This window comes from Salvia splendens, chromosome 4 (genome assembly GCF_004379255.2).
Source record: "Salvia splendens isolate huo1 chromosome 4, SspV2, whole genome shotgun sequence".
NCBI classification, from domain to species: domain Eukaryota; kingdom Viridiplantae; phylum Streptophyta; class Magnoliopsida; order Lamiales; family Lamiaceae; genus Salvia; species Salvia splendens.
The window spans coordinates 15,250,036-15,311,030 of NC_056035.1; the positions used below are offsets into that span (position 1 = coordinate 15,250,036).

At 39.8% G+C, this 60,995-nt stretch overlaps 7 protein-coding genes and 1 long non-coding RNA gene across 10 annotated transcripts; 6 read left to right on the top strand and 2 right to left on the bottom strand.

The window, feature by feature from the left end:
* The first annotated feature begins 17,301 nt into the window (after positions 1-17,301).
* Positions 17,302-20,041, top strand: LOC121798141 (bifunctional L-3-cyanoalanine synthase/cysteine synthase 1, mitochondrial-like). 2 transcript variants are annotated; one of them, XM_042196998.1, is made up of 8 exons: positions 17,302-17,811; positions 18,464-18,573; positions 18,662-18,719; positions 18,814-19,215; positions 19,355-19,434; positions 19,501-19,560; positions 19,632-19,712; positions 19,792-19,917. In XM_042196998.1, the coding sequence occupies exons 1-7, from the start codon at positions 17,794-17,796 to the stop codon at positions 19,675-19,677; spliced, it is 774 nt and encodes a 257-aa protein (XP_042052932.1). In that variant the 5' UTR covers positions 17,302-17,793; the 3' UTR covers positions 19,678-19,712; positions 19,792-19,917. The 2 variants fall into 2 exon arrangements, with proteins under 2 accessions (XP_042052932.1, XP_042052933.1); XM_042196999.1 differs by having other exon boundaries at positions 17,635-17,811; positions 19,303-19,434; positions 19,792-20,041.
* A 1,443-nt stretch (positions 20,042-21,484) lies between these two features.
* On the top strand, positions 21,485-22,204 carry LOC121800713 (glutathione S-transferase T3-like). The gene has a single exon (XM_042200224.1). It carries the CDS (start codon positions 21,485-21,487, stop codon positions 22,202-22,204), a length of 720 nt encoding a protein of 239 aa, XP_042056158.1.
* Positions 22,205-22,825: 621 nt separating this feature from the next.
* Positions 22,826-34,413, top strand: LOC121798789 (ATP-dependent helicase BRM-like). The gene is made up of 14 exons (XM_042197976.1): positions 22,826-23,478; positions 24,182-25,486; positions 25,629-26,960; positions 27,559-27,671; positions 27,953-28,040; positions 28,155-28,241; positions 28,979-29,071; positions 29,146-29,229; positions 29,318-29,521; positions 30,089-30,325; positions 30,390-31,943; positions 32,031-32,558; positions 32,869-33,111; positions 33,680-34,413. The coding sequence occupies exons 1-14, from the start codon at positions 23,356-23,358 to the stop codon at positions 34,286-34,288; spliced, it is 6,600 nt and encodes a 2,199-aa protein (XP_042053910.1). The 5' UTR covers positions 22,826-23,355; the 3' UTR covers positions 34,289-34,413.
* A 92-nt stretch (positions 34,414-34,505) lies between these two features.
* Positions 34,506-37,732, bottom strand: LOC121798790 (ubiquitin-conjugating enzyme E2 4-like). 2 transcript variants are annotated; one of them, XM_042197977.1, is made up of 6 exons: positions 37,378-37,726; positions 37,162-37,241; positions 36,594-36,708; positions 36,453-36,505; positions 36,222-36,350; positions 34,506-34,775 (listed from the first exon to the last, which is right to left on the bottom strand). In XM_042197977.1, exons 1-6 carry the CDS (start codon positions 37,419-37,421, stop codon positions 34,645-34,647), a joined length of 552 nt encoding a protein of 183 aa, XP_042053911.1. In that variant the 5' UTR covers positions 37,422-37,726; the 3' UTR covers positions 34,506-34,644. The 2 variants fall into 2 exon arrangements, with proteins under 2 accessions (XP_042053911.1, XP_042053912.1); XM_042197978.1 differs by lacking the exon at positions 34,506-34,775 and adding an exon at positions 34,837-34,909 and having other exon boundaries at positions 37,378-37,732.
* A 903-nt stretch (positions 37,733-38,635) lies between these two features.
* Positions 38,636-43,627, top strand: LOC121800438. Its single transcript, XR_006050503.1, has 2 exons — positions 38,636-39,439; positions 43,089-43,627. It is a non-coding gene; the product is annotated as an uncharacterized LOC121800438 (long non-coding RNA).
* A 7,164-nt stretch (positions 43,628-50,791) lies between these two features.
* LOC121800714 (protein AGENET DOMAIN (AGD)-CONTAINING P1-like) lies at positions 50,792-51,241 on the top strand. Its single transcript, XM_042200225.1, has one exon. It carries the CDS (start codon positions 50,792-50,794, stop codon positions 51,239-51,241), a length of 450 nt encoding a protein of 149 aa, XP_042056159.1.
* Positions 51,242-51,919: 678 nt separating this feature from the next.
* On the bottom strand, positions 51,920-54,253 carry LOC121799684 (protein DETOXIFICATION 34-like). The gene is made up of 7 exons (XM_042199121.1): positions 53,645-54,253; positions 52,941-53,566; positions 52,823-52,879; positions 52,498-52,736; positions 52,316-52,434; positions 52,138-52,224; positions 51,920-52,060 (listed from the first exon to the last, which is right to left on the bottom strand). Exons 1-7 carry the CDS (start codon positions 53,909-53,911, stop codon positions 52,013-52,015), a joined length of 1,443 nt encoding a protein of 480 aa, XP_042055055.1. The 5' UTR covers positions 53,912-54,253; the 3' UTR covers positions 51,920-52,012.
* Positions 54,254-58,337: 4,084 nt separating this feature from the next.
* Positions 58,338-59,541, top strand: LOC121800715. Its single transcript, XM_042200226.1, has 4 exons — positions 58,338-58,790; positions 58,904-58,919; positions 59,009-59,092; positions 59,189-59,541. Exons 1-4 carry the CDS (start codon positions 58,338-58,340, stop codon positions 59,539-59,541), a joined length of 906 nt encoding a protein of 301 aa, XP_042056160.1.
* Positions 59,542-60,995: the final 1,454 nt, after the last annotated feature.

Sequence of the window (60,995 nt, forward strand, 5' to 3'; positions counted from 1 at the left end):
GATGCAATTTGGTAGCTTTATGATATGATTGGTTTGTTGTACGATACGATTAGTAGTTTCTGTTGTAATTGTAAATGATGTTGGGATGTTTTGTAAATGCTGAAATTAAATAGTTGAGCACGTAATGAGTATATGGATGTGATATGTGATATTGATGTGATGTGTGGATATCATGTGGAATACTTGATGATTGTGTGAATACTGATGACTGTTGACATGTTCTGTGATTGATATTGCCTACTACTGGATTGTGGGCACTTGTTGGTTATAGGGAAAATGAGAAATAAATGATGGGATCTGAATCTGTGTGCCCTTGAATGGGTTATATGTGCGCTCGAGATCGAGCTATGTGATGTAAATGGAAGTATGAATTCTGTATAGATTATATGTGTGCTCGGAATTGGGCAATAGGAAATATGATGTGATGCGATAAAGATATAAGCTAAGTAATTGTACATGATATAAGATATGTGATACAAAATGTGACAGATTAGAATGTGAACTCCGTAAGAACTATGTGTGCGCTCGAAGACGAGCTAAGCGAATATGGAAAGTTAAGTGAGGATTTAGAAATGAAATGGAAAATGAAAATGGGTGCTCTAAGTGAGCTATAATATATATGAAATGATATGTCTAAAAATGTGAGTTGTAAATGAAATAAATATATGAGCTTGAAATTGAGCGATATGAGGAAAAAGGGTACTATGCTTGAAAGTATGGAATCCAATGAATCATATGTGTGTTGAAAGAATGTAAAATGTATTGATGGCCAATATATGATGAAATTTGAAAATGAAATGTGGTATATGGTGCGACGGGAGTATTCGATCAGCCCATGCGGGTGTACTTTGCTTAACCCATATACCTGTGTGTTACCACTAAGCACTTGAGACAAATGAGTGCAAATATTTGAGGTGCAAATATTTGAGGTGATCGGTATGTATTTCTATATATGATTATGTGCACATGGGATAAAAATGCGATATAATATGTGGACATATGTAACGTATATGATAATCGTGATATGTGATATGTGACATGTGATTTGATGTGTCTCGATATATGTGTGACTTGGGAATTGAAATGTGATGATATATGGTCTGATATGCCTGGATATATGGTCCATGTATTTAGATCTTGTTATATGAGTTTTCATTGAGTTCTGATACTAGTACTAAGAGTTCGAGATTTAATATTCTGATGATGAATATTGAGATGTGAATGTGTGGAGCTATATAATGTTTTGGATGAAGTGATATATGTGACTGCGTGCTCTAAATGGACTATACGGTGCTAGAAAGTGAGCTATAGGCATATAATGTGATACAATGGAAAATTTGTGCGCTGCATGAGATAGATGAATGTATTCGAAACTAAGTCATATGAGGAGAAATATGATATGATTGAAAGAAAGAGATTCATATGAATTATATATTTGAAAATGAAATTAGAATGTAAAAATGCTTATGCTCGATATATGATGGGATTTGAAAATAAATATGGTTTTTGATGAATATTGACTTGATATTTGAACTTTGTTGTGACTTGTTGGTTTGATAAAAAAAAGGTAATAAGCGAAAATAAGTATAATGGAAGTGATATGTAGTGCAAGGCGACCTAAAATAAAAGTATGTGATACAATTCAGAGAAATGTATGTAACTATAATGTGAATAAATGGTTGTGATAAGATAGAAAGCATGATGTGCTAAATGACTGATAAAAGATAGTAATAATATTATTATGTGATTGTGAAATGTGGCTGTGTTAAGATTGTGATATATTCTTTGAATTAACTCACAATAATTTGTGTGGTATGCTATTATCAAGTTGTGCACTTTTACTATTATATTCTATAAATTTTATAAAGTGGCATAGGATTGTGATTTCGGTAAGTTCCAGGAAGTCAAAGTAAGATTGGATAAAGTAACATGTGATTATAAGAGATTAAATGATGTTATATGAAAATACGAAGGTTGTGCGAAATTAAAAGATAATATGAGATTAGATGATATGATACGATAAATGTTTATATCGATTTAAATCAAGGGAAATTTCGAGGACGAAATTCCTTAAAGGGGGGAAGAATTGTAACATCCTTGACCAAAAATATATATTATTTTATAATTGAATATATTATTTTGGCATTTTATACACATGAATTATTATTTGGTTTTATAAGTGATGTTATTAAATAAAAATGTGATAGTATAATGGAATTAAACTAACCATACGTAATATAGAGTTAATGAATGAAGTTAATAAATAAATAAATATATATATATATACATATTACGTCTATGTGCATGTGTTTGGATTTTTGTCCAATATTTTAATAACTAATGTATTTATACATATGCATAGTTTGTTTTCAATAATAAGTGTCATAGATTGTAGTTTTTACGTGGATGAAATAGGACAGGTGTAAGAAAAGAAAGTGAGATGGCAATTTTTATTTCATGTGCAACTGACGTGTTTAGTTTTGAGGTAGTAAGAATCACTTTGTATTCTTTGAAAATAGAAAGAGAGGAAAAGGGAAAAAAAGGAAGAAAATATGAAAAGAGAGGATAGAAAAAAAAGGAAAAAGCCTCGTGAGTGAGAAAAAAGTGTTAAAAAGAAAATTGAGAAGAAGGCTCAACGAGAAAGCACAAAGAAAATAACATGGATCAAGGATTGTAGAATAAGAAGAGGAATCTGGAGTTCGATTGGGATACCTATTATAAATAGGCGAAGGAACCTATAGTGCGTTTTGGAGACAAAGGAGTGAATCTAGAAGGTAGAGAAGTATCAAGATGAAATATGCTTATGTTCATAAGCCTAAGAGGTAGGATATCCTTACTATGAACTTTACTTCTCTGGTTTGAACTATGTGAACTAAATGTATAATAATGTGTTTTTCTATGTGATAATTGTATATATGTCATTAGAAAACACAATTGGAATTATTATGATATTTATAAACCTGATATGAAAGTTCTACAAAGAAATGGTATAAATATAATTATATGATGATGATAGAAATAATATGGTGTGAAATGTGACAATATGTGTTGAAGTGTGTATGAATCACGCTTTTAATTTTACATATATTATGTGGTTGATTGCTATATGTTGATTGTGGTGAATATTTGGGTTATATGGTGTGAACTAAATATGGTTATGCGTTATTTGATATTGATGGTGGAATACGATATGGATATGTGATTGGTGCAACAGATATATTTAATATGTTATATTCGAATTATTTGGTAGGATAAGATATGGATATGTGATTGATGAAATTGATATGTTTTGCATATGATATTGGAATTATATGAATCATTCGACTAAAGAGGATCTGTGACGGTCTTGCCTTGTATCTGAAATCACAGTGGACATATTGGGACCTACGGGTCAATCATATTGGGACCTTTGGGTCAAATCATATTGGGACCTTCGGGTCAAATCATAGTGGGACCTTCGGGTCAAATCATATTGGGACCTACGGGTCAATTATATTGGGACCTTCGGGTCAAATCATATTGGGACCTACGGGTCAATTATATTAGGACCTTCGGGTCAATCATATTGGAAATCCCGGGCAGATACCAGGACTGATCCGTCACAGAATAATAAAAAGGAATAGAGAGGCATATGTATATGGATATGAATTTGTTTATGATATGTGTTGTATATTATTTCTGATTATATGTATTTCGGTATATGAGTACCTTGGTGATCGTTATATGTGTTTGAAATGGGTTAACGTTTGCGATTTGTCTGCGTTGGTGTGTGGATAAGAATGTGACATAAAGTTATAAATGACTGAATGACTTTGGATATGGAAATAGGACGTATGACAGATTATGGGAAGTAATATGCTTATAAGATAAGAATAAGTGTGAATAAATAATAATTAGATAATTGAATAAATTAAGGAATTATATGGAAACATGTCTCTTGTAAGTAAGTATATGAAGAATTATAGTGCAATGTGATAGTATTGATATGAGATATTATCTGGAAAACACGGTGAACGTATAGATGTTGTGATAAAGTGATATGTGGTAATACAAGAAAAGAATGATGATATATGATGTCTTAAGAAATGACAACATATGGAAGGCGATACGGAAATTAATATGTGTTGACGAGTAAAAGATTAATATAGTAAATTATGAAAGTGGGAAGTGCTAAGAATGAATGGTTATAAGTAAAAGATAAATAATGTAAAAGTCTCAATATAGTTTAGATTAGAGAATTGATTTTCATAGTTTGGATATATCTATTGAGCTGTGGAAAGCTCACTCATATCTTCTTTTACCCCCTGCAGGTTAGAGTTGATAGTATGTCAGTGTGGTTGCGCAGCTTTGCAATTTTTGGCGGGTCACTGGTAGTCAACATGGTTAAAAGTCGTGGCATGTTGTTTAATAGTTCAATCTTTGATCTTCCGCTCGATAAATGTTAAGTTTTTAAATGTAATAGATTTTAATTGTGCTTTTTTAAAGAAAATAGGAAAATTTCAGTACGGGTTGTCGATACTGAAACGTGACATCCAGTATTCGGTGGGTTTACCTACCGGGTAAGGGGTGTTACATAATCAATATCGAACTAATTTTAAAGACTGAATTGCTGAAACCGTCATGATTAACTTATTTTAGGTCATTGTAAGACATTGTTAGTTTGTTTTAGGTCGTGCTTGGTTTGTTTTAGGTCATACTTGGTTTGTTTTATGTCCTTTTATGAAATTCGGATATGAAAAATGTGGATGTCATTTTTAGATCATTATAGGTCATGCTTACTATCATGACATAAAATAGACTAAGAATGACATTTATATTGTCTAAAAATGACATCTAGGTGTGGTTCTGTAGTTCAACAAAATAAGATTGAGTTTTCCTATAACACAACTACGTAGGTATGTATAACTTTATGTTTTTCATTCTCGATTTTTTCCTGACTCCTAGGGAGCTAATTAGCCTGATTTACATGTCCAGAGCCTTTGTACTAGCGGTAAGGAGCTTAGACATTATTGTATGAGGTGTCGAGTTCGAGTCCTCTTGACATCAGTTGTAATTTCCTCATTCAAATAGGAGTTATTTAAAAAAAAGTCTGATTACCTACGTAGGTATGTATAACTTTATGTTTTCCATTCTCGATTTTTTCCTGACTCCTAGGGAGCTAATTAGCCTGATTTACTTGTCCAGAGCCTTTGTCCTAGCGGTAAGGAGCTTAGACATTATTGTATGAGGTGCCGAGTTCGAGTCCTCTTGACATCAGTTGTAATTTCCTCATTCAAATAGGAGTTATTTAAAAAAAAAGTCTGATCATCTTCAGTGACGTAATTGGTAGTATTAAATATTGAAGAAGAAAACTCATAATTTTGGATTTTCATCAAAACAGTGACCAGTCATAATCATAATTGGACCAACACCTATAGCTAATTAACGACCTTTAAAAAACAGGCTCAAATATTGCAATTTTATGTGTTCAACAATACATTTGGGACATGATAGAGAGGTCTTAGATTTGGTCCCACTTGTCATTGAAAATAAAATTTCACTTATGTTTTTTAGTGTATGCGCTTCGATACGTAATGAATAAAGACCTGAAATCAAATGTATTCTTTGATTTGGGAAATTTGGGAAATTTGGGAAATTTCTGCCTATTTGGTTGGCTGGGTGGTACTTTTCGATTGTACGCAATTTGAATTTAAGCTTAATTATGTGGGTAGTATGTGACTTATATTTATTTTGACAATGCCTTTTTTGTTTCCTTTAATCACCTATTGTGTTGATTTGAGATTCTTGCAGGCATCTTTCGCTAATAAAATTAAATTTGACATAAACTAGATTCTATCAATTTAGTACTAGTATATGTTTGTTATATTTTAAGTAATTTGTATAGTAGAAGTAGTATTATTTAATTATTTTGTGATGAAAATTTTGATGAAAAATAGTTCGTCATTATTATTTCCGTTATAGTATATGTTGTTAGATCATTCACAATCCATACTTCCAGACTCATACATTTCCTCGACTACATTATTCACTTAAATTTCTGCACTAGCTTTTATAACCTCATAACTCTTCCCGTACTCTATTTTATTTGTTAATTAACATTTATTTTATAAAATTAAATCACACTATAAATAATACTAAAATTATGCTATTAAAAATAAAAAATTGTAAAATGAAATATGTAGTATTTATAGAGTTTCAAAATTAAAAATACTATATTTCTAGAAATTACATTGATTATGCACTAAAAATTACTCCATAATTTTAAATTTTATTGATAAAATTAAATTTCAATTAACATTAAATTAAAATATATACTATTTGACAATCTAATTTTAGAATTATAAAAAATGTTGCGGTCCGACCCATCCGAGTGGAGTAGCCACCCCTAACCGCATCCCAAATTTATAGAGATGCTAATGCCCTTATCCACAATACGACATATACATAAGATTCCTAAATGCTGCAGGGGCAGCGCTGTTGAATCCGGAGGGACAGAATTACAAGCATAAGATTCCTAAACTCAATAATTAAAAATCCAGAAATCGACTTAGACATCTCCAAAGGAAGATAAATAAATGAGAATATTTTTTTATTTATGTTTCCCTATTAGAGATAGCTCTTGCTAAGTCTACTCATGAAAGCCAATAACATAAATACAGTACCTTTTTCTTGTTAGAGATACCTCTTGCTAAGTTCACTCATGAAAGCCAATAACATAAATCCAGAAATCGAGTTACGAGGTCTACTTATGTTAGATGGAAACAAACCAATATATGAATTGATATTAATTGCAGATAAAAAAAAGCCACCTACAATCCACTTGTCATATCTGAGTCCAGGTCAGTCCGCAGTATGGTCTTCTTTTATATTTTTCCCAATTAGTAGGAGTAGTATATAAATATTGGTGAGCCAAAATCAGATACTCATACAAAAGAAAAAAAGAAGAGAGCAGAGCAGAGCAGACAACAATGGCGGGTGTGAGAAGCTTGCTGAAGAGAAGATCCCAATTTTCATGGTGCAAATACTACAGCAGCGCCACCAGATTCCCCTTCATTTGTTCAGAGATCTGCCTAAAGATCTCCCTGGTGTTAAATGGCTAAGAAGAAGAAGGATTTTGGTAAAAGGCTTGATTATTTTCTTCAACAATATGACACCCTTATATAGGGCATTACAAAGCTTGTGCTACAAGTATTCTTGGGCACCAAGCTAATATATTCTTGGGCACCAAGCTCATGTATTTCTTAGCCTCCAAACTAATGTATTTCTTAGCCTCCAAGCTAATACAAAGCTTATCCTACAAGCTTATACCTTTCTTTTTCTAACACTCCCTCTCAAATTGAGTAGTGGGATCCCCGATACTCAATTTGTCAAGAACTTCTTCAAGACTCCTTGAGCTAACTGCCTTGGTCAGTATATATGCTAGTTGATCTTCAGAACGTACAAAAGGGAATTCGACCACTCTTTCTTCAATTTTTCCTTGATGAAGTGTCTATCCACCTCAACATGCTTTGTTCGGTCATGTTGGACTGGATTCTCTGAAATGCTTATGGCGGCTTTGTTGTCGCAGTATAACTGACTCTTACTTGGAATATAATCAATCTCTGTCATCAATTTCCTCAACCACATGATCTCGGTCAGACCACTCTTAATTCCTCTGAATTCTGCCTCTGCACTAGACAGGGCTACCACCTTCTGCTTCTTACTCTTCCACGTTACCAAGTTTCCTCCAACGAATGTAAAGTAGCCTGAAGTCGACCTTCTATCCACTGGATTACCTGCCCAATCTGCATCAGTATACCCATGGATGTCTAAGTCTCCATTTTTCTTAAACACTATTCCGTGTCCGACGGTTCCCTTCAAATATCGAACTATTCTTAGTGCAGCTTCTAAGTGTTCGGCCTGGGGTTGATGCATAAATTGACTTACAACCCCTACAGCATAAGCGATGTCAGGTCTAGTGTGAGATAAATAGATGAGTTTCCCAACTAGTCGCTGATATTGCCCTCAATCTGCGGCCTCAGCTCCATCTTGTATCTTCAAGCCATGGTTTTGTACAATTGGGGTCTCGGCTGGCTTACACTCTAGTAGGCCGGTCTCTGCTAAGATGTCCAAGATGTACTTCTTCTGTCTCAAGAATATCCCCCGTGGTGAGCGAAGGACTTCAATTCCCAAGAAGTACTTGAGATCACCTAAATCCTTCATCTCAAATTCTTTGAAAAGCTTCTCCTTCAAATTCTCAATTTCCTTTGCATCATCGCCTGTAATAATCATGTCATCAACGTACACAATTAAACAGGTAGTCTTTCCCTCGTGCCTTTTCAGGAACAGTGTATGATCTGAATTGCTTTGCCTGTATCCATAGCTCTTCATTGCGTCTGCAAATCTACCAAACCAAACTCTCGGTGACTGCTTTAGCCCATACAGAGTCTTCCTCAATCGGCATCCTTCACCTGCCTTGAACTCATCAGAGAAGCCTGGTGGCGCCTCCATATATATTTCATTTTTCAACTCCCCATGAAGAAAGGCGTTAGTGACGTCGAACTGGTACAGTGGCCAATCTCGATTGGCGGCAATGGAAAGTAGTACTCGGGCTGTATCCATCTTAGCTACAGGAGAGAACGTTTCTGAGTAGTCTATTCCATAAGTCTGAGTGTACCCTTTAGCCACCAGTCGAGCTTTATACCGCTCGATACTTCCATCCGGTCTCCGCTTAATGGTGAACACCCATCTGCACCCAACTAGTTTCTTTCCTTCGGGGAGTATACACTTGTCCCAGGTGTGGTTACGCATTAAAGCATCTATCTCCTTTTTCATAGCTTCTCTCCAATGCTTGTTCCTCATCGCTTCATCGGCTGACTGTGAGATTTCCTCCTCGTCGTAGAGTGCTTCCTCGAACGCCTGAGCCATCTCAGTCAGGTGCCCTTTTGCCAAGTTAGCAATAGAGTATCTTGCCTTTCTGTTGATTCTTTCTGGACTGTACCTCTTTGGTGGTACTCCCCTGTTTGCCCTTGGAGGTAGTATATATCTCCCAGTGTCAGGATCAACTCCCTCAACTTCATCCATTTCAACTTCTTTAGGTTGATCACTATTCTCCCCCTGAGTCTCATCCACAACACTAGTTCCAGTAATCTCATTGACAGGGGCAAGAGTACTTACATTCGATATCAGGAGCGGAGAGTCACTACTAGGACTTGTGTCACCTGCCGCTTCAGTCTGCACCACGTCAGAGACTTGTCCAGCGGAGTTGCGTACTGCTTCCTCTGGTAGGTCCACTTCTGGTACACTTGGCATTGACACCCAGCTTAGTGGGTCACTATTAGGTGTCCTAATATCACCCTCCCCCTGACCGCTAAGGTGGGTATAGAAGTACTCTGATTCAAGAAAGTCACAATTCATGGTCGTGTACATACGATTAGATTTAGGATCAAAGCATCTATAACCCTTTTGGTTCACCCCGTAACCCACAAATACACATTTAATAGCGCATGGGGATAATTTTGTTCGTTCATGTTTTGGTATATGGACAAAGACGGAGCAGCCAAAGATCCAAGGTTTTAGGGAAAGATGTTGAGGAATGGTCGTGTATAGGGCTAGGGTATCGACTGGCGTTTGAAACTTTAGGATATGGGTAGGTAGCCGATTTAGAAGGTAAGCGGAAGTGGCGAGGGCTTCAGGCCAGAAGGTCTTTGGGACTTGTGATTCAATGAGTATGGCACGGGTCATTTCTAGTAGGATTCTGTTTTTCCTTTCGGCTACCCCATTTTGTTCTGGAGTGTGGGCACATGTGGTTTGGTGTATCATTCCCTTTTCTAGGATGAACTGTTTCATTTTGGAATTGACAAACTCCCCCCCATTATCAGATCGAAGGGTTTTGATGGGTTTTTGGTATTGTGTTTGGACAAGATTATAGAAGTGGACAAAGTTTTCGAAAACTTCAGATTTATGCTTCATAAATTATACCCAAGTCATACGGGTACAATCGTCAACAAAGATAAGAAAGTATCTAAAGCCTTGTCCCCCAACTACTGGTGCGGGCCTCCAAACATCAGAATGTATTAAATCAAAAATAGATTTAGTACGAGAATTACTCAACGGATAGGGGTTTCTATGGCTTTTAGCTAAAACACAAGTTTCACAATGCATGCTCGATTTTGAAGTGATATTAGGAAATAACATTTTTAAATAACCCGGAGAAGGATGTCCTAGGCGTCGGTGCCAAGCCAAGATTCCCTATCAGTAGACCCGTGAGTTAGCATGGCAGCTCCTTTTTGGGCTATCTCATCCACGTAGTACAGCCCGTTACTTTCAGTGCCACGTCCAATAATCTCTCTGGTCCTGATATCCTGCAGTAGACAGAAATTCGGTTGCATTAGCAGTGTGCAATTTAATTCCCGAGTCACATGACTGATTGACAGTAGTTTATGGGAAAGTGAGGGAACATGCAAACAATTAGATAATTCTAAAGTTAGAGAAATCTTCACAGTCCCTGCCCCCTTTACAACCGTAAAATCCCCACTAGCAGTCTGAATATGAGATAGGTGAGGCTTGTGAGTTTTAGAAATATCTGACTCATCATAAGTCATCGTGTCAGTGGCCCCGCAATCAAAAATCCACCTATTGATTTTTCCAATACCTGCAGACATAGCACATGCTGTCCCAAAATTTTCTAGGACTTGAAACCTATTTTTACATTCAATGGGGGCTGATTTATAGCTTTCGAGCATGTTGGGGTTTATTTTAGAATTTCGGAATTTTATTGGGGCCAAATCAAACATATTTTCATCATGAGGTATATTTTGTAAAGGTAAGGAAGGCCGAGGGTTAGGTTGCAAACCTAACCCTAATACCGCGTTACCTCCCGCCGTCTCCCTCATTTCCTCTTCGTCGGATTTGGTTCCTCCAGCGGCGAACTGCGTGATTCCGGCTGTTCTCGGTGGTGCGCCGATCAACTGCTCTTTGCCCCGGGTATGAGTAGTCGTGTCACGGCTGCCCTCGGTGGCGGCGAGGGTTGTGATTCCTCCATCCGTTCCAACAGCCGCGGCGGCGTGGCCTTTGCTCCACGGTGGCCGAGTAGCCGCTGATTTGTGCTTCAACTCCCACCATTCCGGATACCCTACCAATTCAAAACATTACTCTCTTGTGTGCTTGCGTTTTCCACAATTGGTACAAACCAATTTGGATCTATCATCATCCGTTCTTCGCTCCTCGGATGTCCGTTGGTTCCATCCCCCATTTCCGCTACTGCCACCACGGCGTGGGGCGGTGGAGTGATTTGGCCTCCTCGCCGTGAATAGCCCTGCTCCGATTCCGTCTCCTGGGGGTTTTCCGTCTGTAGGACGGAGAATTTCCGATCGGGCATCTTCCCGCTTCGCTATGTTGTACGCTTGCTCGGCTGAGGGAAGTGGTTCCATTTTTAACACCTCTCTCTTTACGATTTCATACTTGTCATCCAATGTCGTAAGAAACTGATACAGTCTGTTTTGTTCAGTTTCTTCATTGTGGATCTGTATATCATTTGGGCATTTCATCCGGTTGGGCCTCTTTTGGTCAATTGCTGTCCAGATCTCATTGAGATCGTTCCACATTTCCTCCAGTGTGGTGTTCCCCTGTTTTAGAGTGCTTTCCCTACGGTGTAGATCGCATATCTGTAACGAATCTCCATCGCTTTTGTATGTTACGGCCAGGCTGTCCCATATGTGCTTCGCCGTCGGTTGTTGAGCCACTCGGCTGACCAATTTGGTCTCGATATTTTGAACTAGCCACGTAAATACACAATGGTCGGCTTCCTGCCATTGTGTAAACGTTGGATCTGTTCTTGCTGGTGGGGATGAGACTCCAGTGATGTGAGATACCATCCCCCTTCCGCTAATCGCATTGTGCATCAGGATGGACCATACCGGATAGTTCTCTCCGTTGAGTTTAAACCCTACTGTCTGTTAGAAAAAGAAAGGTATAAGCTTGTAGGATAAGCTTTGTATTAGCTTGGAGGCTAAGAAATACATTAGCTTGGAGGCTAAGAAATACATGAGCTTGGTGCCCAAGAATATATTAGCTTGGTGCCCAAGAATACTTGTAGCACAAGCTTTGTAATGCCCTATATAAGGGTGTCATATTGTTGAAGAAAATAATCAAGCCTTTTACCAAAATCCTTCTTCTTCTTAGCCATTTAACATGGTATCAGAGCCAGCAACGATTCTTGGAGCTCAGAATCAATCTCATCATCGCTCTTAAACCTCTCCCAACCTCTTGGCCAAGAACCTGTAAAAGGCAGAAATGTCAGAAACTGAAAAGGTGATCACCGGCGACCCGAACTCATCCGAAGCGGATGAGTTTGCACGTCTCTTTTCAAATTTCATGCGAAAAAGCCTCATGCAAAACCAACCACCAGAAAATCCCGACAAACCAGAAAAACCAATATACAAGACCGATTCTCAACCCTTGACAGTAGGGTTTAAACTCAACGGAGAGAACTATCCGGTATGGTCCATCCTGATGCACAATGCGATTAGCGGAAGGGGGATGGTATCTCACAGCACTGGAGTCCCATCCCCACCAGCAAGAACAGATCCAACGTTTACACAATGGCAAGAAGCCGACCATTGTGTATTTACGTGGCTAGTTCAAAATATCGAGACCAAATTGGTCAGCCGAGTGGCTCAACAACCGACGGCGAAGCACATATGGGACAGCCTGGCTGTAACATACAAAAGCGGTGGAGATTCGTTACAGATATACGATCTACACCGTAGGGCAAGCACTCTAAAACAGGGGAACACCACACTGGAGGAAGTGTGGAACGATCTCAATGAGATCTGGACAGCAATTGACCAAAAGAGGCCCAACCGGATGAAATGTCCAGATGATATACAGATCCACAATGAAGAAACTGAACAAAACAGACTGTATCAGTTTCTTACGGCATTGGATGACAAGTATGAAATCGTAAAGAGAGAGGTGTTAAAAATGGAACCACTTCCCTCAGCCGAGCAAGCGTACAACATAGGGAAGCGGGAAGATGCCCGATCGGAAATTCTCCGTCCTACATACGGAAAACCCCCAGGAGACGGAATCGGAGCAGGGCTATTCACGGCGAGGAGGCCAAATCACTCCACCGCCCCACGCCGTGGTGGCAGTAGCGGAAATGGGGGATGGAACCAACGGACATCCGAGGAGCGAAGAACGGATGATGATAGATCCAAATTGGTTTGTACCAATTATGGAAAACGCAAGCACACAAGAGAACAATGCTTTGAATTGGTAGGGTATCCGGAATGGTGGGAGTTGAAGCACAAATCGGCGGCTACTCGGCCACCGTGGAGCAAAGGCCACGCCGCCGCGGCTGTTGGAACGGATGGAGGAATCACAACCCTCGCCGCCACCGAGGGCAGCCGTGACACGACTACTCATACCCGGGGCAAAGAGCAGTTGATCGGCGCACCACCGAGAACAGCCGGAATCGCGCAGTTCGCCGCTGGAGGAACCAAATCCGACGAAGAGGAAATGAGGGAGACGGCGGGAGGTAACGCGGTATTAGGGTTAGGTTTGCAACCTAACCCTCGGCCTTCCTTACCTTTACAAAATATACCTCATGATGAAAATATGTTTGATTTGGCCCCTATAAAATTCCGAAATTCTAAAATAAACCCCAACATGCTCGAAAGCTATAAATCAGCCCCCATTGAATGTAAAAATAGGTTTCAAGTCCTAGAAAATTTTGGGACAGCATGTGCTATGTCTGTAGGTATTGGAAAAATCAATAGGTGGATTTTTGATTGCGGGGCCACTGACACGATGACTTATGATGAGTCAGATATTTCTAAAACTCACAAGCCTCACCTATCTCATATTCAGACTGCTAGTGGGGATTTTACGGTTGTAAAGGGGGCAGGGACTGTGAAGATTTCTCCAACTTTAGAATTATCTAATTGTTTGCATGTTCCCTCACTTTCCCATAAACTACTGTCAATCAGTCATGTGACTCGGGAATTAAATTGCACACTGCTAATGCAACCGAATTTCTGTCTACTGCAGGATATCAGGACCGGAGAGATTATTGGACGTGGCACTGAAAGTAACGGGCTGTACTACGTGGATGAGATAGCCCAAAAAGGAGCTGCCATGCTAACTCACGGGTCTGCTGATAGGGAAGCTTGGCTTTGGCACCGACGCCTAGGACATCCTTCTCCGGGTTATTTAAAAATGTTATTTCCTAATATCACTTCAAAATCGAGCATGCATTGTGAAACTTGTGTTTTAGCTAAAAGCCATAGAAACCCCTATCCGTTGAGTAATTCTCGTACTAAATCTATTTTTGATTTAATACATTCTGATGTTTGGGGGCCCGCACCAGTAGTTGGGGGACAAGGCTTTAGATACTTTCTTATCTTTGTTGACGATTGTACCCGTATGACTTGGGTATACTTTATGAAGCATAAATCTGAAGTTTTCGAAAACTTTGTCCACTTCTATAATCTTGTCCAAACAAAATACCAAAAACCCATCAAAACCCTTCGATCTGATAATGGGGGGGAGTTTGTCAATTTCAAAATGAAACAGTTCATCCTAGAAAAGGGAATGATACACCAAACCACCTGTGCCCACACTCCAGAACAAAATGGGGTAGCCGAAAGGAAAAACAGAATCCTACTAGAAATGACCCGTGCCATACTCATTGAATCACAAGTCCCAAAGACCTTCTGGCCTGAAGCCCTCGCCACTTCCGCTTACCTTCTAAATCGGCTACCTACCCATATCCTAAAGTTTCAAATGCCAGTTGATACCCTAGCCCTATACACGACCATTCCTCAACATCTTTCCCTAAAACCTCGGATCTTTGGCTGCTCCGTCTTTGTCCATATACCAAAACATGAACGAACAAAATTATCCCCATGCGCTATTAAATGTGTATTTGTGGGTTACGGGGTGAACCAAAAAGGTTATAGATGCTTTGATCCTAAATCTAATCGTATGTACACGACCATGAATTGTGACTTTCTTGAATCAGAGTACTTCTATACCCACCTTAGCGGTCAGGGGGAGGGTGATATTAGGACACCTAATAGTGACCCACTAAGTTGGGTGTCAATGCCAAGTGTACCAGAAGTGGACCTACCAGAGGAAGCAGTACGCAACTCCGCTGGACAAGTCTCTGACGTGGTGCAGACTGAAGCGGCAGGTGACACAAGTACTAGTAGTGACTCTCCGCTCCTGATATCGAATGTAAGTACTCTTGCCCCTGTCAATGAGATTACTGGAACTAGTGTTGTGGATGAGACTCAGGGGGAGAATAGTGATCAACCTAAAGAAGTTGAAATGGATGAAGTTGAGGGAGTCGATCCTGACACTGGGAGATATATACTACCTCCAAGGGCAAACAGGGGAGTACCACCAAAGAGGTACAGTCCAGAAAGAATCAACAGAAAGGCAAGATACTCTATTGCTAACTTGGCAAAAGGGCACCTGACTGAGATGGCTCAGGCGTTCGAGGAAGCACTCTACGACGAGGAGGAAATCCCACAGTCAGCCGATGAAGCGATGAGGAACAAGCATTGGAGAGAAGCTATGAAAAAGGAGATAGATGCTTTAATGCGTAACCACACCTGGGACAAGTGTATACTCCCCGAAGGAAAGAAACCAGTTGGGTGCAGATGGGTGTTCACCATTAAGCGGAGACCGGATGGAAGTATCGAGCGGTATAAAGCTCGACTGGTGGCTAAAGGGTACACTCAGACTTATGGAATAGACTACTCAGAAACGTTCTCTCATGTAGCTAAGATGGATACAGTCCGAGTACTACTTTCCATTGTCGCCAATCGAGATTGGCCACTGTACCAGTTCGACGTCACTAACGCCTTTCTTCATGGGGAGTTGAAAAAGGAAATATATATGGAGGCGCCACCAGACTTCTCTGATGAGTTCAAGGCAGGTGAAGGATGCCGATTGAGGAAGACTCTGTATGGGCTAAAGCAGTCACCGAGAGTCTGGTTTGGTAGATTTGCAGACGCAATGAAGAGCTATGGATACATGCAAAGCAATTCAGATCATACACTGTTCCTGAAAAGGCACGAGGGAAAGACTACCTGTTTGATTGTGTACGTTGATGACATGATTATTACAGGCGATGATGCAAAGGAAATTGAGAATTTGAAGGAGAAGCTTTTCAAAGAATTTGAGATGAAGGATTTAGGTGATCTCAAGTACTTCTTGGGAATTGAAGTCCTTCGCTCACCACGGGGGATATTCTTGAGACAGAAGAAGTACATCTTGGACATCTTAGCAGAGACCGGCCTACTAGAGTGTAAGCCAGCCGAGACCCCAATTGTACAAAACCATGGCTTGAAGATACAAGATGGAGCTGAGGCCGCAGATTGAGGGCAATATCAGCGACTAGTTGGGAGACTCATCTATTTATCTCACACTAGACCTGACATCGCTTATGCTGTAGGGGTTGTAAGTCAATTTATGCATCAACCCCAGGCCGAACACTTAGAAGCTGCACTAAGAATAGTTCGATATTTGAAGGGAACCGTCGGACACGGAATAGTGTTTAAGAAAAATGGAGACTTAGACATCCATGGGTATACTGATGCAGATTGGGCAGGTAATCCAGTGGATAGAAGGTCGACTTCAGGCTACTTTACATTCGTTGGAGGAAACTTGGTAACGTGGAAGAGTAAGAAGCAGAAGGTGGTAGCCCTGTCTAGTGCAGAGGCAGAATTCAGAGGAATTAAGAGTGGTCTGACCGAGATCATGTGGTTGAGGAAATTGATGACAGAGATTGATTATATTCCAAGTAAGAGTCAGTTATACTGCGACAACAAAGCCGCCATAAGCATTTCAGAGAATCCAGTCCAACATGACCGAACAAAGCATGTTGAGGTGGATAGACACTTCATCAAGGAAAAAATTGAAGAAGGAGTGGTCGAATTCCCTTTTGTACGTTCTGAAGATCAACTAGCAGATATACTGACCAAGGCAGTTAGCTCAAGGAGTCTTGAAGGAGTTCTTGACAAATTGAGTATCGGGGATCCCACTACTCAATTTGAGGGGGAGTGTTAGAAAAAGAAAGGTATAAGCTTGTAGGATAAGCTTTGTATTAGCTTGGAGGCTAAGAAATACATTAGCTTGGAGGCTAAGAAATACATGAGCTTGGTGCCCAAGAATATATTAGCTTGGTGCCCAAGAATACTTGTAGCACAAGCTTTGTAATGCCCTATATAAGGGTGTCATATTGTTGAAGAAAATAATCAAGCCTTTTACCAAAATCCTTCTTCTTCTTAGCCATTTAACACTGTCAAGGGTTGAGAATCGGTCTTGTATATTGGTTTTTCTGGTTTGTCGGGATTTTCTAGTGGTTGGTTTTGCATGAGGCTTTTTCGCATGAAATTTGAAAAGAGACGTGCAAACTCATCCGCTTCGGATGAGTTCGGGTCGCCGGTGATCACCTTTTCAGTTTCTGACATTTCTGCCTTTTACAGGTTCTTGGCCAAGAGGTTGGGAGAGGTTTAAGAGCGATGGTGAGATTGATTCTGAGCTCCAAGAATCGTTGCTGGCTCTGATGCCATGTTAAATGGCTAAGAAGAAGAAGGATTTTGGTAAAAGGCTTGATTATTTTCTTCAATAATATGACACCCTTATATAGAGCATTACAAAGCTTGTGCTACAAGTATTCTTGGGCACCAAGCTAATGTATTTCTTAGCCTCCAAGCTAATGTATTTCTTAGCCTCCAAGTTAATACAAAGCTTATCCTACAAGCTTATACCTTTCTTTTTCTAACACCTGGTACCAACATCATGACACACGTTTCTCAGGTACTTACACAGACCTCAGAGATTCATTCATATTTATCTTCACTTCTTGTTTTGATTGTGTTTTATTATTACTGCAGATTCATCACTCATCACTCATTAATTAATGGTTGTAGCCATCACTAGTCACAAGTCACAACTTAATTCATTCAATTGCATCAAATATAGTTAGAATTAAATAGGAAGTGGACACCATGAAAATGGCTGCATCTGCATCTGCATCTGCATTGATGATTGCTTGGTGTTATCATAAAGTGATTTAAGGACAAATAAGCACGTGATTAGTTGTTGGTTAATTCCTTTTAATGGTAATTAGTTGCCGGTGAATCTGTAGCAGTACACGTCATTATTCATTCCACAAGCATCTTTTTTATTTTAGGTGTCAGGGGCATAATCGTAAAAATCTGAAACACTGTTTGTGAGCATTAGAATAATTAATTGATGCTTAGTTGGATTGGAATCTTTACAGCACTAAAATATTACCGATGGTCTCAGATTGAACATAGAATGATGCTGGGACACAATTTTAAGGATTATTATATATTAGTAATACTAAAAATCGTACATAATTTTAGATGTAATTTATTCTAATTACACGTGGTAAGTGGCTATGTGAAATGAAGGTTGATCTAAATGAGGTTAATTAATTATGCAGCTGATTGGTAGAACACCATTGGTATATCTAAACAAAGTTACAGAGGGATGTGGAGCATATGTTGCCGTAAAGCAAGAAATGATGCAGCCTACTGCTAGCATCAAAGACAGGTGCAAATTACACATACATATATATTTTCCATTGCTTTCAAATGTCAATCTTGAATAATAGTAACAATGAAACAATTTGATGCTTCAGACCAGCAATAGCCATGATGAAGGATGCTGAGGAAAAGGGCCTAATCACCCCAGGAAAGGTAAGCTACACACACACATATATATAGCCTTGTTGTTTTGTCCTTTTTTCGTTGTCTTGGAAATAAACTAGTATTTCCTACTTTTTAATATTAGACGACGCTGATTGAGCCCACTTCGGGAAACATGGGGATCAGCCTGGCCTTCATGGCTGCAATGAAAGGCTACAAAATGGTGCTCACAATGCCGTCTTACACAAGCTTAGAGAGGAGAGTGACTATGAGAGCATTTGGAGCAGATTTGGTCCTCACTGATCCCACCAAGGGAATGGGAGGCACTGTCAAGAAAGCCTACCAGCTTCTTGATTCCACCCCGGACGCCTTCATGCTTCAGCAGTTTTCCAACCCGGCCAACACAAAGGTGCATTTTGAGACTACTGGCCCCGAGATATGGGAGGACTCCAATGGCAAGGTCGACATCTTTGTGATGGGGATAGGGAGTGGAGGCACCGTCTCTGGCGTTGGCCAGTACTTGAAGTCCATGAATCCCGGTGTCAAGGTACTTCAACTACTCCATTACCACACTTTTCAAATGTGAATGTGTTTTCATGTTTTGGCATTGCTCGGTTTGTCTACATTTTACTAGCTCTCGTCTCATTTTACTAGCTCGAGTCTGTCTAACACGTGGAATTTTGTAGGGCCTCATCACATCACGGGGAATGGAGTCGGATTCAAACCAGACATCTTGGATATGGACGTTATGGAGGAAGTCCTTATGGTAATCAAGAGATACATAGAGTAAACATAAATAAGATCGTTGATATGAACTCGGTTGCTGATGCAGGTTTCTAGTGAAGATGCTGTCAAAATGGCCAGAGAATTGTCACTCAAGGAAGGGCTATATGTAAGGAAACTTGTAATGCTCTCTGAACTTTTTCTCGTTTTTTTTATCTTACATGTGGCGTGCGTGTATAGGTTGGGATATCATCCGGTGCTAACACGGTGGCTGCCCTCCGTCTAGCTAGGAGACCTGAAAACAAGGGAAAACTCATTGTGGTAAGAACTCAAACAAGCCTCTTTTGATCTTGATTCTGGATTCATAACTTTGCCTGGGGCATTTTAAACCTTGTTTCAGACTGTGCATCCGAGCTTCGGAGAGCGATACCTGTCGTCGGTGTTGTTCGAGGAGCTGAGGAAAGATGCTGAGAACATGCAGCCAGTTTCAGTTGATTAAGGATCAAGTGTGCTTGGCAGATTCACCCGATTCCGAATGCTTCTACTTAGTTGGAGAAGCTTGTTATTCCCTGGCTTTATTGAAAAATAATACATGTCACTTTTATTTTCAGTAATCACCTGATTTGTAGCTGTAAAAGCAACAATATTGTTGAGATGATTCAATCTTGAGATTATGAATTATAATGCTTATTGTCAAACTACTCCCTATTGTTTCCACAGTTCCACTGAAATAACCACACCAAATGATATTTGCATAAAGGATTGTATATGTTCGAAAAGAGACTAATCCACAATAATAAAACATTATGTCATGTCAAATATGCTCATAGACACACACACACACACACACAAATCTTAACCTATGGTAGTCTCTAGACTCTCTACCAACTTAACTAAGGTTGGGGCTTGTTGCTAAGTTAAGGAAAATTATTTCACTCGAAATCAATTGACAGCTCATATACTCCATTCTTATAGTACATATTGTTTTTCCCTTTGAAAATTATCAAGACCGACCTTAGCTCAGATATTTTTTAATATCAATTTTAAGGCAATTGATCACTTACATCTTTTTAAATAAGTGTGAGTATTGAATAAAGAAATCAAAATTGTGAAATGTAAAAAGTAGTAGTAGCACAAATTTTGTTAAGCTGTAATTTGAATGAACACGTAGGATTCTATAGGTTATGTATGTATATATGAAAAACTTTACTGCTAATAATATACTCAGGAATGGAATATGTAGATACAATGATACATAGTGATTTCTTCTCCTATAAGGGCTTGTTCTGTTTGTCATATAGGGGTCATTTAAATTATGTATCTTTACCTATCATGTGTTCTGTTTGACATACATCATAAATGCACAGCCCTACAAATGGGCTTTGGCCCGTTTCTTTTTGGCCATATAATGGCGTTAGTGTATCGGGGTGTAGCCCCACGATACATATTAGGCGCATGCGGTGCGATTTTAATTTTTTTTTTATTTTTTCCTCTATAAATACCACTTCCCACCACCTATTTTTCACAATTTTCACAAAATCCATCCACTCACTATCTACACAACCACTCTCTAAAAATTGCACCGAGGAGACGACGAATCACCCGACTTTCAGGAATCGGGATATGGCAGCAATCCATCAAACCCCTCGGCTTATCCTTCGCAGCCATCGGGTTTTGGCGGATATGCTTCTCAGCCGTCGGGCTTTGGCGGATATGCGCCTCCGTCCCAGCATTGGAGTTGGAATCAATCTCCCCCACCGTGGGCATCGAGTCCACCCCTTCCTCCATCTCAGTCGTGGAGGTCTTCTCCAACTCCGCCACCTTTACAGCTGAATCTGAGTCGTTTCGCATTTGGAGATTACAGACCCAACCTAGACGCGCTTCACCAGCCGCGTCCGGGTTCCCCTTTCCAAGCCAGCCAATCTCCGTTCACCGAAGCAGATCAAGACGCATTTGATACTACGATGGGTCTGCTCAGTTCTGGGCTCCCAGATACGCCGGCAGCACGGGTGGAAACGCCCATTCCGACCCGAGGAGGTAGCGGCAGTCGGGGCGGAGGCGGCAGTCGTGGCACCGGCCACGTAGGTGGGCGCATGGGCAGCGGGGCCGGCATTCCGAGTGGTGAGGGCAGTGGTACTGGCGGTAGCGGTGGCTATGGTTCTGGGTCCAACCGGGGCAAGCCATACACCAAAGACGAGAGCATTGCCGTGGCGAAGGCTTGGGATGCTATCACTTCGGACCCCGTGGTGGGCACAGATCAGGCCGAGGGGAGCTTTTGGAGGCGCGTCATGTTTGCATACGAGGAGTTCAAACCCGACGGCGCCGAGAGGCGCGACCCAGAACAACTCCGGAAAAAGTGGGGTAGGATTCTCCATGCGACCAAGCGGTTCGCTTCCATATACGAGAACAACCTTCGCCACGCTGAGAGTGGCCGCAGCGCAACAGATGTTAAGAACCTGTCTGATGGCCAATACCACACGGAGGGCTGGCCGAAGTTTACCTTGTGGGAAGAGTATCTTGTCCTCGCGGATTGTCCGAAATTCAGGTCGATCGTGGCGAACGAGGTGGGAACAGCTCCTGGGCCAAAGCGCACAAGGCACAACCTTGTCGGCGACTACAGTAGTGGAAGCGGCTCGCAAGAGTTCGAGCAGTCCGACGAACAAGTCGAAGAGCCAGCCGATACTCACACTAGGCGACGACGGCCCATGGGACAACATGCCTCTATCCGCAGCGCCAGAGGGGGTAGAAGGGCCTCCCGCCTATCGGCGGGCGCGTCCGGATCGCGCATCCACCAGCCCGCCCCAATCCCATAGCCCACGGTGCAACCCCACGAGGTATTGACCAATACCATAGACGTGCAGTTGATGCAACAACTGCAAGATGTATGCAGGTCATACGCAGGGGAAACTGACCCGTACGTCAGGAACGTCTACAAGAGGCTCATCACTCGGATTGAGAGTCGACTGGGGTTGGTTGATAATGCGCCTGGGGATACCGCGGCCGGCAGCAGCGAGAGAGGATGAGGAGAAGAAGAAGAAGAGGAAGACGAGGAAGCCGACTCCGACACCGAGTAGACGGTGGCGAAGTTTTGTAGTTGTATTTTATTTTAATTATTCGTTGTATAATTTTACCGGTTTGCAATACAACGAATATTCGGCCATAATTACCTCGTATTCTAGTTATTTACACTGCGATTATTTAAATTACACTTGATTGAAACTAAAAATATTTTAAAATGAAAATTGATTATAAAATTTGGGGGCTATTGGAGGTGTCCATTATAGTAGCGGAAATAGAATTTTAAGACTATGGATAATAAAATTGGGGCTATGGACAAAAATTGGGGCTGGACTATTGGGCGTGTCCGCTTTACAGTGGACACCCTTATTAGGGCTTGGCCACAAAAACCCAAAGAAAAATTGGAAATTGCGTCTCTCCCACTCTTTCTCTCTCTCACACACAGACACACTCTGAGTTGGGGAATTCTAGTTTGAGTAAAAGATTTCCGGCATATTCGGAAAATCGCCGGCCATCAGATCGATCCGCCGGGCCCTTCGATTTCGCGCCAAAAATCCCAAATTTTTCTGGATAAAAGATGGTTTGATGCGATTTTAGGCGGAAGTATATATGTGAAGATGCGTGCCCTTAAATGCGGGACATGTGTCGGATGCATCGAATTTTGAATTATTTGGGATCGGAATTGCAGCACCACAGCGTTTAGGTTCCGCAGCAAAGGTTCAATTGTCACACAGGGACTTATCGCCTGCGAGTGACTGATTTTTGTGATTTCTCTTTTTTTGAGGAGATCTAAGGTGTTTGCTGAAATTGCTCTCATTGGTGAGCTCACACAAGTTGTTTCTATAGGCCGTGGCCTCGAGACAACGTCGTTTGATTTTTTAAAATTATTCCAAGGTGGAGATTGGGGGCACTCTTGTTTCTGTGGGGGTTTCTCTGAACTTACTGCATGCAATCCGGTGGTGGCCATGGCCGGAGTAATGCCGCTTCGGCCTCTGCTTCTCCGTCCTCGTCATCATCCGCTGCGTCCGCATTTGATCAGCAGCAACAGCAGAGACAACAGCAAAGACAGGTGAAACCTCACGTCCTTTCTTGAGTTCTTCCAAGTTTCATCCTTCCGCTGGTACATTGGAAATTAGTCTAATTATTAAATGCGTGAAGTAAATCTTGATTCTGTTGACGACTCTAAACCCACTTATTTATGTGTAGCCCCTCCCCCCGTCTCCCGACATACCTTTTGCTGTCAGCCATGACTTTTCTATCTGATACTAAGAATTGATTGTTTCTAATTAGTGTGTTTTGGAGGTGGTTATTCCTATGTGCATCCTCTTCTCCCTTTCTCTTCTGTTGGGTGTATTTAAAACAAATTTATTATGGAGACTAGGTGTAATGATTCAAAATAGCAAATGTAACATATTTATTGGCTATAATTTTTTATGTAAAGGTAGATGCAAACAATTTCGTGTACACCTGGGAAAGTAAAACAACTTACTTTGCTAAATTTATTTTTTGACTTCGACTCTACCCAACCACCTTCGTGTCATCATCCACATGATATAATTCTGCCTTCAGAATTAATGTATTTGTTGTTAGTTTGGACTTTGTCAAGTTTCTGCTTCTATAGTGTTTGTCATTTCAGCTTCGTGGATCTTGGTTCTTTGCATAGGAATTTCCTTGCAATGTTTTCAAGCTACAAGACTGCATTTTTTTTTGTTCTAGTAATTTCACTTAAACAGCTCCTATTGGCGTGTGACCAACTTTGAATGTCGTTGCAGTCGATGGCTCAACAGTTTCTGAGGAAACCTGAAGGGAATGATGCCATTCTGTCGTACCAAGCTGGCACAATACAAGGAACCCCAGGGGCGACCAATTTTTCTGCAGCATCTGGCTCCACACAGCTGCCTCAACAGCCCAGGAAGTTCATTGATTTGGGCCAGCAGCATGGTTCCCCCAATAATCCGGACCAAAGTTATAATAGAAGTCAAGGTGTTGAGCAACAGATGTTGAATCCGATCCAACAAGCTTATTTGCAGTATGCATTTCAGTCAGCCCAACAGAAACCTACCTTAGGAATGCAATCGCAGCAGCAGGTGAGACCAGCAATGTTTGGTTCTCTTGGAAAAGATCAAGAAATGAGGATGGCAAACATGAAAATGCAAGAGCTGGTGTCCATGCAAGCAGCAAATCAGTGTCAGGGTTCCTCCTCCAAGAAACCCTCCGAGCAGGTTGTTCAGAGTGATAAACATGCGGATAACAGACATCGGCCTATGCCTGATCAGAGAAGTGAATCCAAACTCAACCATCCTCCATTAGGTGGTCAGGGAATCCAACCTGCACCTCTGCAAGCTCTACAATCTCAGCAAAATATCATGAACATGCCAAACAATCAGATAGCTATGGCTGCACAGATGCAGGCAATGCAGGCATTGGCTCTTGAGCATAATATTGATCTGTCACATCCTGCAAATGCAAATGTGGTTGCGCAGCTTATTCCATTAATGCACTCCAGGATGGCTGCTCAACAAAAAGCTAATGAAAATAATACTGGTATCCCTTCTGTATCCTTTGGTAAACAGCATGTTACCTCACCGTCAGTTGGAAATGAAGGTTCTCCCCATGGTAATTCCTCAAGTGACGTGTCAGGACAATCTGGGTCTTCCAAAGTTAAGCAGGCAGTTTCACCTAGTACTCTTGGGGTGAGTTCCAATGCAGCTCTACCTAACAATTGTAGCAGCACGTCTGCCCAACAGTTCTCTGTGCCACATATGCCCCCTAGGCAGCATTCCTCTCTTGGTCATGGAATGCCTCCTATGCATCCTTCGCAGTCACCAGGGAATCTGAGCCAAGGAGTTGACAGTTTTCTTGCAAAAACTTCTGTTGCAGAAGCTTCTCAGGCACAAAACGCCAGACAACTTAATCAGTCTCCTCAATCTGTAACTCCATCTAATGATGGGGATTTGTGTAATCCATCAACATCTCAGGGGGGACCCAGTTCACAGATGAGACAATTGCACACTGGTTTTACCAAGCAGCAGTTGCATGTACTTAAAGCACAGATACTTGCATTTAGGCGTCTAAAGGTTAGAATATATTTCTACACCCTCCTATAGTTTGCTCTGGATTGTTTTTACAAAACTGTTTATGACTATCTGTTCATATTTCATTCTGATAGTTTCATAGATACTTACACTGACTTATCAAGTTCTCTCTTTGCTTTATTAGCAAAGAGGCGATGTAACTTTGCCGCGTGAACTGCTCCAAGCTATTGCTCCCCCACCACTTGATTTACAAATGCAACAGCTGATTCCACCTCCCACAAATGCTGGCAAGGACAAATTAGCTGGAGAAACTGCAGAGGAGCACACCAAACATGTGGAGTACAGTGAGAAAGGGGCCGGGGCTGCAAAATCTGTAGCTGGATTAGTTAATATGAAAACAGAAGGTCCAGGAGATGATAGGGCTGCTGCTGCCGCAACTGCGACCATTCAGAACTCTGTTGTTGCAGCAAAGGAGCGGAGGTTTGTGGGTCCTCCTGGAAAAGAAGAGCCGCAGCATATTGGTAGTTCTGGGAAATCCGAACAGGAGTCTGAACCGGGCAATCAGAAAACACTTGTCAGGATTGATGTTGCTGCAGACAGGGGTAAAGGAATTGCCTCACAGTCAAGTGCTTCAGATCCAGTGCAGGTTAAGAAACCCATTCAAGCAAGTAATACATCCCAACCTAAGGATTCTAGTTCTACACGAAAATATCATGGGCCGTTATTTGATTTCCCTGTTTTCACCAGAAAACATGAGAGCCTTGGATCCTCTATGATGAACAACAATAGTAACTTAATTTTAGCTTATGATATTAAAGATCTTTTTGCTGATGAAGGTGGAGAGATCCACAAAAGGAAAAGGGCCGAAAAAATTGGGAAAATTGATAAAATACTTGCTGTGAACTTAGAGAGGAAGAGAATCAGACCAGATCTTGTTATTCGGCTACAAATTGAATCAAAGAAACTTCAGCTTGTTAAGTGCCAGGCACGCTTGAGGGATGAGATTGAGCAGCAGCAACAAGAAATAATGGCTATGCCTGATAGACCATATAGGAAATTCGTTCGACTGTGTGAACGTCAGCGACAGGAGCTTAACCGACAATCACAGGCTAATCAGAAGGCAACTAGGGAGAAGCAACTAAAATCCATATTTCATTGGCGCAAAAAGCTCCTCGAGGCACATTGGGCTTCCCGTGATGCTCGAACCACCCGCAATAGAGGAGTGCATAAATATCATGAAAAGATGTTGAGAGAGTTCTCCAAAATGAAGGATGATGATCGTAATAAAAGAATGGAAGCCTTGAAAAATAATGATGTGGAAAGATATAGAGAGATGCTTCTGGAACAACAAACTAACTTACCTGGGGAGGCTGCAGAAAGATATGCTGTTCTCTCATCATTTTTAAGTCAAACTGAGGAGTATCTTCACAAATTGGGCAGTAAAATAACAGCCACTAAAAATCAGCAGGAGGTTGAGGAGGCAGCTAATGCTGCTGCCACCACTGCACGTGCACATGTATTCTCTCTATTCTTCTCTCCCCTCCTCTTCCGTATTAAGCATATAAAAGGATCAATGTAGTATCATCTCCACTTCGAAAACATCAAGTAAAAAAGTAACTGCTCTGTGTTTGCTAAGCGTAAAACTCAAATGATCATACTTTGATAAGTTTCTCTAAGAAATTGTCTTCAAATGAGAAATCAAGTTGTCTGATGCTTAAATATGACTGTTCACATCAGCTATGCATATACGAGAATGAAATTCTCACACTTCTTTATTAATATTTGGAAAAGTGGGAAGATGTTACCGGAAATATATGTAGCATCATCAATCTTGTATAGTATACACCAACCTGTTTTCACTATGCTTTTCCGACTCCATAATGGTTCTTTACGACATTTTCCAGTTCAGTTATAATTGAACACAATGATGGCTTCTCTACATAAGAGCAAGGACAATTGGATTTGGTGTCTCATTGACTTGTATCTCTTAATGTCTTCTTTTAACCCCTATGTTCCTCTAATGAATGTATTTATCCTATATTTATGTTTGTTATTTGCTAATTTGTGGCTTCAGATACTTCAGTATTCTCATTTATGTCTTTTCTGGATACAAGGGTCTCTCGGAAGAGGAAGTAAGAGCTGCTGCTGCCTGTGCGAGAGATGAAGTCATGATAAGGAACCGGTTTTCTGAGATGAATGCACCAAGAGATAGTCAGTCTGTTAACAAGTATGCCACAGCTAGCTTATTTTTATTTCATTTCTCATAATATATGGATGTTCATTTCTCATAATATATGGATGCCATTAGAGAGTAATTTTGGATCAGATATTTTTAATTTCATCCTGAATTATTACCATATGCTTAATGTTTCTATCATACATATTGGACAGACCATGTGGGTGCCGTCTGTATCTTTATGTAATTTAGACCTAAAACATCTTCCTGTCATACTTAAATTAGATTTTAGCATAAAATCTTCTTTTTCCCCTTTTCGTGGTTTCTACCAGGTACTACAATCTGGCACATGCTGTGAATGAAAGGGTCATAAGGCAGCCTTCAATGCTACGAGCTGGAACTCTACGAGACTATCAACTTGTTAGTTGCGGTTTAGTTTGAACTGTGTGATTGACCCTTAATTGAACAGCTCTGCATGTTAGTTTCTCTGCACATTGCCAGTAGTTATTGATCTAGATGTACTCAATTATGCAGGTTGGTTTGCAGTGGATGCTATCATTATACAATAACAAATTAAATGGCATTTTAGCAGATGAGATGGGTCTGGGAAAAACGGTGCAGGTGAGACAGTTCTGATTAATAATTATTCAAAAGTTTGGGTCTTCTTATGCTTAAAGAGTCGCAATGTCTTCTACACATGATATTACCTGAGTTTTGAAAGCTTATAACCTCAAAAGGAGCTGAGTTGAGCTGATGAGCAGGACTGCACTGCAGGAGGCTCAAGCTCAAATTATTTCTTTTACCTAGGCTCGAGCTTGGATCAAGCTCAATTTCAAGCTTTTTTAGTTAAGTTGTGTTGGGTTTGTGAATGACCCATTTATTAACTAAAATGGGGCTTTCTTGAGCTTGGCTCGGAAGCATTATAGCATATGATCAGTTCTAGCTCTAGACGAAATGTGTTTATTAAGTTTTAGCATACAAAATGGAAAAAAGCTCAATTGAGTTTCCTTTAGTTTGAACTTCTGGACAAGTGGGCATGCTCGGAAGCATATAAACTAATTGAACTTGAACTTGAGCTCTGTAAGATGCTGACAAACATCAATGCTGAAAAATAAAAGATTGAATACTTCGGGGCTTGAGCTTGTCTTGGATTTTTTTCGTGCTTGAAATTGGCTCATTCTTGGTCGTTTGGTTGAGGATTATTTATAATAGAATTTTTTCCCTGAATCAAGATTCATGAATCTCATTTATTTCCCTTAAAACTTATGTCCTTTAAACAAACAGCCTTACTTATTTGTGTTTGTGAAGTTTCATTTGTGCTTATATTTGAAATTTTGCTCAAATTTTTGTTTATGCAGGTGATGGCCTTGATTGCTCATTTGATGGAATTCAAAGGAAATTATGGCCCTCATCTTATTATTGTTCCCAATGCTGTACTTGTCAACTGGAAGGTAAGAGATTCATTGTAGCACCTGTTTGAATTCTTAGAAGTATCTAACTGTAACATCTCTGTTTTTTGTCTTAGAGTGAATTGCATAATTGGCTTCCGAGTGTTTCCTGTATATATTATGTTGGTGGGAAAGACCAAAGGGCGAAATTGTTTTCTCAAGTAAGAAGAGAATAATTTCATAGTTAAACTCTTTGCTTCATAATATTCTTCAATGTTATCAATTCCGTTTGTTTCATCTACTGTGTAGGAAGTGCTAGCCATGAAGTTTAATGTGCTTGTAACGACCTATGAGTTCATCATGTATGATCGTTCAAAACTTTCAAAAATTGATTGGAAATATATTATAATTGATGAAGCACAACGGATGAAGGACAGAGAGTCAGTATTAGCTCGTGACCTTGATCGGTATCGCTGCCAAAGGCGGTTGCTTCTTACCGGGACACCATTGCAGGTATGATTTTGTTATGATTGGATATATGTTTTGTGGAGTAGAAGTTATTTCCTTGAGTTTTGTATTAATTCAAATAATTCATTCTATTTAACTGCCCCATACATTCTTTTCTGGTTATACTTGATCTGGAAAGTATTATTTTTTGACTGGACATGGAGTTTTAGAAAAGATGAAGGGGTGATATTCTTGATTACTTTTGCCGTATTGACCATCAAAGTAGTAGTTAAGTTGAAATCGTTAGGACTCTTAGGTAGGAAAATTTTATCTGGAAAATTCCTTAAGAAAATGAAGTGGTAACTTGGGATAGAAGGGTGCGATTCAATTCCATTATGTTGACAATAAGTCTCATTGAATGTAGCATCTATAGAATTGATCTGCTACATATTAGCATATAAGCAACTATGATGTGAGACTGCGAGTACTAGTCAACTTTTGTTGTTAACAAATACTTATAGTGGTGCTCAGAGCAGCCATAACTTGTAGTACTCCTTCCTTTATCACAACAAAACTGAAACATGTTTCTTACATCTTCAAACCTTGTATTAATCTTTTCTTGCACTTTATCAGAATGATCTTAAAGAGCTTTGGTCTCTTTTAAACCTACTGCTCCCAGAAGTTTTTGATAATAGAAAAGCATTTCATGATTGGTTCTCTCAACCATTTCAAAAAGAAGGGCCTGCACATGAAGATGACTGGCTCGAGACAGAGAAGAAGGTGATAATTATCCATAGACTACATCAAATATTGGAACCTTTTATGCTTCGGCGGCGTGTTGAAGATGTAGAAGGATCACTTCCTCCGAAGGTATGTTGTTACTATTCTAATGTCATTGTTACAAAATTGTTTCTGAATAAATTTGAAAATGCAGGTCTCGATTGTTTTGAAATGTCGAATGTCTGCAATACAGGGTGCCATTTATGATTGGATTAAATCAACTGGTACTCTTAGGGTTGACCCTGAAGATGAATATCGCAAGTGTCAAAAGAATCAAAATTATCAGGCTAAAACTTACAAAACATTAAACAATAGATGCATGGAGTTAAGAAAAGCTTGCAACCATCCATTGCTAAACTACCCATATTTCAGTGACTTCTCAAAGGATTTTCTTGTGAGGTCTTGTGGAAAATTGTGGGTTCTGGATAGAGTTTTGATGAAGCTTCAGAGAACGGGACATAGGGTACTGCTCTTTAGTACCATGACCAAACTTCTTGATATAATGGAGGAATATTTGCAGTGGCGAAGGCTTGTTTTCAGAAGAATTGATGGGATGACTAGCTTGGAAGACCGCGAAAGTGCTATTGTGGAGTTTAATCGGCCAGGCACTGATTGTTTTATCTTCTTACTTAGCATTCGTGCTGCTGGACGGGGTCTCAATCTTCAGTCTGCTGACACAGTGATTATATATGATCCGGATCCAAACCCAAAAAATGAGGAACAGGCTGTTGCTCGTGCCCACCGTATTGGGCAGACGAGGGAGGTGAAAGTAATTTACATGGAAGCTGTGGTTGGCAAAATATCCAGTCATCAGAAAGAGGACGAGTTCAGGAGTGGTGGAGTAGTTGATTCAGATGATGACCTTGCTGGCAAGGACCGGTATGTTGGTTCAATTGAGAGCTTGATTCGGAATAATATTCAACAGTATAAGATTGACATGGCTGATGAAGTTATAAATGCTGGGCGGTTTGACCAGAGGACTACACATGAAGAGAGACGACTAACTTTAGAAACACTGTTGCATGATGAAGAAAGATACCAAGAAACAGTTCACGACGTTCCTTCTCTTCACGAGGTAAACCGTATGATTGCTCGGAGTGAGGAAGAAGTGGAGCTCTTTGATCAAATGGATGAAGAACTTGACTGGGCAGAGGACATGACTCGATATGATCAGGTCCCTGATTGGCTTCGTGCTAATACACAAGAAGTAAATACTACAATTGCTAATTTATCAAAGAAGCCATCAAAGAATGCTTTATATGGTGGGATGCAACCTCCTGTTGAAGTGGCTTCTGAGATTTCTGAGAGGAGGAGAGGGCGGCCTAAGGGAAAGACTCCTATTTATACTGAATTAGATGATGAAAATGGAGAATTTTCTGAAGCAAGCTCCAATGATAGAAATGAATATTCTGTTCAAGAAGAAGAAGATGGAGACATTGGGGAGTTTGAGGATGATGAATCCACTGAAGCGCCTATGGTTAATAAAGATCAATCAGAAGAAGATGCTCCTGTTTCTGCTGATGGATATGAATACCAAAGAGCTTTGGATAATGTCAGAAACAATAGCATACTTGAAGAAGCAGGCTCTTCTGGGTCCTCTTCACACAGTAGGAAGTTAATGCGCATGGTCTCACCTTCCGTGTCTTCTCAAAAGTTTGGATCACTTTCTGCATTAGATGGCAGGTCCGGCTCCCAATCAAAGAAATTGGTATGTCTCACAGTTGCTTTATAATTCGTATAAAGCTATTGATTCTCTACATTGTTACCTTTCTTGCTTTTTATTCTAATTTTCCAGGCAGATGACTTAGAAGAAGGAGAGATTGCCATATCTGGAGAGTCTCCTATGAACCAGCAGCATTCAGGTAGCTGGATCCAAGATCGTGATGAAGGTGAAGATGAACAGGTCTTGCAACCCAAGATAAAACGAAAACGTAGTATTCGGCTTCGCCCGCGGTCTGCTAGGGCAGAAGAGAAGCCTAGTGACAAGTTATCTCTTCGTCGTGGTGATCCTACTATGTTACCACTACAGGTAGATAATAAATACAAGACTCAAGCAAGTGATGACAGTGCCCGTAAAGTTCTTGGAGATTCTGGTTGTATTAAATCAGAGAAAATTGATTCATCTATCAAGAGCAAAAGAAATCTACCATCAAGGAGAAATACAGCTAATGTGCAAAGTGCTCTTAAATCTGGGAGAGCGAACTATGAGTCTGCTCTTGCAGATGATGCCTCTGAACAACACCTCAAAGTAAACTTGGACTGTAAAGTTGCGAAGGGGCCTAAAACTAGTGGCCCTAAGATGTCGGAGGTCATCCTGAGAAAGGTATGCTCCTCTTACTGTTTGTATTTTTGTATCAATCAATTTGATACTGGTTCTTATCTACACTACATAGAAAGATATACTTGCTTATCTGCATTTTAGCAATGATTGTGATCCAGGCAAACTGGAGTGGGGAAATGTAATTGGATCACTCTGTTTATCTTGTAAAGTTGAGCCACTTGCTTAGGCAGTTGCAAGTTCTAGTCCTGCATCCTCCTTTCTTCCCCACCACGCACACTCAGTTTTGATATAATTTCGTCTTCCAGCTGTCTGTTACTGAAATAGGCTTTGTTTTAACATGATTTTGTTACAGTGCAAGACTGTTATCGGCAAGCTTCAGAGAAGAATAGATTATGAAGGTCATCAAATAATACCACAGCTGACTGAACTGTGGAAAAGAAATGATTACGCCAGTGGGGATGAAGATAGCCTTTTGGATTTGAGAAAGATTCTCAACCGTCTTGACAGATATGAGTACAGTGGAGTCATGGGGCTTGTTTCTGATGTGCAGCTTATGTTGCAGTCTAGCATGCAGTTTTTTGGTTTTTCATATGAGGTATAATTTTCTTCTGCGAATCCTTCATTGTCCATGTATTCTTTGCGTAATCTCCATATTCATACTCGACTCAGCAGCAATTCCTATAGTTACAAGGTAGTATTAAGTCTTATGTCCCTAGGAAGCTTTTGTTAACATGTTGGTGTGAAGATAGCTTTGGCTTATTTTCCTGTACAGGTTGTCTAAGTGATCTCTGAATCTTGCTTTTTTTTGGTACAACTTCATAAGATTAAGTTATAGACAGGTCAAGAGTCCATGTCCTTCTGCAGTTGTAAATTCTAGGTGATATTTGTTCGTCTTAGGGGCAGTTTGGTAGGGCAGATAACTCCTCTGTCTTGGGGTTATCGGACCTAAAATGATCTAAAATGTGTGTTCTTATCATTTGTTGTCTTATCTATCTTCCCTACCAAACTGCCCCGTAGTGTTTCTTTTCAGAATATTTGCATCTCATAATGTCATGTAAATTAAAAGGCTTATAGGAGTAATTGGACTGCCTTAATAGATTGAATAAAATATTTGTCGCCATTATGAATTTCTAACAATCTAGCTATGTGGACTGTATGATCAGGTGAGGTCGGAGGCGAAGAAAGTCCATGATCTATTCTTTGATATCATTGCGGTAGCATTCTCAGATACTGATTTTCGAGAAGCCAGAAGTTCCATGTCTTTCACTGCTCCTGTTTCTATGCCAGCCACTTGGCCATCTTCACGACAGCTACCTGCTTCTCAGGGCAAGCGCCAGAAATTAGTAAAAGAGGTGGATTCAGAAAATGCTCCTTTCCTGAACCCACAGACCCACATGCATTCTAAATTCAGGAACTCCATGCCTCACAAGGAATCGAGGCTTGGAAGCAGCAGCAGTCGGGATCTTGGCCAACTGGATGATACTCACCCTTTCACTCACCCTGGGGACCTTGTTATCTGCAAAAAGAAGAGAAAAGACAGGGAGAAGTCGGCTGCAAAGTCTGGAAATGGATCAGCAGGTCCATTGTCACCTACAGGTATTGGGCGTGGGATGAAGAGCCCAGGGTCAATCTCAGGCACCAGAGATATCGGGTTGAGCCAACATGGCTGGGGGCCACTTTCCCCTCAACAAGGGAACAGCAGTGTTGGCTGGGCAAATCCTGTAAAGAAAATGAGAACTGATGCTGGAAGGCGGCGTCCGAGCCATTTATGAGTATTGAATTATGTAGCAGTTCCAATCTGTTTAAATGAAATGAATGAAAATATGATCTGTAATGTGATTATATCCAAAATTCTGATAGTTCTTCATATTCATGCCCTATACCATTATTGCGGCAAGCTTAGTAGCTTCTGATTTCATATATCCAATTTCCTTATGCGTTGCTCTTTCGCTAAGTTGCAGAATAGCATGCTATGAACACGAAGCAGACTCAAGAAGAAGCAGTTGAGTCTTTTTGCATCCATTCCAATTAACAGTTATTGCTATGTGTAATTAAATTACAATTTTGTGACAGAAATGCCACATGATATGCACAAACTACATGGATGGTTACAGTTACAGAGAGAAGACTATGGATCCACAGGTCCCAAAACAACCTCATCGCTCGACTCATATTCATCTTCAGTCAGCTCCTCATCGCTCGACTTCTCTTCTGGGATGGCCCCTGCATCCTCTGGCTTGGCGTATTTCAGGCAGTATTCTAGAATACAAAGAGTTGAGCACATCAGAATTGCATTTGCATTACAGTATAATCCATGATACAATTGGATGCTCACCAAATTTGTATGGTAAGCTGTCATATTATGGATGTGACAATTGAAAGATGGACTTCACCTATCATTTTCATGAAAGGTATATAAATTTATTTGTAGTCTCTCTCCTCTTAAACAAGGTCTACTTGTTCAAAGATATGAAAATAATGGAAGGATAACATGGCACGAGTTGCATAACAAATTTGAAGGTGACCTAATGGATATAGCATAGGGACTTTAAGACTAGTGCCTGAGTTCGTATTTCCTATATCTACGCCACTAGTTGAGCCTCCATTCCACATGACCTAGAGCTAGAGATGGAGATAGAGAGTCCAACTTAGTTCTTAACTCGACTATTCTGCGGATCCTGGCTTGAAACCCTCATTATACATACTCTCTCTCAACCATAACCAGCAGTGGAACTTCTTACAAAATACTCCCTCCGTCCCCAAAGAATATGCACTTTGGGGTCGACACGAGTTTTAATGTAAAATTGGTGAAGTAAGAGAGAGGTAGAGAGAAAAAGTAAATAAAGTATTGTTAGTAGAAAATGAGTCTCACCTCATTAGAGAGAAAAAACTTTCCAAAATTAGAAAGTGCATGTTCTTAAGGGACGGAGGGAGTACATTTTAAGGTAAAATATTCTTTGGACGTCAACAAATCATACCCGCTAAAGTTCAATATGAGTCAACTTTCATCAAACAAAAGAACAAGCTACTTTTCAGGCTTTATTTGCTAAACTATATCCTTAACTTTTTTCTAGTTGAGTTCTGGGTTTCAATACCTTATGTGTATTGCTATAACAACTGGTCGCCAGGTCATTATTAGCAACCTGGTCGTGTTCGTTGTCTAGTTAGTAGATAAAATAAAACGAAAGACTCGGATATGGAACCATGCGAGAACTTAAGGGGGTGCTCGGTTTGCAAGATTGTATTCGGGATTAAATTTGTAGTGTGTTTGGTTCATGAGATTCAATCCCACAACTCAATCCTAGATGAATAATCATGGGATAATTAGTCATAGCTAACCCCCTATGACAAATAATCTCACAACTCAATCCTAGATTATATCTTGGTATTATTTTATCATGGAAACCTAACACCACCAAATAGTACTAATTTATTCCCTTTTGCATTACTTCCTAAGGCCATCTTTGTATTTATGAGCATGCCATAACATTTTCACTTTTATCACATTTCCACAAGCCAGAAGCCATAGCTAAGCGCATTCTCTACGAACGAGATCATTTGCATTATAGCCAGATCACGACTAACATCTGCAGTCAGCAGTTTACTTTTACTTGTATCCACTCCTATAGTATAAGCTGCCAATGCGATGTATGCATTGAAAGTTTCAATCTTGTGGGCAACATAAGATTTCAGAAGCTTGGGTACCTTTAACTCTTTGTTCATATGCAGTTCTGTCGCGCATCAACATGGCAGCAGCTTCCTCATTCAATGGGTCCAATTCATTTGGATACAAAAGTAGCTGAGGTAAAAACACCTCAAAAACATTAACCAGGTCTGCCAAAATCATTATTAAAGAAAAAGGTCAGTTAGCATCAATCAATCAAGAATTTGAGAAACTGTAATCAACAAAACTAATAAATGAGACTGGTTTATTACCATACATGGGGGTCCAGGTCTGGTTAATAACATCCAGACAAACTGAACCTGACCTGAAATTTGAAAACATGGAAAATTGATTCCTATATGTTTGCTAAAACGACATAGGATAAGAGAATGCATTTTGCAATTGAAACTCACACTTCATCCACGTTGGGGTGATAGATCTTGTTAACAAATCCTATGGAAGGAGACTTGTAGGGATAGGCATCAGGAAGCTCAACTCGTACCTTCCACACCCCGCCATGATATGGACCTATCGCGTTACATTGGAAATTTAAGAGACACAAAAGAAACTAAAGGGAAGTTAATTACCTAGAAACAGAATAGGATATGTTCTGCATATGCTACTTCTCCATATTCAATAGCCTAAATTTATGATCAAGAATCAACCATCTTCCACAAAACAAAGTTGAAATAAAAATCCAAGATTATTTCTTTTCGACCAGAGTTGAATTCATCTAATAAGCCAAAGTTGAATTTATTCACCTCCCCAGCCAAAAGAGGACAAATTACAAGCATCAAAACCTAGAAGTAGAAATAATTTCAATCTTGTAGCAAAAATGTGGAATAGAAAAGCAAAAAATCCAGTCTGTTTCCAATTTCCTAATCAAGAACCGTTGAAAGAATTTCTTCTGGATACAAAAACAACAATCTTAGCCAATCTATAAAAAGCTATGACAGAGAAAAGGCTAATGAATTGAATTACTGTCAGTGGGTCCATGGAACTGCACATAGAACTCCTGCATCCCATCATTCATCGTCTCCACCTTGTAGTCACTCATCATCCTATTTCAAGAGACCAATATTTCATTAGTATTACCGAAAATTGAAAAAGAAATCAAAGCCTTCTGCAAACCAAGAAAAGGGAACTACTGGAAATGGAGATGGAGAAGAAAACAACACTATATTTCAAGGAAATTACAATTTCATTAAGTCCATCTCTCGCCTCTTGCTTGGGGAAGACATGGTAACAATTTCTAATGGAAATTTCTGTGATTGGCTTGTTTTTTTCTTTACTATTTCCCTTGCTTTTTCAGAGAGGAAACAGGGAAGGGGCGAAGGAGAAAGAAAGCAAGAATGGGAGCTACTTTTTTCAACTCTGAAGAGAAAAAGGGTATCGTTGAAAGAACCGAATGAAGATAAACAATTGTGTGTGTGAAGTTAACATTTACTATTACGGCCCCTATTTCGCACACCATATCTGATTATCCATCCATCATTAATAGGGGAATGGATCAGTAGTATAAGTTTACTGTGGATTCCATTACCAAGATTCCTCTCCCAACCCACCAAACTACTTTCTATATATAGTGGAGTATATAATAATTACTACTTCTTCTTTCCGTCTTTCTTCAAATAAATAAAAAATATATTAATTGTGAACGTTTTGCCAGCCTTTTCTGTTTTCACGAGCAATGATATGCTATGTGAACTCATTATTTGTGCACCACTCCCATTCGACACATGTTTAGCGTCGTTCGTTTCGATTTATATATTTAGTTTGATTTTAATACGTTAAAAAATGTTATTGAAGTTTTAAATTTCACAAAAATTATAAAAACCAAAGCTCGATTTGCTCGTTTTCTCTATAATTTCAAATAAATTAGTAAAATAATAAATTAAGCTTTGATTTTTATAATTTTTTGTGAAATTAAAATTTTCAATAACATTTTTTAACGTATTAGAATCAAACTAAATATATAAATCGAAACGAACAACGCTAAACGTGCGTCAAACGGGATCGGTGCTCACATAAGGAGCTCATATAAGATATGTAGCATATCATTCCCCTTGTTTTCACATATTTTATTTTAGTCGTTTGTGGTGAGTAGTAAAATGTTTCAAGAAACGTAGCATATCATTCCTCTTGTTTTCACATATTTTATTTTAGTCGTTTGTGGTGAGTAGTAAAATGTTTCATACAGTTGGTTATTGGTCAGGGTTTCATTCCTTGCTAGAGGAGTACAATAAAATTCTAATTAATGATTATCTAAATTCTAAAACATATAGTGTTGTTTAATGATTATTTTTGTATTGATTTGTCATTTCAAATGGCGGGATAATTGACTTGAGGATATCTAAGAATATAGATTGAGGGTTACACTATGGTGCCATCTTAATTAAAGTGACAATGTAACACCATTTATAGCCATCCGCCCTCCTATATAGATAGCTGATATTGAATTGTAAGAATAGAGTGCGGATTGCTTGGCTGTTCAAAATTTGTTGCTTATAAGGGTAATTATGTCTTTTTTCCTTAAATTAAAATTGATGCGGGAATGGAAAATCCCAGTAAATTTGGGCGCTGATTCGTATTCTCTTCCACTCAGCCATAACTCTCTCCCATTAATTCAAAACTGAATCCATTATCTCTCCCCCAATCGACATATCTCTCTCCAAATCTCCCCAATCAGCGATTTTCTGCTGCTCATCTTTACTGCTCGCGACTCATCGGCGATTTTCCGCGACTCATCATCGATTTATGCTACTCATCAATCCCGCTCCATCAGCGATTTCTCCAAGATCAGCGATTTCTGCTCCACCAGTCGTTACTCTCTGCCAAACGTGGCTAGATTTCCGTTTTTTGTTGCTTAGTCTGACTGCTTAGTGATTAATTAGGTTGTATTGCGTAGTAATTATCGTGCTATTGCTTTTTTTTTTCCGTACTGATTATCACCAGCATCCGTGCAAAATTCAGTATGCTTAGTGTTTGTGTTGATTGATTCTTGTTTCTATTGTTCCCTAGTTTGCTTCATTCCATATCCGACTGATGCTGCTTTGTGTATACTAAATTCCTGAGTTATAGCCTTTAGGGAGAAAGGAAGAAAGACCGTGATTTGCGTTTTTGCAGGGTTGTTAAAATTGATTCATACCCTATCAGTTTCTGGATTGCATTTGTATGAATCCTTTGCTTACGTTTCTGCACCAGCACTCAGGAAGAATTCTTGTTTCTGGATTGCTTCATTCCATACTAATTGCTTAAGGTTTGGTGAGATTTAGTAATTGCTTGTTTTGATTGTGTTGGTTGCTTGTTTGAATTGTGCTGGTTGCTTGTTTGAATTGTGTTGGTTGCTTGGTGAGATGTGCTTGGTTCTATTTTAATCTTTGCTTGGTTCTGTTTTAATCTTTGCTTGGTCAGATGTGCTTAGTTCTGTTTTAATCTTTGCTTGGTTGTCATTCAGCGTTTTTTTGCTTATTACTGACTGACCACTTGCTTGATTGTTTGTTTGTTTGTTATTACTAAGTTATAGTAAAAGGTATTGCAATGTCAACTCATATAGGCCGCTTACCAGTTATATTGAAAAACTGGTAAGTGGCCTGCAACGAAAAATGCCTATTTTAATTTTATTTTTAGATTACCTTTTTTGTTCTTGCTTGCAGACTGCCTTGTTTATTCATTTGTTGGAGGAAAGCAACTATGTGAGCTATGGTCGGATGTTGAGAAAAACTAAAACCGAAGTGCTTGAATTCAAGGGGAAAACAAATGGCATTACCGAAGATATAGGAGTGTATGCTATGCGACATATGGAGACGTATATGGGGAGATTAATGATTGGAAGTGTGACCTTAGACCATCCACTACGGGTCTCGCCGGCGTCTCGCGTCCCGTCTCGGAGAGACGGGACCCCGGCGCGACGCGTTGCAGCTCGCCGTCCCATCCCGCGTCGCGTCCCGTCGAGCCAAGAGATGGGCTGTCTCGCTACGCACCTAGGCGACGTGGCGCAACCCGGAGTCGTGCGTGACGCCCACTCGCTGGCCCGCGAGTGGGCGTCGTCACGTGCTGACGCAATAAATATTTTTAAAAAAAAAATTCAAATTTTTAAAAAAATAAAATAAAAATAAAAGAAATTTTTTTTTTCTAACTGTAATAATACTGTTTTTTTGTTTTTTTCTATTTTTGTTATTTTTAATTAATTTTTTTACTCTATAAATACTCCTAAACTCATCCTCATTTCACACACAACTATACATCTATTCTTCCTATCATCTAAATTTTCTCTCAAATTTTCTCTCAAATTTTCATATAACAACTCAAGATGTCCGGCGACGGCGACGGCAACTACGGCGGTTCCGGCTCCGGCGGGTGAGATCTCAACGTGTTCGGCGATTGGGAGACCATGATCAACACATTGGGCGGTTCCGGTTCGTCAACGCCGGGGACCCAGGGTTCGGCGACGCCGGGGGTACCAACTACCCATTTTTGACCTTGATGCATATGTCCGTCCCTCCGTCCCGCGGTATTCGCAGGGATTATCCCAGATCCAGGAGGATTTTCCCGTTGATCCCACGCCGGGAGTAGGCCGAGGCGGTGGAGGTGGGCGAGGCGGTGGAGGTGGCCGAGGCGGTGTACAACCCCAGGCGGGCGAGGACGAGGAGGAAGAGGAAGAAGATCTAGGCCGGCATCCGTACAACAACCTCGAAACGCTGGCGGTGTACAACGCCTGGATCACCGTTTCGTACGATCCCATCGTCGGGAATCAACAATCCCGAAAGTGTTTCTGGGAAAAGGTCTGCGAGGTCTACCACCAGATAAAGCTGAAAGGCTCCCGCAAGCACAAATTTAAAATGCCCCGCTCTCACTTTGACCGAGTCGACCGACAGTTCAAAAAATTCTACGGCATCTACTCGGCCGAAGAGGCGCGCTACCAAAGCGGCGCCACGGCAACCGACATTTTGACGTTCGTTTTGCGCGCCTACTACCAGGACGAACGTCATCAATTCAGATTTGTTGATGTTTGGCAGGCAGTCAAGGACGAGGAACGGTGGGTCGACGGTTTTCGCTCCAGCTCGGGCTCAACCTCGAAGCGCACGAAGCATACGACGAGTGGCCAATACTCGTCTGGTGGTGACTCCGCTGAGGGCATCAGCCAACCTGAGGCTAAATCCCAGGAGTTTGCGGGTACGGTCGGCGATGCTGGAGGATCTGAGAGTGGGCGCCGTCGGCTGCAAGTGACGAAGGCGGCGAAAGCGGCTAGAGCAAGGAAGGGCCGAGGCGAATCAAGCCAGTCGGCCTCGGGATCGGGCTCGCGGGGAGGCTCGGACACACTTATGGTGGCGTACATGACCGCCACAATGGCGGATACTTCCCGTTTCTCGTACTCCCAATTCACGGCCTGGTGGAACGGAATTGTGCATATGGCAGCACAACTTGGCCTTCCGACTTCCCTCAACCTCGACCGCCTCCGGAGGATGATTAGCCGGCGGAGTAGTTTTTTTATTTTTCTTTAAATTTGTATTTTAAATTATGTTGTGTGTTTTTTAATAAAGTGTGTTTGTTTTAATTGAATTGGGTTGAGAAAAAAAATAAAAAAGTGAAATTGAATGAATAGTAATTAAAGGACGGAATAAGGGACGGAGCGTTGCAGGTTCCGTCCCTTAGTTAAGGGATGGAGGAAAAAAGGACAGTGGGGCCCTCAAATAGTGGTCAAATAGTAGTTAAGAGACGGTATAGAGACAGCGTAGTGGATGGCCTTACCAACAAGCCATCCAAGTAATTCCAGTTGCTCGTGCGAAATTCATTACAACTATGGTTTACAGTAACAAAAACAAGGTCGTGGATTACATGATGAGAAGAACAACAACCCACTTGGAAGAGGCATGAAAGAAGGGACCCGTTGATGTTGAAAAGATGGTGGTAGATTTCCCCAAACCTTGAATGGTGACTGGCATTGTTTTAAAAAAATGACAATTACTTTGTTTTGATTTGAATTTGTTCAGAATAGTGGTTTGTTTTGGTGTAAGGATTGCTTGGTTTTAGAATTTAGTTTTTCGTTGTTATGGTTTTTTCGTTGCTTGAATGGTGACTGACATTGCTTGGTTTTTGATTGAATGGTGACCGGCATTACTTGGTTTTTTGCTTGATTTTTTATTGAAGGGATAACTGCCTTAAAAGTCATGAACTTTGCCCGAATTCCGATTTTTCCCACGAACTTTAAAGTTGGCGTATAAAGTCACGAACTTTGCATTTTGTCTGGTATTTCCCAACCCGACCCGACCCGACCCTTTGTTTTCCGGCAATTTAAAATCCTATGTGGCATGCCTGAATTTCGACGTGTCAGGCATCGGAAAAACTCAAAACGACGTCGTTTCATATGGATAAAACGACGTTTATCCATATGAAACTATAATTCACCCCCAAATCCAACACTCATCCTTCCTCTCGCGATTCATCCACCCCCAACCATTATTGATTCTCAGAATCAAATTGTGATTCATCCTACGAAACTGTTGCAATCCCGATTGTCCGTGAAATCCCGTAACAAGGTAAGACCATAGCTTCATCTTAGGGTTTGATTTATGGGGCAATATTAGGGTTCGTTCGTTTCGTTGAACATGCGATTGATTTCGTTGGGTTTAGGGGTCGATTTAGGTTTCAATTTTAGGGTTTGCTTGTATTACCTATTTTGGACTCAATTTTGAGTATGCGATTTTGTGGTGCCCGAATTGTGGTCGGTTTGAGTGATTTCGACTGTGCAATTGGCAATGGGTATTTAGGGTTCATGACTGTTGAATTCTCGAATGTTGATTGTCTAATTTAGAGTTGTATTGGTTTTAGGGTTCTGCATGATGTTTCATCCACATTCTGCTTGAGGAAGTGTGGACTGGTTTGATTGTTCAAATGTTCAAATGCAGGATGTCCACTTCTTCCCAGCACTCGAGCAGAACGTGGCCGAGGTTTGAGGCAGTGGTATGTGATCACAGCCTTGAAGCTGATGTGGTGACATCCAATACAGATGCCAATCCCGAACGATGCTTCTATCGTTGCCAAGTCTGGAATGAGGACGACTGCAAATTCTTTCGTTGGATTGATCCATCATTGTCACCGAATCAAGAGTACTTCTTCATAAAATTGAAGATTGATAGGGACAATGTGCAAAAAGCATTAAGAGATAGAGTTGCTAAGCAGGATGCACTTGACGAGAGCCTCCGTTCCAAAACCGCTGAAGTTGAAGCACTCCAAGGCGTTGTCGCAGATTTGCATCGTCAAAACCGGAACCTAAAGGTTGTCATTTGCATTTTATGTATCGTCATTTGGCTATTGTCGTAGCTTAACTAATAGAACTCCAATGTAATAGTATATGCAAGTTGAACTAAAGTGTAATACACTACGGAACCAGGAATATTGTAGTGGTTTTTCCCCTATAAATACATTGAGTTATTTTGCGCAGTGAGTATTTTGCTCAAACTGTTCTACTACTACTACAACTAATATGCTATTTTCCGTAATCAATGACAAATGTGATGCTATAGGCATTAGGAACTTGTAATGGATGGAACACATGGCAAAAGCATAATATTATCCTGCCTCAAAATAACACACACGGTGTACACATAATAGTTTGGTGTCCAAAAAGCCCATAGTATTCATCCAAATACAACTACTGTTTCAGGCGACATACATTACTTTCTTCCAAATTCAACTACTAAAACCATCGGTCAACCATTGTTGGTGTTGCTTTGTTGCGTGGGGATTGAGCCATCCACAACTCCACGGCGTCCTCCACGACCTCCCCTTCTTCCATCCCTTCCTCTTATTGCAATGGTACCACCTTCTGCATTGGACGGTGTCTTCCGAGGCCTTCCCATTTTGGCCTATAGGGTGTGTAATTTGCAATGTTAGTAAAAATTGGAACAGAATAAAAATTGTGAGCGTACATTGATTACAACTATTGTGTATTACCTTTGGCTTTGGCAGAACCTCAACTGGCTCGTTTTTGCAAGTCCTGGAGTTGTGGTCTTCTTGTAAACACTTCTGGCATGTCATCACACAAATTTTCTTCATTCTATTGGGTCTGCCCGGATCCTTCTCGAATGGGTCCCTCCTTCGCACCTTCTTGGGCCTACCGGGCATCTTCTTCACAGGTGAAGGTACAACCGGGTACCCCTCAGCTTGAGGCCAGAGCTTCTCCCCGTTTATTGCTGACAATCCATATCCATAGGCAGATGTGTACTTGCTCAAGGAGTAGTATTCGTGGACATAATCATCTACAGTCTGCTTGAGGAAGTGTATAGCAGCGCATGCATGGATACAAGGGATGCCAGTCAAATCCCATTTCCTACACCCACACTTCCTTAATGAAGGAGTCACCACAAACCTATCTTCAAAGTGACTAACTTCAAAGTTACCACCAACTGCAGGAATGGTAGTACAGTTTCTACTCTCATAGACCATAGCTTCAATTTTCTTCCTCACCTTTGGACACACATTTGAATTTACCCCATCACTCTCTATGTCTACGCTTTTTCTGTAAAGTCTCCCCATCAGCTTGGTTCTCATTTCATCTAGCATATCTAACACATGTTTACTCCTAGCCTCCAGAATATAGGCATTGAAACACTCACACACATTGTTCAGAATGACATCAGAGCAATTGGAAGGTGTTAGAAAAGCCTTACAGAATTTGCTTGGGTTTTTGTCCATTAAGTCTGCATATGCCTGTCCATCTTCCTTCTCGAGTTCTCTGCAAGCAATCTCATACTCTTCGATGTAAGTGCTTCTAACAAGTTTCCAGAAGTGTTGTTTCAAAAGTGGACCTTTGTGAGTTTTTTTCCAATTTGCATAGATATGCCTTGCACAGTTTCTATGCTCAGCCAATGGAAGTAGTCTCTGTACTGCATTTTCCATGCCCTATCAAGCAACATTGTCAGTGACAACATGACAAAGCACAAAATTGACTGCATAACAGATAAGTGAGTATAGTGAATACCTTTTGCTGATCACTGATAAGTGTAATGCCTACTCCTTCACCCAATGTCAAATCCTCACTCAGAATTTTAATAAACCAAGTCCAGCATACTTCATTTTCAGCCTCAACCACAGCCCAAGCAATGGGGTACATTTGATTGTTTCCATCAGTCCCTAAGGCGGTGAGCAATATCCCACCAAGATATGTCTTGAGGAATGCCCCATCTAGCCCAATTACAGGTCTACATCCCTCCTTGAATCCCTTTCGCAGGCCACTAAAACCAATGTACAAAGCCTTGAAAACAGCACCTACATCGACATGTAGTTCGAACCTCCCTTCTCTGTCAGCTTTACTCAACTCCAGAACATAGCTCCTCATCTTTGCATAATGAGCTTCCACCGTTCCCCTCAGCATGTCAATTGCTTTTCTCTTGGAGTGGTATAACCTCCATTTGGTTGCATCAAGTCCTTCCCCAACTCCTTACAACTGAACTCTGGCCGGATTCTAAACACATGCAAGTATTTTCTGGCAATCCAGTTTGAGGTCACAATCTTGTTTCTCATAGCCCTAGGACATGTGTGCTCTGGTTCAAGTTTCTTAATTACTACAGAACCATTCATCTTCACTAGGCTCCCAGAACAGAACCACTTACAAGGACTCTTGTAAGCTGCCTCAAATGCCTTCGTACTTGCTCTTTCGAAGTGAATCTCCCACCCATTCTCCACTGCATTGTCTGTTAGAGCATCCCTTGCTTGAAAACCATCAATAAAGCCCATTCCAAGGCACAATGTCAAATTTTTATGATCGCACCGTGGATCATACATCACTTTACCATGCCTTTCCAGCCTTCTTCTCCCTTCATCTTGAGAATCAGTTGAACTGGAGTATATGTCACCTTCTTCAGAATTGTCGTCCTCAGACACATATGCACTTTTTTGCCCTCCACTGACTAGGCCATAGAAGATTTCATCAGTAACCACAAACTCTGTTTCTTTCTTTTCTTTTGTCTTCTTCCTCCCCTGTGTGTATTCCTCATCCTCAGACACTAACTCCTCAGCCTCCATGTCATCATCAGTCTCCTCTTCCTCAGAGGATGGTATATAACTCCCATCCTCCTCACTATCATATCCCACCCCCACTGCCATACTGTTATCAGCCTTATCCCCTACACTCTCATCAATTCTGTCTCTCATTCCCTCAGCTTCATTTACAACACCCAAATCCTCAGCATCATTGTCCTTACCTCCCACATCATCCCCCAAGACATCAGCATTAGAGTTCCTATATGCCTCATCCTCAACAACACTCTTACCCTTGTCTTTAGCTATATGATCCATCTTACCCACATCTTCACCCACACTCTTTCCAACTTCATTAGCATCACAATTCCTATCTCCCACCCTCTCACCCATAGTTTCAACCACTGACCTCATACTAGACTGGAACAATCTCTTCTTAATACTACTTTTAACACTCTTCTCCACAACATCTTTGGTAGAAACTGACTTCAACTTGCCACCCGTTGAAGTTGTCTCCTTTATACCCCTTCTGGTAGTCATACTCTTATTCATAGACTCAACATTACTCCTTTCTACTGACTCCGACTCAACCACTCGACTCCTTACAGCTTCATCTTCAACAATGTGCTCTAGGCCACCCTTCTTCCCACCCACAATATACACATCACATATTTGATGCTTCACTGTAGTCGGGAACTTCAACATTAACATCACCTCTGCATCACCCGTGATGTTAATAAACTCCATTCCCCATTTTCTCTTGAAGCATAGCCTATCCCAGCTATCAAACCCTAGCTTATTCAGTTCATCGACTAGGTTGAAGTAACCAAATCTATCTGGTTCAAAACCACTACCTTCTCACATTTCCCCACCTACATATTTCTCACAAATCCTCCCATCAGGAATGAAATGCCCACCATGGTAAATCCGAAGCAGGAAAGGTTTGTTCGGATTCGGCTTGTCTGGCCAGAAACCCGGCCACATCTTCATGTTGACGAAGCCTGAAGCGCAGCTCATCGCCGTCCGTCGCTGTTGCAGGTAAGCCAATAGACTCGTCGTCGTCGATTAGGCCGTCGTTGCTCGCTCTCTCGTCGTCGTCGTCGATTAGGCTGCCATCGTCGTTGCAGCTTGTCGATTAGGTTAGGTTACGCGATTTGTGGATTGATTTGGGGGTGGGGTGATTTGGGGGACGAATTTGAGGGGGGTTTTATTTTTGTATTTTTTTATTAAATTTATTTTTTATTTAATTACACAGTCAACAATTATTGACCATGTCAGCCGCCACGAGGCGCCACGTCAATTAAATTCGACACGTCAGCTCGCTCTTTCGTCGGAATTACCGTCGTGGGAAATACCAGATAAAATGCAAAGTTCGTGACTTTATACGCCAACTTTAAAGCTCGTGGGAAAAACCGGAATTCGGGCAAAGTTCATGACTTTTAAGGCAGTTATCCCTTTATTGAATGGTGACTGACATTGCTTTGTTTTTCGCTGTTGATATGGGCATTCTATATATGTTATGCCATGCTAGAAGAAGAATCAAGCAATAAAATTAACACAGCCAAACAGTTGGTTATAAGTACTACCTTAAACCTTCTACTAATACAAGTATTCCTTTGCACAAACCTTCTATTAATACATTATTAAAAAGCAATCCAATATAAAATGACATGCAATATGCGATCATTCATTTTGTTTACAATGTTAATGTCAAATTCGGTATGGAATCAACTAATACGCAATTTTGAAATACCAACACAACAATAAATAAGCTTGAAACAAAGCATCTGATATTCAACATCCGAATTCAAATAAGAAAATAAACTAAAATAAGAAAACATTCTAGCACAATAATATGCAACTGAGATACAGTGGACAACAACTGAAATGAGGTAACAAAGCCAAGTGATATAAGTAGTTCCCTAGAATTACATACTAATGTATTCTTTTTGCTTGCCACAATTTCTAGAGTCGTGGTGACACATTTCACCACATTTCTCACACCTACGCTTAGGTTTGCTTTGCAATATAATAGCCTTCTCTTTTGCCGACACGATACGGCTGCCCGCGTCACTGCACGAACCTCTTGTCCTCACCACTTTTGGTGGATGAACTTCTACTACATCTGGTTTTCCAATGAAATAGAAATCTTCAACACTTTCCTCTTCTCTGCAACATGCAAAACTGGGGAGTTGATCTCTATTCTTTTCCCAAAATTTTGCATTACAGCTGAAAATGCTTCGATGGTTTCAACATCAAACTTTTGCATGTAACCGAAGAAAATATCAGCTGCTTTATTACATGCAAGTTGCTTGGCACCAACCGAAATTTCGCATGCTTGGACAGGTTTGGATATACTTGACTTGAACCACCTCCCATTGTAGTACTTGTCAGGGATAACCTTGACACCCTTCTTGGAAACCAAAAATATGTGGCTAAATCCCTCCCTTCCGAACAACTTGCATGAGCATGAATAAGAATCTTCACTAATTAGATATGTTACCACATATGATTTCCCGTACATGTCCTTTATAGTGGAGATCTCTGAAAGATCATTTTTGCACACCCCAAGGTGTTGAATTTCTTGCCAACAAATGGTTTTAATTTGTCAGGGCAATCGGGCACACAAGCAACTGCGCATTGGATATGAAATAAGCTATAGTTTCAAAAGAACCAAGCAATAAATGGTACTCCATCAAGCAAACATGAGATGCAAACTCAATGTTGAATTAAAGCACAACAAGCACTGTCATGCAAACACATAAGCAATACAGTATTTTTGGCGATGCAATTGCTCGTCTATTAATAATTTTAAGTAAGCAACCTGAGATATTGTAACAACTAGCAAATACAAATGGAGCCCAATAAGTAAGCAACAAAACATATTTAACCAAGCAAAGATATTTTTACAACTAACAAATGCAAATGGATCACAATCAGTAAGCAACACAACATATTTAACCAAGCAATCTGACTTTTCGGATGGGGTTACATTTATTGTGTTCACATATCAACAAATACGAACTCCCTGAAATGTAATCACAAAATCAAAAACTTCTTTTCCGAGTTCAACTAGGAAGATGCAAATTTGGTAGTTCACATATCAGATTCGTGAATTTGACTTCACGTATAAAAATTCACAACTACACGATTACATAAAATTGAATCACATATCAAAAATCAATAAACTGTAACTACACAATTACACGATTAGAAGTGCTTCTTACCGTCTGCAAAATCAGTGATATTGGTGTCAGCGGGAACATCATTCTCCATGGATTGAGTGACGACTGAAGATTGAAAGGAGAAATACAAAGATTGAATAACCGCCTACATAGAAGAAACATAATGAAATTGCTTCTTACCGTCTTCAATATCAGTGAAATGAAAGTCAACGGGAACATCATTCTCCATGGATTGACTATTAACGGAAGATTGAAGGAAGAATTACAGAGAAGAGAATGCAAATAGTGCAAAAGATTAAAATAATTGCATAGACTGAAAATAGAAGAAAGAGAGAATGAAGAAAGACCGTGAATTGCGTTTAGGGAGAAACGTCTGCAATTGTGATTTCCAGTTATAGCCTTTTGCATTTTTTTAATTAATTTTTTTAAAAAAATGAGACTGCCAAGTGGCATGTTAAAATTGCATCTCAACCAAAATCTAACAGCTCAGATTGGTGGTACAGTATCACCCAAAATAGCGTTGTCATTTAAACATTTTCCTAGGGGGGGGATTGAACTTCTAATTATTTGGTTAAGGATGGACAAATCTTATCACTTGACTACTCTTTTTAGGTTCAGTACAAATGCATGGTTAAATTGGAACTATTAATTTGGGACGAGCGCGATAAAAATAGTCTCATATGTCCATTTTGAAGCATTCATGAAAAATAGTCTCATCAAAATATAAAAAATTTCTCTCAAATTATTAACAATATTGTTTCCATTTTTTTTCTTTCTCATACTTTATCTACTTTTTCTTTTTATTTATTTTATTTTATTTTATTTTATTAATTTCTCAATTAAATATGTGCCCCTCCACTCATGAAACTAGTTTCGGTGGTCGACGTAGGGAGTTTTGTTTTTTAAATAGTCAAAAGTTGAAGTAAGTGTACAAATTCGTCTTCAACTTAATTACTTGCACACAGGTATACTAATAAATATCAATTCTTATTAATACGAAAACTAAATAAGGAAGGTTAACTTATAAGTCAGTTTCCACTTTCCATGTTTAAATCTTACCATAAAATTAATGGTAGCGATAAATGTAAAAAAAAAATTATTAAAAATTGTATAATTAATTTGAATCAAGCTTGAAATTATATTACGATTCGACATAAAATTTCGGTATCACTTCTTTCTTATTGCTACATATAATATAATATAATATAATATAATAAATAATAAAATTAATTTTAATTTAAATTCACTTAAATTTAAAAATTTAAAAATATTATGTACATATACCATTAATCTTTTCTCAAAATTAGGTGATCCCTGCCGCAATTTAAGTACATTAATCTTTTCTCAACATTAAAAGACCCCAAACCCTATAAATAAACCTCTCTTCCTTCACAGCTTTCTCTCTAAAATCAAAATCAACTACAATCAACAACAATAACGATACGATGCCAACAATTCGCTTCAACTTCAATCAACAACTGCGATTCCGCCGCGGCGATCTGGTGGAGGTGGCGAGCTCGCAGGAAGGATTCGTCGGTTCCTACTTCGAGGCGACGGTGGTGGCCGATCTGGCGAAGGACGGTTACCTGGTGCAGTACCGCACTCTGCTGAAGGAGGATTTGTCGGGGCCGCTGCGGGAGGTGGCGAGCGCGGCGGAGGTCCGGCCGAGGCCGCCGCCGGATCTGGCGGAGAGGTACCGGATGAACGATGTGGTGGACGCGTTCGACAAGGAGGGGTGGTGGTGGGGGAGGATCACCGGCAGAAGAGGAGACAGTTATTCGGTGTTCTTCGAGACCACCGGAGATGAGATTTTTTATCATAAGAATCTGCTCAGGACTCATCAGGAATGGACCAATGGCAGATGGAGTTTAGCAATGTTGATTCCGATTGCTTAATTAATTCATCTTGGATTTATCCTAGGTCATTACTCTGATTTTTCTTCTGAATTGGCTGAGTATATATAAGTTCACATAGTATATGTTTATATTTTCAAAACAATAAAAAAATGTATGAATTGTGAAAGTATTATTGGTTGAATCTTGAATGATTTTGGATTCGAGCAATTATATGCCTGGTTCCACAGACTTGCTGTATAATACTTGACTTGCTGATTAGACTAAAGAGTATTATGATATTTGAGCTCATAAAATTGCAACTCAATCAAGCCTATATGTATGAGTTTCGTTTAAAGAGCGTTACTGACCATGATATTCAAATCTTGGTATGGATCTTTTCTTTAGTTTCACAAATTAACATGATTTGGTGAAATTTAAAGTGTTGTAACAAATAAAAACAACAATGTTGTTATGAGTTGGCGCCGAGTTTTGAAGTCATTTTTCTTTTTCGTTTTTATCAACTTTTGTCAACTCAATTTTATGTAAAAATCTGACAGATCAGATTTTTATTTTATTTTAAAATTTTAGAAAGGGATTATTTATTTTCCTAAAATAATTTATAGCGATTAACATAATGGTGTCTGACAAGTTAAGATGGGTGAGATGTTCAGAAAAATAGTTTTTGGGTATTGAATCATCATAAATAAACTGAGCATCTGATAAAAAAAATACTAGTAAATCAGTTGGTCCATAACATATAATTTTATTTACTTTTTTGCCAAAAAGTGGGCATAGAGAAAGAGATAGAAAAACTTATATCCGTTGTTGGCTCTATGCATTCCCACTCCATCGGCGCATTCTCTCTGATGCTTGAGCCACCTATAAACAAACACACAATCATCATTTTTCTTTTATTTGAATGCTTATTTTTTTGTTGTTGTAAGCATCATGGTTACCTCCTCATCCCAGTTTGTTCTCCACACAATCATCAGAAGAATTAGAGTTTGTAGACATGTCCCAAATATCATCCCTATCCATATTCCCTGCATCATTAATGTCCACTCCCATTACCATGAGAAAGAGAGACAGAGAAAGATAAAGAGAGAGAGGTGTAAATTGTAATAGTGGTAGCACCTGAACACCTAAATATGTTTTATAACCAAGAAGAAATCCAGCAGGTAGACCTATGACGTAATAACAAGTGAGATTAATGAAAGCAACCAGACCTTGCCATCCACCTCCAATGGCAACTCCTGCAAAAACAAATGTAAGAATTTCTCAACAGAAAACCTATTCAACAACAATTTAAAAAACACCTGATATGACTGGCTGAATGCTATTAAGCATCATGGTCACAGCAAGGAGATACGCTAAATCTCCCACTGCTTTCTGCATCGGCTTGCTGTTGGTGAAAAGGGACGCGAAATCATCCTTGGTCCCTATTATGATCACCATGCACACCAACCCTATCACCATTGATTCCATTATGGTCACATACACCGAGAACTTTGCAGCCCGAGGGTGTCCAGATCCAAGCTCATTCGACACACGAATGCTGTTGTAACAAGTCACACCACACCAGACTTAGTGGATGAATGCACAAAAACAAAACAGAATTAGTGGATATAAATCTATACATACCTTATTGCTGCATTCACTCCAATGAATAGCATGCCTTCCCATCCATTAAGATTCATGCTGAAACACCAATTTTACTTAGCTTCACACCAAACAATAACAACCATTCTTGATTTCTTACCAAATGGAAAGGGATCCCACGGCCAGCACCGGATCCTCCAGATGCCCTGTGAGGACGATTATGCTCATGAAGTACCAAATCTCCAAGCAAAGCATGAGAGCAGAAGAGACAGACAGTTTCAGAAAATCCCAAAGGCCTCTGAAGGCCATCAAGGACAGACCGTGCCATGTGTCGCCACACCACCCCACGACGTAGATCACCTGAGCCAGGGCTATTCCCCAAGCAGATATATCATAGGCAGCGGCAGCACCAACTAGCCCCCATTTCAACACTCTGATGAACAAGTATAGCAAACCAACGTGCGTCATCAAGGCGAAGATCCCCACCCAAGCTAGAACAGCCACCTTGCTTTGAGCTTGTAAGAATTTCTGAGTGGTGAAGTTCACAGCCAGAGAAAACATCTGAGGTATTATATACATGGAAAATGTTCCTGCTATTTCAGCAATATCATGCCTTTGCCCTAGTAGCTTCAGCAGCTGTTTCGAATAGATGTAAATAGGCAACAAAGAAACACAGCCTCCCATGAGAATTAGACATGACCGTTGCATGTAAACTCCGAGCATTTCTATTTCTCCGGCTCCATATGCCTGCCCACACAACGTCTCCAATGCACTAGCCATGCCAAGCTGTTCCAACACGGAAACGAAAAAATAAACACAAGGGAATCATTTGAACTCATCACAAATGAACAAATTTCAACTAACCAAGAATCCAAAGGATAAGTTTGCAATGACAGAGAGGGAGATGGCAACCCCGGAGAGCTCAAGATCTCCAATATGGCCGACGAAGATGCTGGTGAAGGAATTGATGCCATAGTTACAGAGGATGTTGAAGGCGATGGGGGCTGCAATGGACCACAACTTGACCGTTTCTACGTAGAACATATGTCTAGCATCGTCGAACGTTTCCATGGGGGGAGAGTCGCCCTCCTCGCCATGTGGGAGGAACAAGGAGGGCGCCTCGTGGAGCATGGGATGATCATCACAAGCAGAATGGGTGTCGGACAACGGCCTCTCGATTTCCAAGGAAACTGTCGAGTTTGGTGATGATGATGTTGAAGAGGGTGAGCCATTGCTGTCCAATGCTCCTCCTCCCCCATTTTTCGTAACCTTCTCAATCTTTGAAATTTTGCCTCCACTATAATTAATATCTCATGTTTACCAAGAGTCAAATGTTTCCAACAAAAAAATCTTTACCATGTTTCCTTTTGTTGCATATTTATATGGCTTCTGTTATCTTACCATCTATAAATCAGGCAATTCTTACAAGTGGTAGGCACTCTTCTTCCAGCCTGATTCTTCGTGACCTTTGAAATCTGGAGTCAACAGGTCAATGTGTGTATGTATAATAGGAATATATTTATGATTTTAATATATGGAGTATTCGATTCATACAAATTCGAAGCTAGTTATCTAGAGACAGAAGGCTCAACATAAATTTATTTTGAGAATTCACATCATCATTCATAACATCTTTACCTAATTTTATGCAGTACTCCTATTTTTAAAAATGTGTTGATTTGAGTTTGAATGGCATGAAAGGATTATGTTGCATAAGGCTTTATCATTTGTTTATGATAAATTTCGTTATTATGGTCTGTTTGGTAGCTATGTTTAACTAATCCATGTTAGTTAGTAAATTGGTTTAATTATCTTGTTTTTTTTTGTGATTAGTGAATAATACATATACGTTTGGTGTAGCTGATAAAAAAACCATGTGTAATAGGTTTTTGTTTGGTAAAATAGTTTGTAAATAAGATAAACTTACAAATGGACAAAATTACCCTAATTAACCCAATTAATTACCAAAACCTCTGTTGTTTATAATAAGAAAATAGAAAGATAAAATGATGATAGGCAATTGGCAAAGACAAGCTTCACAAATTCACAACCATTCATATAAGTTTGAATATATTATGCAAAGAAAGCAAAAATTTCAAGTTCAGAAATCGACTGCATATTTTTCTACGGCAAGCACTCAAAATTATGTTGGCTCCAACCTATCTAAATTTTTGTATATGAATTTTAAGATGTAAATTGATGGGTTAATAAATTTTGGGGAAAATAACTGCTGATGAAGGTTCTCAAACCGAGGGATTTAAAGATGTGAGCAATTGATGAAGGTGTACAGCTTCTAGTATAAGATGAACAGAAAATGGTGGTGGGAGAGAGAGGAATCGCAGCGATGGTACTGGGTTAGAGTTGAATCGAAGATGATGGCGAGAGAGAGAAGAATCGAAGATGATGGTGAGAGATGAATCGCAGATGATGGAGAGGGGAGGCGTGATTTTACAAATGAGAATTACGTGTGATAGGTAGACGTCACCACGGTTCGTGAACCACCGGTTCACGGTTCGGAACCGGCGGTTCCGGTTCAAGATTTGTTGGAACCGGAACCGGCCCGGCGAAGACCGCACGGTTCCGGTTTATGAACCGTGAACCGCCGGTTCACTTGAACCGGCCTAACCGTCGGTTGTTACCCGGTTCCGGGCCGGTTCGGCGGTTTATCCGATTTTTTTTTTTTTTTTTTTTTTGCATTTTGTAAATTGTAATTCAAGTTTAAAATGTAAAAAAACTTGCGTAAATAACATTAGAATGAAGCGATGTACAAATGTAATTTTATTGATACAAATTACAACTTCAAAATTACAAATTACAACTTTAAAATTACAAATTACAAGTTAAAATTTACAAATTACAACATAAAAATTAGAAATTACAACTTCAAAATTATAAATTACAAAAGACTTATCATATAACATATTAAAACATACTAACATATAAATCAAAGGAAGGACCACGCTGAGGCATTCCACAAACCGGCGGTTCCGGTTTATGAACCGTGAACCGCCGGTTCACTTGAACCGGCCTAACCGTCGGTTGTTACCCGGTTCCGGGCCGGTTCGGCGGTTCGGCGGTTTATCCGATATTTTTTTTTTTTTTGCATTTTGTAAATTGTAATTCAAGTTTAAAATGTAAAAAAACTTGCGTAAATAACATTAGAATGAAGCGATGTACAAATGTAATTTTATTGATACAAATTACAACTTCAAAATTACAAATTACAACTTTAAAATTACAAATTACAAGTTAAAATTTACAAATTACAACATAAAAATTAGAAATTACAACTTCAAAATTATAAATTACAAAAGACTTATCATATAACATATTAAAACATACTAACATATAAATCAAATGAAGGATCACGCTGAGGCATTCCACAATAGGCCATCTTGCACAAGGATATAAGAAAAGGCGGTAGTCCGCACATAATCTTTTTCCGAGCAAGTATACCAAATGGTGCTCTCAAATTAAAGACTTATCATATAACATATTAAAACATATTAAAACTTACTAACATATTAAAACTTATATCATATAACAAAATAAAACATATTAAAAAACTACTAACATATTAAAACTTATTATAACATATTAACATAGTAAAACATTTAATTTAGAAGTTTAGAACTTACTTGTAATCGAAGAGCGGCTCGCCTTCCCACCTCCTCCGCAACTTGTGCTCTAGAAGGGGCACGACGACGCCGAGAGTCACTTTGATCTTGAGCAATGCCCTTGCCCCGATCACCACCACGACGAGATGAAGACATGATATTATGGAAATTGGAAGTAGAGAATAGATAGTAGTGTTTATGTGAATATGACTATATGATAACGTGAACAAGAACAACGTGAGTAAATTATGAGCGCAAACAACGTACACAACTTGAGAGAATGAGGATGGAGAATAGAGAAATTGAGATTGAGAGAGAAATTCTTATTAACACAAGAATGGGGTGAGTAGAAATGGAAGAGGAGGGGGTATTTATAGGGGAAAATTGTGATTAAAAATTAAAAAAAAAATCAAATTTTGAAAAATAACGCCGAAACCGCCGGTTTAACGCCGAAAAATCAAATTTTGAAAATTGCGGTGGGAAACCGCCGGTTTAGGCCCGGAACCGCCGGTTTAACCCTGAAATTGTGAAAAGGCTAGGGAGTAGGCCTGAAATTGTGTCGGAAACCGCCGAACCGCCGGTTCGGAACCGCCGGTTTCGCCGGAACCGGCGGTTCCGACCCGCCGGTTACGGTTTGCATAAAATGAGGAACCGGAACCGGCCCTGCGGTTCCGGCGGTTCCGGTGCCGGTTCGAACCGCCGGTGACGGTTCCGGTTCCAGTTCGGAACCGCCGGTGACGGTTCCGGGCCGGTTCATCCGGGCCGGTTCGGTTTGGAGACGTCTAGTGATAGGGCAACAAATTTCAGGGATATGGAAGTAATTCCATATTACTAATCTGGTTGGAATTTCTAGGCGGATAAATAAAACCACCACTTTGTTGGGTTATATTAACAAGGTAAAACATGAAAATGAAGATGGGCTTGACCGGGCCAGAGTACAAACACTGGATAAATTAACCAACATACCATAAAGCTAAGTAATACCAAGATAAATTATTTTATCTTGACAAAACATGGCTACCAAATAGGGCCGGGAGTTAATTATGCTTCGAAATTAGGGGTTAGTTTCGATGACCTTTCAGAATATGAGATCGAGGCGTGCCTATTTTTCAGAATAAGGGATTTTTGATTTTTTATCTTTTTCTATTCTTTTTCTTATTATTTATTTCTCATCATTTATAAGTGGACTAAACTACCATTTTTATATTTTTATCTAAATTCTAATAAATCAACATAATCACATTTCATATTTTTTCCATATATTCTAATAAATCAAACAGAATCACGTTTCTGTTGAGAGACACCAAACTCCCATATCTTTACTCTAGAAAACCAGACTTGCCTCCACCTATTTCCTCTATCGTGCCTCCACTCTTCACCCTTTGCTGCTTCTTTTCCTTACTACAGACCCGTCTCCACCCTTCTAGACGGCCGCCTCCGCCGTTCGCCACCTCCGTCTCCACCCTTCTCTTCCCGCCGTCTCTTCAATCCAAAATAATTGTGATTCTATAAGAAACCTGTAAATACATGTATTCATATTTTCTATTTTCGATGCATGTGCAATATACGTATATGAATATTTATTGTGTTTGTCCACATATACAGTGTACATATATCATTTTTTAATATTCCGTATACACATATAAATTGTCTCAAAAAGTGAAGAATACATGCATATATACATACGTTAAAATAGTGTTATAGCTAATAAGTTTAAATTTATTTGTGTTTTAAAATCACTTGCTTGCTTACGCAATTGTAAAATCTAACATACATTTATTTGAGGTTTTGTGCTAGAGCATAATACATCTATATATAAATACGTTTGTTTGTGCTAGAGTAGAATGCATACATATATACATTTGTCTGTACATATATATTTGTTTGGAATTTTGTATAATTAAAAATTTTGATATATAATTCTTTTATTATTTGGTAGGATGGATCACATGGATGAAATTGATATTATTGACTGGGATAGTATAGAAATTACTCCACTTGAAGAATCACAGATTGGTGCTCCTGAGAGCTTGATGAATGAAGAAACAATGTTTCCATTTGTTGGTCTAACCTTAGAGAAACCTAGTGATGCAGCAGTAGATGGAATGAATTATGGTCCAATTGTTGATGAGGTAATGGACATACGAGTTCATGACCATATTCCTAATGAAGAGAGTGTATTTTATGATATGGATGACCCTCCGATGGATGTTGGAACCATATACACAAATATGAATGATTTTAGGAAAGCAGTGAAGCAACATGCTATAAAGACTCAGTTTGAACTAGAAACAGAGAAATCCAACCCAAATTTGTTCAGGGGCTTCTGCAAAGCAGAGAGTTGTCTATGGTCAAGTGTTGCTAGGTGGATGAAAAATGAAAAGCATGTGAAGGTATAATATGCTAACTTGTTAATAATATGTACTATTGATGTAACTAATATATTTGCTCATTTTAATAATGTGTGCATTTTGTAACTAATATTTTTGTGTCCCTGGTGGGGCAGGTTTGTTTGAATAAAGGTGCGCATTTTTGTTCATACACAGAGTAAGGACCAAGATGACATTGTATCATTGGGTTGGAGAAAAGACAATCCTTTTTTTAAATAAAGATCCAAACATGGGAGCAATTAAGTTGCAAAATGAGTTGCAGGAGAAGTATGTCGCCACAATTCATTATTCTACTACATATGCTGGTATGCAGATTGCACGTGAAAAATTGTATGGAACATGAGAGGACAGTTTTGGGAATTTGTTTAACTTTAAGGCAATGGTTGAGCTTAAAATGTCAGGGAGTGTAGTTGAGATAGGGTTGAAAGAGACTGAAGACGAGGTGTACTTTCAAAGATTTTTTTGTTGCTTCAAACCTAGTACCAATGGCTTCCTAAATGGGTGTAGGCCATATTTAAGTGTAGATGCAACGACTCTTAATGGTAGATGGAATGGACAGCTACTGGGTACTGTATTAGATGGCCACAACTGGATATTTCCACTTGCTTTTGGGTGGTTTGAAAGTGAGACCAATGAAGAATGGATTTGGTTTATGGAGCAGCTAAAGAGAGCAATGGGAAGTCCACCTCATTTAGCTATTTGCTCAGATGCATGCAAGGGGTTGGAGAATGTTGTGAAGGCGGTGTTTCCATGAGCAGAGCATAGAGAGTGTTTTATCCACTTGATGAAGAATTTTTCTAAGAGGTTTCAGGGTCCAATTTTTGGACACATGTATCCTGCAGCTAGGACATTTTGTCCAATTTATCATGAAAAGCTAATGCACAAGATGTACGAAGTAAATGATAGGGTGCAACCATCCTTAGAGACATATCACATCTTGCTTTGGATGAGGAGCAAATTTTCCGAAGACATCAAATGTGACTATATTACAAACAATATTGCAGAAGTATGAAACAATTGGGTAAAGGACCTTAAGGACCTTCCAATAGCTGAGCTAGTTGACAGTCTGAGATCAAAGTTCATGGAGCTCTATGCAAGGAAGAGAGATATAGGTGAAAGATGGGAAGGCCACACCATGCTTCCAATTGTTGTTCGCCATCTCAATGTTCTTAGTAGACAATTGGGCAACTTGAAGGTCAAAGTAGGTGGTATGGGTGAGGCAGAGGTGACTGAGATCACAAATACACACAAGGTAATTAGACATGTTGTGAATCTTGCACAACACACTTGCTCATGTAGGGAGTGGCAAGTCTCAGGGAAACCATGCCCACATGCATTAGCAGTGATAACTTCACATAGAAATCCTAAAATGGAAGATTACCTACATCCTTACTTTTCAGTGAGTCTATTTAGGCTAGCATATACAGGGGTAATTAGTCCATTTCCCGACAAGTCTCAGTGGCCTAGCATAGACCTTGGCTTCAAGGTGTTACCTCCTTTGAAAAAAGAGCTCCCGGCAAACAGATGAAACATAGGATACCTGGATGCTTGGAAGGCAAAGGAAACAAATCTAGAACAAAAGGAATGTGGCAGGTCCAATGTAAGCAATGCAAAGAGTTTGGTCATAGGGAGTCATCAACTAAATGTGTCTTTAATGGGACAAAGAAAATGTAATTATTTAGATTGCATCTCCTCTTCATTTTATCATCTCAATCTTATTTTTGTTTTGCTTACTTGAGTTGCAGGAAGAGCCGTGCAAAGGGACGACCTTTAGGTGGGATGCATGCTAGTACATATCAAAGGCAGGGGGTAGTTGATGAACCAATGAGGTATGAAGAATTAAATATGTATAATTGTTACATTGAGCCAACCGTTTTTTTTTATAAATTGACATTAATATCAAATATTTTCAGCCAAGTGAATTGTAGCATGAAGGTGGAGGAAAGCCTAAACCTAGAAGACGTACCAATAAAAATATGTACGAAGAAGAAACTCACTTCAAGGAAGTTAATTTAGTGATAATGTATTTTGAGGAACTAAGCTTTTGAAGAACATGTTCATGGGTGACCTATGCTTTTGTGGAAGTATTTTGTGGATGAACTATGTTTTTGTGGAAGTATTTTGTGAAACTATGTTTTTGTGAATTCATACTTTCGTGGAAGTATTTTGTGGATGTATGTTTTTGTGGAAGTATTTTGTGAAACTATG

What these genes read in the sequence shown, in the direction of transcription:
- LOC121799684 (XM_042199121.1), bottom strand. Translation starts at nt 53,911, where the DNA reads ATGCTCCACGAGGCGCCCTCCTTGTTCCTCCCACATGGCGAGGAGGGC. An exon ending in GTGGGATCCCTTTCCATTTG is followed by an intron (nt 52,880 to 52,940) that starts GTAAGAAATCAA and finishes TTGGTGTTTCAG; the next exon opens with CATGAATCTTAATGGATGGG. An exon ending in GGAGTGAATGCAGCAATAAG is followed by an intron (nt 52,737 to 52,822) that starts GTATGTATAGAT and finishes TTGTTACAACAG; the next exon opens with CATTCGTGTGTCGAATGAGC.
- LOC121800714 (XM_042200225.1), top strand. Translation starts at nt 50,792, where the DNA reads ATGCCAACAATTCGCTTCAACTTCAATCAACAACTGCGATTCCGCCGC.
- LOC121800713 (XM_042200224.1), top strand. Translation starts at nt 21,485, where the DNA reads ATGGGCAGCGGGGCCGGCATTCCGAGTGGTGAGGGCAGTGGTACTGGC.
- LOC121798790 (XM_042197977.1), bottom strand. Translation starts at nt 37,421, where the DNA reads ATGTCTTCCCCAAGCAAGAGGCGAGAGATGGACTTAATGAAATT. An exon ending in GAGATGGACTTAATGAAATT is followed by an intron (nt 37,242 to 37,377) that starts GTAATTTCCTTG and finishes CTCTTGAAATAG; the next exon opens with GATGATGAGTGACTACAAGG. An exon ending in ATATGAACAAAGAGTTAAAG is followed by an intron (nt 34,776 to 36,221) that starts GTACCCAAGCTT and finishes TTTGTATTCTAG; the next exon opens with AATACTGCCTGAAATACGCC.
- LOC121798141 (XM_042196999.1), top strand. An exon ending in TTATGGAGGAAGTCCTTATG is followed by an intron (nt 19,435 to 19,500) that starts GTAATCAAGAGA and finishes TTGCTGATGCAG; the next exon opens with GTTTCTAGTGAAGATGCTGT. An exon ending in ACAAGGGAAAACTCATTGTG is followed by an intron (nt 19,713 to 19,791) that starts GTAAGAACTCAA and finishes ACCTTGTTTCAG; the next exon opens with ACTGTGCATCCGAGCTTCGG.
- LOC121800715 (XM_042200226.1), top strand. Translation starts at nt 58,338, where the DNA reads ATGGATCACATGGATGAAATTGATATTATTGACTGGGATAGTATAGAA. An exon ending in TTATTCTACTACATATGCTG is followed by an intron (nt 59,093 to 59,188) that starts GTATGCAGATTG and finishes TTAAAATGTCAG; the next exon opens with GGAGTGTAGTTGAGATAGGG.
- LOC121798789 (XM_042197976.1), top strand. Translation starts at nt 23,356, where the DNA reads ATGCAATCCGGTGGTGGCCATGGCCGGAGTAATGCCGCTTCGGCCTCT. An exon ending in AGAGACAACAGCAAAGACAG is followed by an intron (nt 23,479 to 24,181) that starts GTGAAACCTCAC and finishes ATGTCGTTGCAG; the next exon opens with TCGATGGCTCAACAGTTTCT. An exon ending in CTGTACTTGTCAACTGGAAG is followed by an intron (nt 29,072 to 29,145) that starts GTAAGAGATTCA and finishes TTTTTGTCTTAG; the next exon opens with AGTGAATTGCATAATTGGCT.